This window comes from Arvicola amphibius, chromosome 5 (assembly GCF_903992535.2).
Source record: "Arvicola amphibius chromosome 5, mArvAmp1.2, whole genome shotgun sequence".
NCBI lineage: Eukaryota > Metazoa > Chordata > Mammalia > Rodentia > Cricetidae > Arvicola > Arvicola amphibius.
In genome coordinates, this window is record NC_052051.1 from 18,341,154 (window position 1) to 18,413,242 (window position 72,089).

Below are 72,089 nucleotides of genomic sequence, written 5' to 3' on the forward strand. Positions count from 1 at the left end.
CAATCTGCATGTTGCTACATGGTTTGTGGCTTTTACTTGTCCTCTAGCATGTCTTTCTTCCTCTGTGTCTGCTGGTGACTCTGCTCTTCTTCCTAGCATCCTCTCTGCCTGAAAATCCTGCCTATCTTTTGGCTATTTAGCTCTTTATTTAACCAACCAGAGTGATACCTCCTTACAATGTACAAGAAGATTATCCCACAACATTTCCCCCTTTTTGTCTAAATAAAAGGGAAGATTTTAAACTGTAATACAGTAAAACTATATACAATAAGAACAATTATCAGCTAAGAATTACATTCACAATGTTTTGCCCATTTATATTTGGTAATTTTGGAGGAAATATTTTATTATTATCTTAGTGAGTTCAAAGTTCTGTACCTAATTTTTCTTCTATTGTAACTAAGGAAAACTATAGCTATGAATATCTAGTCTTCAAATCCATCAAAGACCCCTGAAGGATATAATATGTTAGTAAATAGGAAGTGTAAAACAGCAACTTCCAAAGCTTAAAGAAACAACAAAAATGGCTAGCTGCCTGGGCAGTCATCCAAATTTCCTCCGCAATGTTGGGGAATCCATATTCAGTTGATAGACCTAGAATATCTGACAGACATTTCTGTGAAGCAGTATTTTTAAAGGACTGTCTTACCCTGTCTCGGCAAAGTTTAGCAGTTACTTTTCTTTGTGTCCTGATGATCCAGTTTGGACAGCATACTGTCAGCAGTCAAGGCAAGGGCAGTTTCTTAACCAAATGGCTAGCTTTTTCCATAAAGAAAGCAAATTCCCTATGGAGGTTCTTTGATGCCAATTATCATTTTTTTGAAGTAAATTTTGTGCTGCTGGGAGCAGATGTATCTCACTGCCATGAAAAACCTTACATTTTAAATGCCCTATATAAAAAAATTTTAAATGCCATATTCTGTAGGTCTTTGAAGTGTTCAAAGACCACCTATTTATTTAAAATATATCTGTTCGACCTTGAAAATAAATCTAGTGTAGGTAAAAGTTTGATTGTTATAGGTGACTAACTAATTTGTATTTCTATTATCCTAACTAGTTTGTAATAATAATTTTCAAGGACTAGAACTTTATATTACATTTTTAAATGAGCGGTAGAGGTACAATATCTTAAGCAAGAATAGAAACATATACACAGTATAACAAAAATAACCTTAAATTTGTATCAATGTACAAAAATCTATATCAATGTAAAATATTTGAGACTAGTGGTTGTTTAAAAGTAGACTCAGAAATCCACCATTTTATCCCATCGTTTCTATATTATATCCCCCTTTTTTTTTCTTCAGAAAGAGATCCTTAACTCTAACTCTTTTGTTTGGCTATTTTTTCCTAACCATGACCAATAATAACTTGTAACCAACCTCCTAAATGATAACAAACATCTATAACCCATCAAATGACCAAAAACTATCTACACCACCTCTTGGGAATGTGGGCATTGTGCTCTCTAGACTGCTTCCTGTTGTCTGGGAGTACTGGCATCTTTAGGAGACCTTGGGAAAATTTGGATAATGGTCAAGTTCTGGGAGAGGTAGTTGTATTATTTGTTGTTCAGTCTCTGTGAAATGGGAAAGTTCAATATTTATCTGAAATCCTGGCTGGAGTAGTCTGTGAAACTGGACCATCTCAGCCAGCAGCCTTGAAGCTGTTCTGGATGCATAGCTCTGAGGAAACTGCAACAGAGGCACTCTGAGAGGCTGGATCACTTGGGCCACCCATTTTTATTGGTGCCTGATCCCCTTGCTCTGAAAAACACATAAACTTTCAAAGGTAAAATACATATCTGCAAAACACAAGTATGAAATGTGTGGTGTGCACAAGTCAGTCAGATTTTTTTTTTTGGCTTATGTTTGAGCAGGTAAAAGGCATCTGTCAACTTCAAAAGTCGGTTGAATTATATAATCAAACTATAATATAAATCTCTATCCATACCATATGAAAGGATGGCAGGTAATAATAAGTCATGAGGACTCTGTAGCCAACAAGATTTATCACGTCTCATCTCACTTCAGAGCTGTTTCCTTGTCAAGGGACCAGTTTTCATGTCACCTGTCCTGTAGTCTTTTTTGGCTTCCTCCCCACGTCTGTAATCAAGATACTCAGGAGGTCTCTCCCAGTCTAATCTGATTTCTTTTAATCCGGAAGGAATCCACAGCCTTTTGTTCCCACAGGAAACAAAATCTAACCTTTCCCCCAATGCAACACATTGTCCAACATCTATTTTGAGGTTAAGATATTTTTAAAATATATAGTTTGGTTTAATTTAGCAGTTTCCATGATCAAATATCTCTCAGCAGCTATTGTTTTTATTATATTTATTACCATTTAAAAACTTCAGAGCTAACAAGACACCATCTAGGATCCAGACTACTAGTGTAGTTTCCATTCTTACATGACTTTTTGTTATTATTTTACTCTCTTATTAAAAACTTTATTATTTTTAAACTGTTTGTTTCTTTCTATGGCTGTCTATATCCATTTTTCTTAAGCCTATGCACACTGTTAAATGCACTGCAACCTATTTAGAGGTATTTTTCCATCTGAACCTGCTTTACTGTTTATCTGTCTGCATGAGGAAAACTTTAAACCTAGCACGCAGCTTAGCTTGTGGTGCACTGGCGGCTCAGGCCTGCAGGAAGCTGCTGGGAGACATGTCTGTATACCACAGCCACATGAGAAGCATGAGACTAGGAAGCCACATTTGGCTCTACTTTTGTGTGTTTGAATCCTTTAAAAAAACTTTCTAAGGTCTTATGTAGATATACATGCCCAGACAACACTGGGCACTGTTCGCAGGCAGACTGTTTCTGTCCCATCAACCAGCTTCCAAATCATGACACAGAGACTTATTTCTATGAAATCTAGGCTGATAGCTCAAGCTTCTTCCTAACTATCTCTTATAACTTAAATTAACCCATATCTATTAATCAGTTGCCACATGTCTTGTGGCTTTTACCTGTCCTCTAGCACATCTGTTTCTCTGTGTCTGCTGGTGATTTTGCCCTTCCCAGTACCCTCTGTGCCTGGAAATCATGCCCAGCTATTGGCTACTCAGCTCTTTATTAAACCAACCAGAGTGGCACTTTTTCACAGTGTACAAAAAGATTATTCCACAACAACTCACAGCATACACACACAGCACACACACACAGCACACACAGAACACACACACAGCACACACACAGAACACACATATATACACAACACACATACATGCACACACACACACACACACACACACACACACACACACCCCACAGATCACATTCGCTTTCCAGAAACCTGGCTTTTTCCGTATGCTCAGGATGCATGGAAAGGAAAGCCACTGCTTACATATTCTGGCCCACTCAAGAGCCCTATGTTGCCCACTGAATCATGAAGCGCTTTCCTGTTGAAGTTTGTTTTCTTCTGGCCAAAGAGAGTTAGTTATTTCCAAGAAACACAGCCAGTGGATTCTGCTGAGCCCACACTGTGGTTAGGGACACACATTTTGGCGTCCAGTCCTGTCCTCCCACGGATCTTTGTTTACGCAGCTCCTGTTTCTCTGGGCTTCCAGACCTTGAGAGGAACTGCCACTGTGTCCTGCCACAGTGACATGTGCACAGTGCAGCAGCAACTGGCGAGGCCTCATGTGCAGGACATCTACTATTCGTGTGCTCCTGCTGCCTTTTTGAGGGGTCTACCACCGAAACCCAGCTCTCTCCTTAATGAACAATGGCTTTGTGCTCTGCACCCTTTCTGTGAACTAGCACCCTGAAGACAGGCCTGCTGACTTTCTACCACCCCAAACAGTGCTGTCGCACACAATAAAGTCCTGTGTATTTCCTGAATGGATTGCTTAACCTGACACACAGACTCTACGAGCTAGGTGTTACTGCTTTTCTCTGTTTACAGGTGCAGCCACTGAGGCTCACAGGAGTGACAATTCTCAACCACAACAAACACCCGAAGAAGTTGAATCCAGGTCTTGGCTGGTCCTACACCACATAGTTGTAAAACCTCTTCTGTGCTGTTGGGAGGTTTTGAACTTCTGGGCCTTAGGAGTCCTTGATCTTGGGAACCGTAGAGCTTATGATTGATGCCATGGTTCCTTTAAGGTTAATGGAAAGAGCTCTGGACTCCTGGAAAACAGACTGTATAGTCTGGGTTACTGGGTCATTCCCTCTGCAGCTGGCTGCACCAGCTTTTGGGTTTTCCCTATTGTCTGGCCAAGCCTGGCTCATCTCCACTCAAGGCAGCCTGGGATCCTAAGCTTAAGCTCTTCAGAGTGGTACAAACACCTGAATCAGATCTAGCTATGTGTCTGCCAATGGGCCCACCATCGACAACTCGTTCTTGGGAACCAGGAGCCCTCTGATGATGGAGATTCATTCATTTATGCATTCATTTAACTCATGTATTGCCTGTCTTATATCACTGGTCCTATGCTGAACTGGAAACAGCCAGTGACCTTCAGGGTCTTATAATCTAGTGGAGGGGACAAACATAAAAATCAAATAATCCCCTATATGATAAACAAGTAAAGGAAGATGCATTCACCACTGTGCCTGAAACTGTTCCAGCTGCAAAGAGCAATGGAGTCTCACCCCGACTCTTAGATTCTAGATGTTACACCTCAGCAAGTCTGAGGAGGGGTCCAAGAATGAAGACACTTAGTCACCTCCCTCAAGTGATGATGGGACCAAGTCACCTGGAGGAAATTTATAGAAAGCGGTCAGAGAAAATGGTGCAGGGACAAAGCCATTGCTGTCAGGAATTTTAAGGACTTGTCAGCCAGCAAGAGGATTAAAAGGCCTTTAAAAGTTATGATTTAAAAATGTTAGTTTTTAAATAAATAAACCAAAGAAATAAATAAACCAAGAAGCAAAAGGGACTCGCCCAGGGTAACCATGACATTTAGTTTTGTGTGCATCTTGTCAGAAAGTTTTCTGTTAACATCAAATACATATCCAAAACTTCCAGGATATGAATTGTTCTGTGTCTGTATACACAGCCTACCCGTAACTCCCTGGTATTTAAATAGTGCCTCATGGGTGATTTCATTGCCATGGCCTCCTCTGGTCCTAATGGTATTCTGTGGTCCTTCAGGATACCTAACTGATGTCCATTTGGTTCAAAGGATCCTCCCTCCTAATATTAATATTTTAAAACTGATAGACATCTTTACATTTTATTTTATAAATAATATTTTTGGGGTAATGTAGGCATGTATGTACCTATCTTAAGTATATAACTATTGGTGGATTGTCTCAAACTAAATACACTTTTGGGACCAACATCCAGAATGAAGATAAAGAATGTGACCAGCACCCACACCCTCTCACACTTTACCTTCTGTTCTCAAAAGTCAGTTATGAGAATTAGGGGTGGAGCTAAGAAGACATTTTTGGTCTCATATTTGACTTTCATTTCTCTCCCGAAACTTTTGCCCCACTCATACTTTTGGTGGCTGCTCCCCCTGAGTCACCCAAGCAGCGTTTTGTTTGGGCAGGGTCCTAGAGGTACCAGGGTCACGCTCTTGGTGACAGCTGGATGATGCACGCCAAGAGACCAGTGGTCCTTACGAATCCTGATTGAGTCCTGCAGTCTGTTCATATTTTGGTTTCAGCTCTCAGGACAGGATCCGTCACTAATTCCTTGTGCAAACATGTTCCTGGAAGGAAAGCCACATGGACTCCATTGAGTTTAAGGTCTGGTGCTGGGCTTCCTGCTCCTTCCCCCTCTCTCTTCTGACCTGAATCATCCTCTCTCAGATCTTGGGGATCCCTTCTCCACGTTCTTTGAGGCTGGATTTTTCTTGAGCTATTAGCAGCAGTAACCTCTGCTAATTCTTTGCCTCGAGGCCTTTCAAAAGATTTTGTAGGTACAAGTTTTTTTTATGTATAACTTCTTTTAATTTCAAGAACAGCATTTTTAATGGAAAATATGTGAATCATATAGCCATGTGCTATGTAAAAAGTGAAAGTCTTTCACGTCATCTGAGGTTTTCCCTCCCACTGCAGCGGGGGTGCTGGGGGAAACCACCCTAAGCAGAAAAGATGAGTGTATCAGATTTCCCTCTATATTACTCTCTGGAGTTTTGCCAAAACTGGGATCATATTATCCCATTTTACAACTTTATCTTGGCCTTAACCACATAGCACACACATCTTAACAGATCAGCCTCTGCAACTCCACTCCATGGTAGCAGCTTCAAGGAAGTGTTGTAATGTCTGTAAATGACTTAGCTGCATTTCTTTCTTAGGAGTGGTGGTGAAAACGGGTGCAGAGCATTTAAATTATCTCCTAGTTTTGTTTGACAAATAAGTCCGCCATAAACATGGTCTCCTTTTCTTTATGGAGACCAGGTCTCATGATCCTAGCTGGACTGAAATTCTCAAGGAAGCCTGAGGATGGCCTTGAACTTCTAATCTTCATTTCCCCAGGTCCCCGCAGCTAAGATTACAGCTGAGTGCCACATGTCCAATTTGGGAGCGGACAAGTTTTATGTATATATTTGTCCAGCTTCGTAGGTGAGGTTTTGTGACGGGAGGTGAATTTCGGCCTCTTAAAGGCTGGTGTGTTACTGCTTACACTTTGGCCAACAGACTAAGGTGTAGGGTCCTCTAGTTCAAGCATTGGAAACTATTAATCTTTAAAAAAAACACTTCACAAGCAGAAAAGAGCATTTTATTTCCCTGGACACTGATAAGTCTTGGCATTCCCATACATTTTTCCTTTTAAATATGAACTGGCCCTTTCAGAGAAGAGACAATGCAGTTGTGGGCCTGGTGTATGTGAGGGCAGTGGAGGTCCTGTCACAGAAGGGGCTGTCTGAGAACAATCATTTGGTGAAGGTAGCATGAAATCCTTCACCATAAACAATGTCTGCTTCTGGATATGGTCATCTGGATGTTGGAAATGTGGCTCTGATTTTGTGACCCTAACGAACTGGGAGTTTGGATTTTCTCCTCTCCTCTCAATGGTTGGTCCCAAGTTGTCCCCCACTGAACTCCAGTCTAAGCTCACATAACAGATATTTTGGAATTCCTGAAGCAAAAACTGTCCCGAGCCATCAATTTAGTTGTGTACCCTTTTGGGGAACAATGCTACTGGAGGCTTACTAATTAATCTCTTCTTTTATAGAGCTTTCAGTCACATCGGGGAGAGGACTTTGCCCATGAAATAGAGAGCTTTTGACTCCATAGCTGTCAAAAGACAATACCCATAAATCCCTGTGCATGAGTGATGTGGTTTGGGCCTATGAACAAATGCATGAAGTCAGGTATTTCCCAGCTCACTAGCTATTCTCTCCAGACTGGTCCAGTTTGATGTTTCCCACTTCTTAGACATTGATGATTTAATATGATTAAGACAAGATCATGATCTCAGCTTAAGCCTGCCTAGTCTTACCCACTTTGGTGTCTAGCACCACCTATTTGGCCTATTTGACTCAAGCAGAAAGCCAATAGTCTTTTGACCAATTTTTATTATCACCCCATCCACGTCTGTACTCAAAGCCTCAGGCTTCCATTCTTACCTCCTAAAACTCACTCTCCTACAGAGGTCGTAGGACCCAAGAGACAGAAGTATAGTGTGCTCATGTGCTCAGCCGTCCAATGGCTTCCCATTTCAATGAGAAAAATAACTCAAGCCTCTTGCCCAAGAGGCCTTGTTTGATCTGGCCCCTGATAACCTTCCCAACTCCTCTGAGGCCAGTCCCCATAGCTTGCTGTTTTCACTTCCCCAAATAAGTCAGGGTCCTTCCCTGTCCTTGGACTGTTCTTCCTTGTGTCTGAAGCCCTCCTCCACGTGTTTGGCTCCTGCGTGGGAGCTCCATTCCATCTTTAGATTTCAACAACGTTTTTCAAGATCCTCATAAGAAGGTGGTCCCAGAGTAGCTCAGTCTTAGCTTCATGTTTCCCTCGATGGTGTTGTGTTTTCAGGTTTACTGAAATACAGCGTGTGTGCGGTGAAGGGTTTTAAGTATGCTAATTTTAAATATATGGCTCAGTGTTTTCTTACACACAGACCTGCACACACACATATACATGCGCATGCACACACATACACACAAATATACATGCACCAAATATCAAACCACCAGATCTTTCATGACATTCGTATGCTTATTGTTACTTGTCTGACCTGCAAAGATAAGAGACTTGATAACATCATCCCAGCAAACAGGGCCTGACTGCTGACTGGGGATACATTCTGACAAGCTCTGTGCAGGCAATTTCATAGCTTCAAACAACTTAGAATGCAGATACTCAATGAAGCGTGAAAGCCTCCTCCAGGACTGGCTTTTATGGACACTCTTTACATGTGTGTGTGAGGGTAAGTGTACACCGCGCCAATCATAAACCAGCTTTAGGAAGGAAGTTTTAAAAACACCCCAGTGGTTATTCTGGGGAGGTCTAGCTAGAGATGCGCAATTAGTACATGTGAAAAGATACTTCAGAAGCTGTCATAAACATGAACCTCCTTAGGACAAAATTCTTAAGCTGCATCAAATGGAAAACGATACAGAAGGATGTCGATATGGGGCATCGTTCTTGTTTGCAGGAGAGAAATGTGTTTATTTGGTGCTACAGTCCTATACATGGACCCCTTAGAAGGAAACTCAAAGTTATTGTCCTCTGGGTGTTCTGGATTCAAGCAGGGGATGCTTCAATTTTTTTTCACTTTAATATATGTCATATGTAGTAGAGAATAAACAGTTACAATAGACTCTTTCAGCTCTATTGGGAGAGTGCTCAGTGGGAACAGGCTCCGACAGGCCAGGCGAGGACTACGTAGGTAACTTGGCCTGCCTTGGGCTTCAGAGGTGTGGAGGGAACTGGTTGGCTTAGAATTTTGTTTTCAGGGCTCTTCATAAAACTTCCAGGAGAGAGCAGATGCCCACTCTTGCAGCAGATGCCAACAGATATTCTGCTGTTAGCTCAGGAAAACACAGGCTCAACCCTGTACCCTACCTAGGGCTTCTTTTTGTGGAATGCTGATAGGATCCTCCCAGTTCACCTCACCTCTTGTTCCCTACGGAGAGGCTTACCAGGGAACAGTTCTTCCCCAGCTCCTGTTGTCTGTTGGCTTCCTCCTCTTCTCTTAGGCAGGGAGGTCAGAGTTGCCCCAACAAGCAATCAGCTGTTCTTTTCCTTGGGCTTCAGGCTTCCTAGTGAGGAGCACAGGCTTGGGAATGAGCCAGAGATAGACTTGAGTCATTGATTCACCATTCCTTGGCTTTGCGTTCTTGGACAAGTCAAGGGACTGCATTGTGTCTAAGTTTCTGTGTGGGTAAGGTAGCATCAGCGTGTGTGCACTGACTCCTAAGATCCTGAGGAACAAGTTGCAGTGGCTGTCCACCTTGTAAAAGCAAAGGGCCGTGGGGACAAAGTCATTTGTGTCATAGCATTTTCATGTATGTGTTTCCTGGGGCTGCCATGGCAAATGAGCACAGAGTTGGCTTACAACAGGGGCAATGTACTTTTCCATGGTTTGGGAGTGCAGAAGCCTGGAATAAAGTTTTGAACAGAGCAATATACACCGAAGGCTCCAGGAAAGCATCCATCATTGATCTTTGTAGCTTCAAGGTGCCATCTGCACTCCTTGTGAGCCATATTTATCCAGTCAGCCTATTTGCCTGTACTTTTTTCTGTGTCTCTCCTCTGGAAGTCTCTTGTAATGTTAAGACCCAAATGGATAATTCAAGATGGTTTCATCTCAGTATCCTGGACTTCATTCCAACTGCTAAAACAGAACCCTTTCCCAAGTAAGATCATGTATGTCTGGGTGAGCGAGGGAAGCATGTGAACCTATCTTTCTGTGGGTCACCATGCAGTCACAAGACATAGGCCAAGCAAAAGTAGTGGCTGTGAAAGTCCCCAGGTGTGTGTGTGCTCATGCTGTGGGAGTTCGCGACAGGTTCCAGGCTATGGTCTTCTGATTCTAAGCAACATGGAGTCCTGTTTTCTACCCAAGGGAGACTGTTGTCCTCATCTGTTTTTCTTTCTTAAGTTCACTTTGTCTCCTTCTCTGCCCTCCGATTGAGCTAACCTTATTTTATAGACCTGGAAAGCTGTACCGTCCAGAGACGAGGCCCTGTAAATGTAAATGCAAACGTATTTTTATTTTTAAAATATGAAGCTTCATGCACATTTTGCAAATCAAATAAGGGCTTCAGCTTAGTTTCCACTGTTTTACCAATGTTGTCTTCTGGTTTTGACTTGACATTATAAGAAGTCACCATGAGAGGAAGTGGACAAAGGGAAGCAAGGCTTTGTGCTATTATTGCAAATTCCAGTGAGTCTATTTATCATTTCACATCAAGAAATGGCACCACCGCCCCATGAATACTTAAAATTTATACAAGGAAACAAAAAAATCAAAACACACCCCCACACCCCAATTCCTGTAACTTTCTTTAGATGAGAGGGTAGAAGAACGCTAATCTTCCAATTCCTAATTAGATGTTTGCTGAGTCATCATTCCAGGATTTACCCCCCCCCCCCCCGCCTCCCATTCTCAGATGCTTTCGGGAAGGGACCTTACTCTGGTCTAGCCCCATCTTCATTTCAGACGTCCTGGGATGCTATCATAGGTAGCCAACTCCCTGAAGAAGGGAGTTCTTCCAGGCCCACCCCAAGCCTCCCCAGGCCAGGGTTGGTCTGCAGACACACGGCTGGGGTGGGCCAGCACACCTGGCCCTGCGGCCCAGGCTGAACCTGCTGCTGCCATGTGCCTACAGCCTTGGCTCCAGTTGGCCTGCTCTCCCGTACTTTCCTGGTAGGCAGATGGCCTCAGTAACCTTGAGTCAGAGAGATGCGCTGAGCTCCTAGGAGGTGCCACTCTGGCTGGGGGCCAGCTCTCCCTACCCTGGCTTTGATTGTCATCTATGCTGCGTCTTCCCCCTCCTCCCTGGGGCAGGGTGTCAGCTTCCCTCCCGTGCACACTCCAGCTGCCACTAGTCTGGGCAAGTTGGAAGTACCCTCCCTGGGCCACTTGTCTGGTGTTCTCTTATTTTTCCTCATCCATGTGGAGGTGGCGGCTGGGTTCTATACACTGTATCTTAGTAGTTTGGTGTCCCAAGGCTTATAAACTTGAAGGTCGTGTTTAGATTCTGGGGGTGGGGGCTGTCTGGGGGAACTAATTGAGTCTACACACAAAAGGTATGAATATGTTTCAGGCAGAGGGTGATCCTAAGAAGGACAGGGCTCAGAAGACAAGAAGAGGCTGTAGCTTACATTTTGCAATAAACATTAAATATTTTGTGTCTGGAATCAAATCGATGGCTCTATGATTTCACATCCTTACCTCAGTTTCCTCCTGTGTAAAAGTAATTAAAGGATTGCATCATCCCACATATCACAATTGCTTGGCACAGCACCGCAAAGAATAAACGAGAAAGTTCTTGGCACAAGCCACTAAGAGCCCAAGAGAGATTAGCTGTTATTGTCATTACCTGCCCTGAGCACTGATGAACTCACTTTTTTGCTCACAGCAGCCGTGGGACATGGGGAGTGTCAGAAGGGGAAACGGGACTGGGAAAAGAAAGGTGTTGGCTCTGTTAAAATCCCTTCGTGAGTATATCTGGAAAGTCTGTTCTGTTCTGTCTTCTGGGGTGTAGGAGGAAAGAGTGAGCTTATACACGGTGGTTGCACTGGAAGAAAATTCCAGAAAGACAAGATGGTGCCCATGTCAAAAGCCCCTCTGACCTTGCAGATGTGGCTCTTTGCTTGAGTCCCTTCTGGCCCTCTGTCAGGGCCTTCCTCGTGGGATACTCACCTTGGGAGTACCATCTCTGAGCAACACCCTGTGGTTGTTGCAATTCATCTTTCAGCTCTCTGCACACCTTTGTGGTCTGTGTTAATTGCCGTATCCTTGCTCATATGCTGCTGCTTTCTCTTAAAGAGATAAGGCCTTGGTCCACGGCTTCAGTTTCCTCCCTCCCCTGAGCTGCATGTCTTCTGGCAAGGATGTCCTCTCTCTGCTCCTTCTTCCTCAACCATTTCCTGTCTATCTGAGGGATATGGAGAGGAGTGACCGAAGTCCTCAAGGCCCCCAAAGCCAGAAGTGAAGTGACAGCACATCCTCCAGAAAGTTGTCCTGTTTTCTTGGGGAATCTTGTTACATTTTAGTCCTGGGAATCCCAAGGAGTCACATCATCCTGTATCAAGCTGGCATTAGGGATGAGTTGAGGGTCAGGGTGATGGGAGTTGGGTCATTGGCTGTTTCCCTGGGGACTCTGGGTGACAGAAAGGGAACAGGCTTGACTTTCCAGGACTTCTCTGATGCCCGAGAGGACCTAAGCCAGTCTGCCCATCACAAAGGTATGGCCTCCACTGAGGTCCCTGGGATCTGGTATCTTCTTTCTCTTGGAGATTTAGAGGGCTGCTGGGCTGGACCTACAGGTTCTCAGACCTTCCAGAGGTGGACAAACGTGCTTGTTGGAGAGCTGCAACCACAAAGCTCCAGATGATCCCCAAAGCAGCTGAGTGACCTCAGCCTGAGTCAGTCCTAAGCATTCCGGATTTCCGTGGACACTTGTGGTAAAATTGGTTGTTGACTAGCAAGGATTCTGGAGAAGGCTGGGAAGGGCAAGGGTAATTCTACATACACCAGTAGAGATTTTCTCATTGAAATCTGCAATTGAGTGTCCACGTCCAGATTTATGACTCAACCTTGTTACCAAATTCTGACTCAACTCAGAAAATGGCTTCTCTGGCCATTCTGAAAGCTGAAGTCAATTGGACTTTTTCTGTTCTTTACTGCCGCAAACCAAGTCTACCATCTACTTCTATCATTTTGACGTCTAAAACATCCCTTGAATCTGCCTTCTACGTTCTGTCCCCTGCGCCACCCCTTGGGGCCCCCAACCATCTTTCTCTCTAAATTGTTCAATTTCTCTGACTCCCTCGGTTTCTTTTATCAATTTCCTCTCATTCCCCAGCCATTAGTTGGCCCAGAAGATCAAAAAAAAAAAAAGCTTGCTGAGTTAATTCTATGATTAAAAATCTTTTAATATTTCTTGAACAACGCTCTTAAAATTTGTGACTTCATGTTGTCCAAACATTCCTTGAAAGAACTCTGTAAAGCTGGAACTCCCCGATGTGCAGCTTGCAAAGTGTGGAGGCAGGTGTCACAGTGACCACTGCCACTGTCAGCGCTGAGTGACTACTTAACCTGTGTGACCCATGTCACCGCCAAAAAGTTAAATGGTAAATGGAGAGACTCAAGTTGTGGAGCAAATTGGAGAATCAGTTGTAGGAGTAAATTGTCAGTCTGGGGAGTGAGCATGTGGGGATTTATTGTGCAAATTGTGCAACTTTCTCAACTTTTTTTTTTTTTTTGATTGGAAAATTTCTCTTCAGACTCCTGGGAAAAGTTTCTCTCACAGCTCCCATGACATCAGAGTTAGACCCAAAGTCACTGCCCTGGACTGCCAGCCCTGTCTGAGTGCCCTGGCCTCTGCTGCGGATGTATCGCTAGCCAATTCTATCCTGGCTGTGCTCGAGCCATCAGGCTGGGTTTTCAGTTTTCCATATATCACCCTTCTAGTTGGGGATAAGTATTGGATCTAATCACAGGTTGACACAGCCCATGGTGTAATAACATGGATGATATGAACTGTCTTTTCTGTAGGTGGGGTAGTTAAACAGTGGCATTTTATATGGCCCTAATAAATAATTGTTTATGATCATTCATGCCGAAGCTTTGAACCCAGGCTTTCTGGGGGACATGCTTTCACACAGTCTCTGGATTTGGGTACGTTGAGGACATGTGTTATTCCTGTTCATATACCACAGACAGGCATGAAATGTTTAAGGCTGAAGGAACAGAGAGAGGACATCCTTTTCAGTGCCACATATTGTATTCCACTATGGTGCTATGGTTTTTATTTTGAAAAATGAAACAAATTAATTTACCAAATGGACTGTCATTCTACCCATATTTTTATCATCTGATTCCTTGTTTGCACATATGCCAGTATGGAATGTTGTATAAGCATGTAGAACTCCATGGTTTACTTTGATTTAAGATAGCTTTTTGTTACAAAGTGAAATAAAGCATTCTGATGAAAACCTGGATATTACCAAAAAGCATATTTTCCTCCCAGATGCTCTAAGCAGTTCAACTTTAGTTTCCATGAACCTGGCAAGAGAGGAAAATGGATGATCATTAGCGTCCAGGGACCCCCTCGCATTCCTGCTACCAAGAGATAGAGAGGTCTTTGGCTCTATGATGGGCTGCTTTTCATGGGCAAGGTACCATCTCTCTGATCCCTGTTTTTCCTATGGGCAAATCTTGGAAAGTACATGGAGTTATGCAGATCAAGAGCCAAATAATCTGGCTGTTTATGCCCTTTCTTGCCTTTAATCCTTCCTCATCCACTGTGGTCACAGACAAGAAAGAAAGCAGCTTCAGCCTTTAGCGTGTTGGGAGGCACAGGGCGGAGGCATAGCATCATGTTTTGACCTTGACCTCTTCCTCTGTCTCCTGATATTTCAATTGTTGTCTGAGACAGTTAAGGAGGGGTGGGCTCACAATGGCATTTTATTTCTAGAAGTGGGCAATCTCATGTGATACATTGTGTGTTCGAAATGGCTTGATACTGCCAGAAAGGAGAGCAGTGGGACTCTTTGTAGATCTGACTCAAAGATAGAACAGTTCAATGGGGTCTGATTGGTAGAGTCTGAGTTCTTTATTGTCACGCTCAAATCACAACAGCAAATAGAAGCTTTATTCCACACAAAGGTCTTGAGAGATGTGGGTTCAAAGTATGAAGAAATAAGCAGCAATGCTTTGACGACACAGATGCTTCGATTTGTTGGTCTATGTCTAGTATCAGCTTCTCCAGGGAGCACTCTTTAGCTACTTGATGCATGATTGTGCACTCAATCTAAAATCGGCATCTTTTGTTCTAAACACAAGCATCCTCATCAATTGATTAGAGAAACAAATTCAAACAAAGACCCCCAAAATATTTCACAAATTTCTCAATTTGCCTGTGGAAAACAATCGCTTTGTTGGAGACGTGTGAAGCAGACATTTTCCCAACAAAGTACTGGTAGAGATTATCATTGTTTACCATACCCAGAAACTACCCTGAAAAAGTTAGATTCTGACGGTATTAAGTGTGACCTTTGAATCTTGTCACTAGTCAGTCTATTCTGGTGATTCAGATGAAAACAACCCAGGGATGGCAGGTGAGGAGTTGTTGGCTTAGTGACTATAATAGCAAGAAGAATGACTCCTGAAGATGTCCACAGTCTAATCTCAGAACTATAAAAATGTTGGAAAAAGAGAATAAAGGTTGTAGATGCGAAGTTTTGCTAATTGGTTGACTGAGATGAGAAATTATCCGAGTCATCCCCATTAACCCAGTGTGACAGAGCGAAGAGAAGTAGGGACGCTTACTTGGCTGTGGCTGGAAAGAGAAATGAAGGTAGACAGGCTGCAGGAGATGCAGTGGGGCTGGCTGTGGAGCTTGAGGAAGTGGAAAGCTACAAACCAAGACACTTGGATGGCAAGAAGCTGGAAAAGAGAAGAGAACGGATTCTCTTTATTTTATTATTATGGAGGTTCCAGAAAGGAATCCAGCCCTGTCTGTACCTCCATCTCAGCCCAGTAGAGACCACACTGGGCTTGAACTAAAGGACTACATTCTTAATTTTTTTTTAACTTACTCTGACTGCAAAAGACCTGGGATTCTCTGGCCTGATTGTCATTCATCTCTGTCCCCAGCCCCACCGCTACTCTGGTTTGTTTTTGTTTTTGTTTGGTGGCTATGCTCTGCTGAGCTCCAGAGAGTGTGTCTGCCCAGGTGATGATCCATAGCTCCTCACAGGGGTTGGGCCAATAGTGTTTATTTGGGGTAGCTTTGTGGTTTTATAGGTATGCAGCATGTTCTCTCATTGTGGCTGCCTTCTCTCACTGAATGTTTAGCACAAACATGTGAGCTCACTGTTTTTGCCTCCAATCACCAAGTCAGTAAGGCATGGGTGGGGATGCTAGCTACTGGCCACACTTGAGAATGCAGGAGAAAAGTCTACAGTCATTCCTCCTTGACCAGAGTCATAATTAAATGGGCGATTAAAGAGTGGGGATTCAAAGATGAGTAAGACATAGGAAGTGAATGCAGACCTTACCATAGATGTCTTTTGAGGCACCTCCCTACTCTCGCCTTGGAAAAAAGTGCACCGGTTCCCTTAGCTACAAAAGCTCAGGCTTGGTAAGACAAAAAGAGGTGTGCACAAGACAGTTGGGTTCCTGGGGACACATGACGAGCCCTAAGTCTTCAGTGGTCAGTGCTCTCTTGTCTCAAAGTGGATCTTGGAAGCAACATTTAATAGGAACCATCATTTTTTCTCTTAGAGATGAGACTTAGTAAACTTTAGGCAACTTGTTTCATTGTGTTTGATTAGAACTAGAGATGGGATTAGAACTTGTCTTTCTCGTTAGACAAACACATGATACTTCTTGGTCCCCTTTACCAATGCTCTTTATGAGATGCATTGAGATGAATAACTAATGGACCACAGCTATACAGCTTGATTCCAGACGACACCCAGATAAACGTGGCGTCATCCTCAGTAGCAATTAGCTTCAGTGAAAGGTCCAGATTAATAACAATATCACTAACTGCTGTTTATAGATGTCCGTCCTCCAAAGAGGCCAAAGAGCTCTGAGGATAAACTCTGTCTAATGTGGTCTTGTGCTGCCGTCCATTGGGTCTGGGCCCGTGGTTTCTTTGTGTTTCACAAAGGGGACTGGATCTTGACATCATTCAGTCAAAGAGTTGGTTCCCCCAGGGGTGGTGCCAACTTAGTGAGAATTTGCTCTTCGTGGTAATCTGTCCTCACACGTTCTGTTTGCCAGGGGTCTCTGGCATTGCTCAGATCACAGGGGTTAGATAGTTTGCATTGTGGGTAATTTTCAAGGTTTATATGGACGTTCTATTGATTTCTCCTGGTAATCAACTGTATTTTTCATCCTTACTGCTGCCCCCTTTGTTGACCCTTCTCTTCTACTTATCCTCATCCATCACTACCTACTGCCACCACCGCTGCTACAACCAGCACCACCTCGACAACCGCCATCACTGCCACCACAGCTGCCATCACTACCACCATGGCCATTGTCACAACAACCGCTCTAACCCTCACCGCCACCACCACCATCACCACCACCATCACAGGCCCCAGTAGCAACAGCAGCTGCAGTTGCAGAAATATTTCCTTTATATCACCTGAATTCCCTGTCTTATATGAAACACTTTATAGTTGCTGCCTGACACAGTATCTACCAATGTTGAGTTAGCATTGCAAATCCTACTTGACCCAGTAGGAAATTAAGACCCATAGTAGATAAGTGATTTATTCCCCCCCCCCTGGTTATTGACAATCTAAGACAACCATCTGGAATCATCTTGGAAGACTGAGACTTCAACAATGATGGTTGTGCATGAGATATCAGCGAGATGTTGGCTAAAATAACAGATTCACAACCATCTATTAAATGCTGAGATTTTATATATCAAACTTTAAATCTGTGTAATAAGCCTATAAAATAGGTATTTGTATTTCTAGTCACAGGAATGAACCAGGATACAGACATAGTTTGCACACTAACACAGCACAGTAAAAAGCAATGTTACACTTTGGATGTTCATTTGGTAGGACACTTGGTCCCTTGCTGATGGTGTTTTGGGGATGGGTTGGAGCCTTTGGGATTGGAAGCATGCTTTATGGAAGTAGATCACTGGGGGGGCGGCGGGGGAGGGCAGACTTTTTATGGCATCCTGGTCCTGCTTCTGTCCTTAGCTCCCTGCTTTCTGTCTGCCTCTACAATGTGACCTGCTATCTTACCTTCTTGTCACCATGGACAAAGGCCTGTCCTCCTGCTACGCATTTCCCATCACGATGGACTGATTGGTAGTTTCTGAAACTACAATCCAGAATAAACACTTTTCCTTTAAGTTTTCTGTCAGATATTTGAATTTAGTGACAAGGAAATCAGGTACAGCAAGTGGGAATGTGTATTATAATTCCCTCTGCTATGTTTTTGATAAAAACCAAACATCGGCCAGCATTTAATCTATTAGCTCATTAGTACAACAAGGGATCAGCTGGAGAAGACAAATAGGTAGGACTTCCTGTCTATGCCCAGCGATGGAAAAGTCAAATACATATGTAGTACTGGCCCCAAGCCCCCAGGGACCTATCTATGTAAATGAATCTGGAGTTGCTTAGGCACAGAAGAACCTTATACTCTAAAGCAGTACGTTTGAGGAAGCTAAATAAGTATTGACCTAAGCAACTCAGAGCCAAGCTCCGTTGACTTCATGGCTGGAACTAAGAATGAGAACAATCTGTTCTCCTTCAGCTTGCTGCAGCTGCGGAAGCACAGATTGAGAAAGCTCTTTACAGCACAAGATATCACAACCGCTTTAAAGTGTATGCCGGTGAAAGGATCAGCCAGGGAAAGAAAACGCCGGCAACTACACGAATCTTGGTACCAGAACACCAGGAACACGACACCTTTCCTTTAGTGTGACATGCAAGAGGGATGAGGCAGAGAGCTAAGAGATCCTGGGAGCCTGGGCACGAGGTGCACTGTGGGAGCCGTGGAAGTGTGGCCGTCAATGGCTGAGAAGGAAGAGGGATGGGGACAGAGTCTCTGGAGTTTTCCTTTCTCTTCGTTCCCTGTTAGAAGTCGGTTCTGGGGGATTTGGGAGACATAAGGAGCAGCGCGCAGCCTTATGCAGATCGAGCGCAGCAGAGGAGCCCTGGAGGACGCCTAAGAACAGACAGAGAAGTGAGGGGCAAGGCTGCAGCTCCGCAGCATCGCGTTTGTTTCCCAGCTGAGAGTCAGGCGCCAGGTGGATTCGCAGCTTCCATTTGCCACGTTGGAAGTTAGAGACCCTGAAGAGGGTCTGTTTTATTAGGTTTTAATCATGGCTCAAGGACAGGAAGCAAGCCATCTTTCAGATAAGCATCTTTCACAGGAATGCCATCTCAGGACCAGAGTCCGGAACCCTTTGGTTGAATGATTTTGGCAGCAGGTCACCAGGGAACTAGCTTACCTGGAGGCCAAGGCCATGGGATTTATGCTTCTCAAAGCAGCTGGGTGGACCCTATATCATCTTCACCTTTCAGTGACGCAGTGATTGAAATTCCAAAATGGATGACAAATTCCTTAGGGTTAAAGTGACAAGTTTGAAAATGTCTTTGACAGAATAAATAAATACACAAGGAAATGCATAGACAAAAGGCCCCCTCTTCTGCTCTAGACCTTGCTCTTGCAGATGTCTTGGCCAGTGATGGTTTCCAGTGGGGGTTGTGGCCTCTTTTTTTTTTTTTTTCTTTTTCTTTCTAACTATTCTCATCTTGCTGATAACAAGGAGAGCAGCTCTGGGAGAGCTGGGCAGAGCCCCTCCTGTGACCTTTGCCCAGGAGGTCCCTGAGGTCTCTGGATCAGGGGACACTGGCTCATTGAGAATTACACTTGTTTCTGCTGTTACCTCCATGGGAGGAAAGGACATGCATGCCCTTCTTCATTCTTTTTCCCTCTCTCTATCCAAGTCTCTTTCCTGTCTCTTTCTTCATCAGTTTAAGAAGAAAGAGATCCACAGCCAGGCTTGGTGACTGGGACCTATAACCCCAGCTACTCAGGAGGCCGCCACAGGGAGATTGAAAATTCAAAGCCTGCTCTGAATACTCTTGAAAGAGCTCAAAGTTCACCTGAGGAACTTAGTGAGACCCTGCCTCAAAGTACAAGCAAAAAAATTGAAAATGAAGATGTACCTCAGTGGTCGAATATGTGTCTAGCATGCACAGACCCCAGATTCAAATTTTAGTAGCAAGATAACAGAGAGAGAATTAATACCCCTGGTTCCAGTTATCTGTTTCTGTTGGCAGAGGCTGTTTGTTCGTTCTCAGATGCCCAGACTCCCGAAACAATCACACAGAAACTATATTATTTGCAATACTGTTTGGCCAATAGCTTAAGCGTATTTCTAGCTAGCTCTTATATTCTTAACTAACCCATCTCCATTGATCTGTGTATCTCCACGAGGTCGTGGCCTACAGACAAAGTTTCAATGGGCTCTGGAGGAGGTGTCTGCCTCCTGTGGCAGCTACATGGCTTCTCCCTGACTCTGTCATCCAGGGGTGGTGAATTCCTGACAGACAGACTTGGCACTGACCATTAGCTCTGACACTAATCAGCTAAGGACTCTTTGGAGTGCTGACTTAAATAGATCCGAACTTTCTCCATTACAAAGTGGACACAATCATACCTTGCTTGATTGCTCTGCGAATCGTAAAGATGCCAGCAGCCTCTTCATCGGACAGTGATAGTTATTAAAATGGACATTCAATAATGTGAAACTAGATGTTCCTTGGAGTGTTCATGCTAATTTTCTGTGACACTTCCAAGATCCGAGGTTGTTAGGATCCACTTTTGTCATTTTCTGTTTCTCTTGATTTTTGATGTTTTTTTTAAAAAAAAAAAAAAAAAACACCAAGAGCACAACTTAAATGAAATACACAACTTAAATTTTTAAAAAATTAGAAAAAAAGAGGAATTGTCTTCTAATGCAATGTAGAAGTTGAAACTCTGGGATATTAATTAAGAAATTCTTTAAGTGGCTAATGCCCAAAACCCAATGCCACACGAGGCTTTTTCCCCCAGGCCTTATGCTGCATTAGGGGCAGCTGGCACTAAACTGGCATCAGTGGACTTTGTGGGGCAGCTCTGCCGTGTCCCATGTGGAGACTATTCTTCTTCTGGGAACAAAAAGCAATTCTTCTGTTCTTCACACAGAGATGCTTGACAAGAGGTGAAAAGGTGTGAGGGCCTTTATGGACTAGGTTCAGGGTAGGCAGATTTTTCCTCATTTTGTTGGTCTGATCTAATCTCTTCAAAGGCAAGCCAAAAGCTAGAGACACAGAGAGGAGTCAAGAGCTAGGGCCAATATGGTATAACACCACCTACCATACTGGGAACTTTTGGTAGGGAAGAGGCAATAATTGGCTGAAATTGAACACCTCTTTATGTTGTTGCTAACACTTTCTCACTTAATAAGTAGTGGAAATTTTCTGACATAGTCGCTTAGATTTCTGCACTAACATTTTTAAAAGCTCTTCTTTTAGTCCATGAAACGGAAGTTCCACAATTGTTGAACTGGCTTCCTCTTACCATTCATTTGGTAAGAACCACCCCTTCCAGATTGCCTGTATCATTAAGATCATAGGTCTGGATTCATATGCAGCCATATTCATATTTCTGTGCTGCTGGTCAATGTTAGATGACTCTGTATATATTGCTACCTTGTCCACATTAGAAAAGGCATTCTCATTGGTGGAGTAGAGACTGGTGGTGGGAAGCCTAGATCTGTACAGTGGAGAGCAATTTCCCCTAGAACCTCTAAACTTACACCCCACTCTCTCGTTCTTGTATCTTATAAACTCCTTGCATCATGGTGAGGAACATAGCTCTGGATATTCTGATATATGTGAAAAAGTCATGCCTACTAAGATATTGATTCCAACTAAGATATACCATTCCATCAATGCCATTAATATTTTATTTTAATCCCGATCACATGTTGGACATGTTTTGTCAAGTTGGCAGTGTTCTGTAAGGAATCCCTTTCTCTTCTCTCCCATCCATCCATCCATCCATCCATCCATCCATCCATCCATCCATCCATCCATTAATCCATCCATCCATTCATTAATCCATCCATCCATCCATCCACATCCATCTATCCAGTTATTAATCATAGTATCACTGACATATAGCTTCTTCTTTACTGGGATATAATAGAGTTTTAAAACTCAAATCATTCCCATTATCATAAGTAGAAGTCGCTTTAAATGGGACCCTGCGTCTACATGACATGTCCCCATCATTCTCTGAATATTTTCTGATGCAACAGCACCCTGGGTTTGTCTTCTATTTTCCCTGCCCTGTTACTGGTACGCTCATTCATTTATCTGAGAAAGGTATTAGGAAGCCAAGATCTTTGTGCTATGGGGTGTCACTCTTCCTAGGACCACTAAGTGTATATGTACTACTCTCACCCTTCCAACTAGAGTACTTCCTACCTACCCCCGTATGTTCTGAAATTCCATATTATGTGTTTGAAGAGCTAAACTACTTTTCTGTCACACAAATAGTATGATGTTTCCTCCAAGTGTGTCATTTGACTTTGGACTATCATTCTGTTTCATTTCAACTAAAGAAACATATCTTCTTTCTACTTCCTTTTCCCTTTGGATCTCACTGGCCAGCAAGCCTCGCCAAAATGGTGAGCTTCAGGTTCAGTGAGAGCCAGTGGCTCAAAATCTGAAGTGAACAACACTAGAAGTGGAAACCCAACCCATTCTGCTGGCCTCCACCTGCATGCACATTGACGCATACATCTGTACATGCATAGGCACACACAGTGCAAACCTCCATACACAAAATTTCAAAACATTAAAAGATAAACCATCACACAGGATGTATGTGTCTGTATGTGTGTGTATTTGCATAAACATACCACTTTACTGATCTGTTCTTTGTCTAAGGGGTTTTTGAGCAGTTTTCAAGTTTTTGCGACTGTTAGTAGCATAACTTTGAATATGCTGAGCCATGTGTGCTGGTATGTGTTCAAGATTACACCTGTGAGTGCAATCACTGGATTTAGCATTATTAATTATTTTCCAGGGTGGTGATGCTATGTTGTACCCACTGAGAAATATTATGGCACAACAACAACAACAAAAAGCTCTCCACAATCTAGGACTATACGATTTTTATCTCACTTGGATGAATATAAAACTGCCCATCATACTTGTCACACTTTGTATTTTCCACACCATAAATACTATTTATCTTCCCAAAGATTTACTGGCACCCATCCTTCTGGGAAACGGCTGCTTGTGTCCTTGTCCCTTTTTAATTAGGTTATTTATGGTTTTCTTACCACTAACGAAAAATATTATTATTTTGAGTTTTATTTTTGAAGCAGGGTCTTGCTATGTAGCCCAAGCTCCAGGTTTAGGATTATGGACAAGTTCCATAATTCTGAGCCACGATTTTATTTCGATTTGCGGGATTATCATGCATATTTGATGAAACAAATTCTATCTTTGCCTTTATGCTTTCTGACTTGTTTTCTAATCCAGCAATGTTTCCCACACTACGCATATTTAAGTATTAATCTGTTTTTTTATCTCACTTTGCTGCTTCCATCATTAATTAGCAGGCCCCACCCAAGTCACATTCCTGAGCTGCCAGTTTGCTATCAGGGACGTGGAGCTTTGCGCTACCTAGGCTTCTCTAGGTCTCCACTTTGATCCCTTTGAGGCTCCACCCAAGCTTGGCTGCGCCTGGCCCAGCCTGGGGAGCTGTCTAGAGCACCTGGTCTATTTCCAGGCGATCTGAGTCAGTTTCCTTTCCAAGAAACCCAGGAGTTTAACATTTACTGGATTCTCGGGAAGATTCAACTGAGTTACTTTACAAGTGAATGCACAGATGTTCTGAGAGGTGACATCGTTTTGCCCAAGACTTCACAACCAGAATATGAGAAAGGCATGCAGGTCCACGTGTTCCCTTTAAACGAGAGGGTAAACACGAGAACTTTGCAGTAGATTCAGCTAGTGTGAGTTTCATCCTCTTTCCTCTGCTTTTCCGTGAGAGGACGCAAGGAAGCCCATATAGCTTTTCAACTCGTCTCCTTTCTCATAGCCCGGAGTCCCCCATCCTCTGTCTCCGCTGAAGTCAGACCATACCTCCTGTGACTTCCAAGGCTTTGGTTGTTCTCCTTGGCATTTGCAGTGAGGTCTAGGCTCTTCGTCATGCTCTATGTGTTTGCTGCCCGTCTGTTTCTCTACTCCTTCTCCCACACTCATTCTTGCTCAACTCCTCTGGCCACACAGCCCTCCTTTGTGCTCCTCGAATGGGATGAGTTCTGAAGGTCTTTGCCTCTGCTGCTTTTTTTTCCTATTTTTCTTTCTGGAAATAATTTTGTAAAAGAAAGGTGAACAGAGGTCCGTAGAAAGGAAACTGAGGCCAAATTCCCCTTCAGAAGCATTTTACGAGGAGAGTTATCTACTCATGGCCATAGACAGCTGTGACCGGTCCCTGAGGGACACAGCCCCTTCACTCAATGGTAGTTTCTGGCTATTATAGGTTTCAGGGGAGTGGAGGATGAGCACGCTCCATACCACATGACCCAGCCTGCATGCCAGAAGTCAGGGCTTGGATAAAAGCAAAGTTAGAACTCAAGGTTGCCTTGGGGCTGCAGGTGGAGGGAGAACCTTTGAGAGATGCAAGGTTACAGTAAGCCTGCTTATCAGCAGCCCAGGTGGAGATATTACCAGGGGGTGTGGCCCCAGGAGAGAGAGAGAGAGAGAGAGAGAGAGAGAGAGAGAGAGAGAGAGAGAGAGAGAGAGAGAGAGAGAGAGAGGGAGGGAGGGAGGGAGAGAGAGGGAGAGAGAGAGAGGGCCCTTATCTAGAGGAACTGTGATCTAACAACTTTATTAACTCCTTGTGTGGGTCTGTGTTAGCTCCTTGCTGACTGTATTAGCTTAAGATCTCACCTTGAAGAAGCCTTTTCCATTCTTCCTGTGAAGACCCGAAACCCTCTTCCTCTGTAGTGTACCCCAGTACTCCTTGTTTTAGTCCTGGGCAGAGTTAAGGAGCTTATTCCAGTTGGGTGATTATATTCTCTGTTTGTTACTTCTCTCTGTCCCATCCCTGCAAGGAGTTGCACACTCTAAAAGTTTGTCCCATTCATTTGTATCCCAGGGGCTGGGTCAGGGCCTGACACTCATTTAGTTAATATTTGTTGAAGCAATGAGTGAATCCAGTGGCCACTCAGTAACGAGTGGTTCCATGGTTTCCATTTCCTTCTGTCCTCTAGACAGTATTTGCACACACACACACACACACACACACACACACACACACACACACACACACGATGAAATGCGTGACCTGAAGGAACTTGAAGAGGACAATGGAAATAACAGCTCAGTGGCTAGGTCTGGTGTGTCTCGGAATAACTGGCTGAACCAGTTGAGAGAGCTATTGTTTTCTGTTTTATTTTAATTTCATCAGGTTCCTTGACCTCTGACACTCTGAGATGGGTCTATATATTCATGGAGAAAAGAAGTATTCTATTATAAAATATGAACTTAATGAGCATGATATGTGGATAAATCACTACTCAATTGTAATTAATTGATTATAGCTTCAAAACTCTTGAAGAATGTCTTAATTCCTTTTCAGTTGCTGTGAGATAAGACACCATGGCAAAAGTAACACACACACACACACACACACACACACACACACACCACACACACACACACACCACACACACACACACACACACCACACACACTCACACACACACACCACACACACCACACACACACACACACACACACACACACACCACACACACCACACACACACACACACACACACACACACACCACACACCACACACACACACACCACACACACACACACCACACACACACACACCACACACACACACACAGCTTTTAATTGGGAGATTTTAATTACCCGAGGATTAGAGTCTGTGGCTATCATGGTGTGGAGCATGGGAGCGAGCAGGCAGGCAGGCAGGCATGGAGCTGAAGCAATAACTGAGAGCTTACATCTCCCACAGTAGGAGGCAAAGAGAGAGACCTAACTGGGAATGGTGTGGACTTTTGAAGTCCTAAAGCCCTCCCCTGCTGACACATTTCCTCAAACAGGACCACACCCTTCCAAAACAGCTCCACCAACTGGGAACCAAGGATTCAAATAGCTGAGCCTATGGGGGCCGTTCTCATTCAAGTCACCGCAGAGAGGGGGTCCAGTCCATTTGAGAGGGGGTGGGAACTGAATGAGTGAATCTTTCAAGTCCAGCGCTCATAAAGTGCTTAGCTGGGTGATAGACAGTGTAGAGAGGGAGCCTTCTCACGCCTCCTATGTGCTCAGTGAGGAAACAGACTCGAAACCATTAAAATCCTCAGGAAGTATTCCAGGCAGAGGTTGGCATGGCAGTCTTAATTTGGACTCGGGTGTGTGGTTTCAGTGGTGGCCTTGTTCTGCCCTCTCGGTTTCATCCAGCTGGGGGTTTGACAGGTCAGGGGCTGCTGTTGTAAAGCCCTCTCTGGAATCAGGTGCAAGGAAGCCCAATTTTCTAGAGATATTTAGAAGTCTTCCTGCTCTGAATAGGAAGCGCAGGTGATCCCTGGTGATGATAAAGCCAGTTCTATTACATTTGAAGTGGGGAAGCAGATGTCCTGCGTCTTGCCTTTCTTCCCTCTCTGTTTCTCTTCCCTTTTGCTTCAGTGCCTTCGTCCCACGTCTTTGCTCTCTCTTTCCTTCCATGCATGGGCTAGGTGAGTGATGACTGATGAAATGTCTGACCTTCTAAACAGTCATGACTAAGTGGAGGAAAAACAAGTTCAGCGTTGCAGTCTGAGAGGATAGGAATTGCAGAAGGGCACGCACAGGCGTCTAGAACCGTGAACATGGTATTGCTGGATACTGTGCAGCTGGCCTGCCTTGGGAAGTTTGCTGTTTCCCTTGGATTAATACTGCCATCCGGCACAGGCACATTTCAGGTTCCCAACCTGCTGCTGCTGCTCAGACATGGAGGAGATGCACACACTCTTCCCTCCCTAGTTTTAAGAAGGTATCCTGGTGTATCTCGACAAAGGGTACATAATTGGTTATATTTAGAGGTGGACGTGTAATGTCGAGGGACTCTTCTAAAAATATAAGGGGATTTGAACTATTTTTTTTTTCTTATTTGGGAACATGGAGGGTTAGGTAGGGAAGAAATGATGTCTTTTTTTTTAATCTTTAGGAACCCCAAAGTAAATATACATAAACAAAAGAATAAATAAACAAACAAACAAACAAATAAATAATAAAATAAATAAATAAATAACCAAATAAATAAATAAATAATAAATAAATAATTAATAAACAAATAAAATAAATAAACAACCAAATAAATAAATAAATAAATAAATAAATGTAACTTTTATGGTTATTCTTCATTTATGTTCACTTTTCTGTGTGTTGAACTTTTGTCACTTTAAAGTGGGCCTCTTGTGTTTACTGTGACAGCGTTCATCTACCCCGGTGGATGAGTGGCCGCACCCAAATGTGGCATGTCTGTGCAGTGGGGTACTATTTAGCCGTTAGCCAATCTGAGCCTACTGAGCTGCGCTGCTGGAGAAGAGTGAAGGGAACTGGAGACCGCTGCGTTAGGCAGAATAAGTCAGGAGCTGAAAGACAAGGCTCACATGCTTCCTTCCATGTGTAGCTCATAAAACAAGGACATGAAAGTGGACGGGGGTTTCATAAGATAGGAAGGCGGGTGAGTGTGTGGATGTGGGCACTGAGGGGTGTGTGTGAAATCAAACTGCTCTGTATACATGCATGGGAGTGCAGCAATAAAGCTGACTGTTTTTAATTTGCATACATTATTTAGCAAAAAGGTTTTGCATTAAGAAAGCCCGACTTCTCTATCCCTGTCCCGCTCTATCTAACACTGTAAACATTATTTACCTTTAAGTTGGGTTCTGCTGATGGCCCACTTGTAAGGGACGTGGGTGACCTTAACTTTTGATTCTGAGGAAATGTCAGAAACTTCATTTTTGATGCTTTTTAAAGTTTTATGTCTTATTATGTATTCATATTCTATTTTAAAACTTGTTTTAATCCATTGTTGCCCCTTTTCTTCTGTTTTGGTGATGTTGGTGATCGTTCACATCTCTGTGTTCTCTCTCTGGTGTACATGTGCTTCATGTTAAACTTGGAGTCTCTCTGTCTGACTAATGAGCCTCACCTTACCTGCTTTCTTCTAACCATCTTTCCATTCTTTTTTTTCTTTGACTTTCAAATTCTAACAGGTTCTGGAATATTATAGACAATGCACTGCTAGAGAATTTTTGCTATATTTTGTTTTACCATTTTAATGTAACTTTCTATAAATATCCACAAATATAGTTTTGACTTTGCTATGTGATGTTATAACTGAGAGTTCATACTGATTTGGCCTTGCCTGCTTCTTGATTGACCTTAGTCAGCAATGAAAAACCAGAGAGTCCTCAAGGGATCTGCTACTAGTTTGGTCTTTTGGTAACTCATGCAAATGCAGTTTCCCACAAGGGGCATATTGTATTGGTGACAGGTTATAGAGCCCAATGAACATTTGAAATGAATTGTGGTCTGATGGAGGATTCTCATTGGCTAATAAACTGCCTTGGCTTTTTGATAGGGCAAGATTTAGATAGGTGGAGTAGACAGAACAGGAAAAAGGAAGTGAGGTAGATGGCTCAGACAGATGCCACGCCTCTCCTAAGTGAGAGAGACTGCCGTGCCTTTCCTCAGAGAGAGAGAGAGAGAGAGAGAGAGAGAGAGAGAGGAGAGAGAGAGAGAGATGCGATGAAGCCAGCCGCCAGGTAAGACACCACTTTGTGGTGTTACACAGATTATTAGATATGGGTTAAAGCAAGAGATGTGAGTAAGAGGCTGAAACTAATGAGCCAGGCAGTGTTTAAAAGAATACAGTTTGTGTGTTGTTATTTTGGGTGTAAAGCTAACCATGTGGGAGCTGGGCGGGACGATAAGCAGGGCTGCCCACAGCTCCCCACTACAGTGGTCTGTTAACAGATCCACGTATTATAATTTAACAACTTGGGGTTTTTTGTTTGTTTTTTGTTTTCATTTTGTTTTGTTTTGATTTTTGAGACAGAGTTTCTTTGTAGCTTTTAGAACCTGTCCTGAAACTAGCTCTTGTGGACCAAGCTGGCCTCAAACTCAGAGATCTGCCTGTCTCTGCCTCCCAAACGCTAGGATTAACGGCTCAACTTGGGGCTTGGGGCTTAAAAAACAATCTCATTTAGTTAAGAATCATAGAAGAAATCCTTTCTTCTGTTTTATATTTTTTGCTTCTTTATCAAAAATTAGGTGTTCATAGGTGTGTGGATTGATATCCAGGTCTTCAATTTGATTCCATTGGTCCTCCTGTCTGTTTTTATACCAATACCAGGCTGTTTTCAGTACTGTAGCTCTGTAGTAGAGTTTGAAGTCAGGGATTATGCTACCTCCAGAAGATTCAAAGAAGTAAAAGTTATAAAATGAAAAAAGAAATCATATTCAACAAATGAAACGGTGCTGGCATAACTGGATGTCTACATGTAGAATGAAAATAAATCAATATCTATCACCAGGCACAAAACTCCAGTCCAAATGGATCAAAGACCTTAACATAAAACCAACCACACTGAACCTCATAGAAGAAAAAGTGAGAAGTACACTTGAAAACATTGGCACAGGAGACTAATTCTTAAATATAACCCCAGTAGCACAGACACTAGGGCAATTAATAAATGGGACCTCTTAAAACTGAAAAGCTTCTGTAAAGCAAAGGACACAGTTAACAAGACAAAATGGCAGCTTGCAGAACGGGAAAAGATCTTCAACACCACATCAGACAAAGGACTAGTCTCCAAAATACACAAACAACTCAGAAAACTGGTCATCAAAAGAACAATTAATCCAATAAAAAATGGGTACAGACTTTAATAGAGAACTCTCAACAGAGGAATCTAAAATGGCTGAAAGATACTTAAGGAAATGTTCAATATCCTTAGTAATCAGAGAAATGCAAATCAAAACAACTCTGAGATTCCATTTTATACCTGTCTGAATGGCCAACATGAAAAACACTGATGGCAGTTTGTGCTGAAGAGGATGTGGGCTAAGGGAACCCTCCTGCATTGCTGGTGGGAGTGCACTTTGGAAGTCAGTATGACGATTTCTCAGAAAATTAGGAAACAACTTCTCTCAAGATGCAGCAATAGCACTTTTGGGTATATATCCAAAGGATGCTCAATTGTGCCACAAGGACATGTGCTCAACTATGTTCATAGCAGCATTGTTTGTCATAGCCAGAACCTGGAAACAACCTAAATGCCCCTAGACCAAAGAATGGATAAGGAAAATGTGGTATATTTACACAATGGAGTACTATACAGCAGGAAAAAATGACATCTTGAATTTTGCCGGCAAATGGGTGGTTCTAGAAAACATCATTTTGAGTGAGGTAACCCAGACACAGAAAGACAATTATCATATGTACTCACTCCTAAGTGTTTTTTAAACATGAAGCAAAGAAAACCAGCCTACAAATCACAATCCCAGAGAACCTAGACAACAATGAGGACACTAAGAGAGATTAATATAGATCTAAACTACACAGGAAGTAGAAAGAGGCAAGATCTCCTGAGTAAATTGTGACCATGGGGACCTTGGGAGGTAACTGAAGGGGAGAGGAGAGGCAGGGAGGGGAGCAGAGAAAAATGTAGAGCTCAATAAAAATCAATAAAAAAAGAAAAGCAGAAAAAAGATTGCAAGTGCATAGTCTCTTAATAAACCTCACGCTCTTTATTTACCCATTCACACACACTTTTTTTTTTTTATTTGTTAAAGCCAACAAACTTGAATAACACCGAGTAGAAAAAAGGTTATTGAAGTTGAGTGGGACTCAGAGATTCTGAGATGATCTCAGATCATAAGTTTGTTGACGGTCTAGAAAGCACGCTGTAGAAAGACATTCCTGTGTGTCCCATCTTAAGCCCAGGGTTCTACAGAGGGTCCTCCAGGGCTTCACTAAGCCACTAGGCTGCTGTGGTTTTCCAGCTCCCAGGCTTGCTTGGCCAATCTCTAAGGAAAAGAAAACCATAGCAATCCTTCCATCTCAGCCTCTTAAGTGTTGACATTATAACCATCAGCCACGCCCAGATTTCAGTTGTGAAAATGAATATATCATATAGAATAATGTATATTATAATATTATACGGGTATATGATATATGTGTATATTATATGTGTATATAATGTATATTATTTGTTTATGTGTATATATAATATGAAAAGAGGGGGAAGGAGACAGAGACACAGAGTGAAGGAGAAAGAGACAAAGAGAAGAGAGAGAGCAAGAGAGCGAGTGAGCAGCCTATTCTAGGTCAAGCAGCGAGTGAGAAGCAGAGCAGGTGTGACAGTGAGAACAGACACGGTGATCTTGAGGACTGTAGCACAGCCCCCCTGGTCAGGAGGCACCCAGGATCTTGAGGCACTGAATTTAGCTCTGTGTACCAGACAGCAGTGAATTCACGTAAAGCAGGTGACAGAGGGAAAGGAATTAATATCCTTGAGCTCCTCTGTGCTCTGTGTCAGGACTGAGCCTTTCCAGCACTTAGTATTCATTTGTCTGTGGTACTGGGAAGGACTCTAGGCAAGTACTCCACCACTGAGCTGTAAGCCAGGCTCACAGCATTCTTTGAAGTGAAGGTTATAATCCCCTTTATTCAGATGGAGAAGAAAGTTAGGAGAGATTCAAGTCATTTAGCTAGTAAATGACAAAAACTAGAATCTGTGGAGATGCGTTATCTAAAAAGCTGCAGCATCTTGCTGTGTCCAGGGGAGATGCACTTTCCATCATTATTAGATGAGAAAACTGCCCAGCAAGCATCCCACACATCATTGATTCCAAAGCTAAGATATCCAAAACCCTGGTGCTACAGAGATGCATTCAACTGGGTATTTTCTCATTAGCATTCACTAATTGTACAGACCATTGAGTCTCACTATGATATCTTCATATACACATGTATGATGTCCACTCCCACATTGCTGTCACCCTCTCTTCTTGCTCCTTTCCTTTCCCTTGGTTATGTCTCACCTCCATGTCATCTGAAATTGGGCCAGTCTTGACCCAGGTAAATTCTGATCTCTGACCCTGGAGAGTCTTGTACAAGCACTTAGATTACTCCCATCAGACTCTCTGACCCTGGAAAGTCCTTGTGCAAGCCCTTAGAGTACTCCCACAAGGCTTGACTCTGGTCTCTGAGAGACATAGCACCTGATCCTTGTTCCTACTTTGGACCCCACCAGACTTGGAAACTTGAGCTCAGTCTTCACCATGAGATCATTCATATGCTTGTGTGGAAATGTGTGTGGGAGACGCATCTTTGTGAGGAAGAATAAATCATGTTAGAAGAATCAATCTGCCGAATGACTGGGAGAATATGAATGGTGACTTAAATTTATTTGCATGGTTAGTATTGGGGGAACTTTGTGAAGATCATGAACCCAGAGATAGCAGGAATAGGGGAGTTTAGGAATGCATTTGGAGCAGGGAGGCCTGTGGGAATAAAATGACAGTTTTGCCTTTCTTTGACCCTTTGGACTTGGCAGCCTTCCGTGTGGTAAGCTGTTTGCTCTTGTTATGGCTTCCACCTGTGCTAACTCCTGAGGGTGATGTCAATAGGAGCTCCCAGAGGTGACAAAATTTCAGTAGGATGCAGTCCAGGCTCTGCATCTTTGGGAATCAAAAGACAAAGATCACAACTGTCTTAGGAGGGTGCAGGAGACATGGAGGTGGAAATTAAGGTCGAAGGTATTGGTGCCTTTGGAGCATTCAGCTCTTGAGGAGACCCTTGAGCCTGAACTAAGGACAAAATAAGATCCTTTCCATACCAGCAAAGAAGCTAAAGTAAAACATAACACTAGTCACAAAGAGCACTTGGGTTTGAAACAACTACATTCTGTAACCCAATCAAAGCTATTAAGAAAGGCAGTGGTTGCTAGTTCCTGTTATTTTTGTTGTTGGGGATGTTATTGTGCATGTTTTTCCATTCTTTGGGACTTGCTGCTGTGAGGTCATCTATTGTCTGTGTTTTTGTGGATGTAAGTAACTTCTTTGTGTTGGAGCTTTCTTTCTAGTACTTTTTGTAGGGCTGGGTTTGTGGCTAGGCATTGATTAAGTCTGTCTCTGTCATGGAATATCTTGTTTTGTCTGTCAATGGTGATTGAAAGTTTTGCTGGGCATAGTAGTCTAGGCTGGCATCTGTGGTTTCTCAATGTCTGTATAACATGGCCTTCTGGCTTTAATTGTTTCCATTGAGAAGTCAAGTATAATCCTGTTAGGTCTGCCTTTACATGTTACCTTGCCTTTTTCCTTTGCAGCTCTTAATATTCTTTCTTTATTCTGTATGTTTAGTGTTTTGATTAGTATGTGGCAAGGGCTCTTTTTTGGTACAGTTTACTTGGTATTCTGTAAGCTTCTGATATCTTCATATGCATTTCCTCCTGTAGGTTGGGAACATTTTCTTCTATAATTTTGTTGAATATATTTTCTGTGCCTATGAGATGTACTTCTCCTTCTAGCTCTATTCTTCTTCTTAGGTGTACTCTTTTCATAGTGTCCTATATTTCCTGGATTTTTAAAAGCTTTCGTTAGATTTAACATTTTCTTTGACCAATGAATATATTTCCTGCATCGTATCTTCAATGCTTGAGATTCTCTCTTCCGTCTCTTGTATTCTGCTCTTCATGCTTGCATTTGTGGTTCCTGATTGTTTTTCCACATTCTCTCTTTCCAGAATTCCCTTCGTTTGTATTTTTTATTGTCTCTATTTCAGTTCAGGAAGTCAACTGACTCATGGGGCAGTATCCTGAGCACAGGAAACCTCAAAGTCCACCCCACAGTGACACACTTCCTCCAGCAAGGCCCTCCCCACTCTAAAAGAGCCACACTTCCTAATAGTGCCACTCTCTATGAGATTATGGGGAGAGGGGCAATTACATTCAAACTACCACAATGACCAAGATGACCTTCAAGAGAAAGCATTTAACTGGGGGTTTTATTACCATTTAAGAAGGTTAGTTCCTGACCATTATGACAGGGAACATGGCAGCAGGCAGGCATGGTGCTGGATCAGTAGCTGAGAGATCACATCTGATCCAAAAGCTGCAGGGAGAAATAGAGAGAGAGAGAGGGAAGATGAGAGAGAGAGAGAGAGAGAGAGAGAGAGAGAGAGAGAGAGAGAGAGAGAGAGAGAGAGAGAGAGAGAGAGAGAGAGAGAGGAAGGGAGGGAGGGAGGGAGAATACTTGTCCTAGTATTCAACAGTGGCCATTAGCTCTTCAGGTAGTGGTAGGATTTCATGCCAGCTTCCTTCCATTCTGGGAATTTTGTCTGATGGAGCTTGTACAGATCTTGCACAAGCTGTCACAATTGGTGATTGCCAGCATGGTGTCTGGGTCCATAGAGATTCAACCGAGGTGGAAAGGGAGGGAATTAGATGTTAGGTAGAAAGGTTTTGGAAAGGTCTTTTAAAGGCTACAGAAATGCTCATAGTTTCCAAAAGGGAAGACATAGAGCAGGGGACTTTGTACTGACAAAATAATACAGAATATAAGGAGGTAGCATTCAGCGGGAGAGGGTCCTTGAGCTTGCTTGCTGCATTCCAGAAGTCCAAGGAACTAACTGTCATAGTCAACCATGTTTAAAGCAGAGGAATCGTCATTAGCCACTGCCCTTCCTGTAATCTCTGGACTCCTAGCTAACTGATTTTTTTCTTTATAGAAACCCCACAGTAATAACAAGCTTGTATAGAAGTGGGGTGGTGACACTGGTTTGATAAGGGCATGCTTCTGTCATGCTGTTATAAAGGATTTTGTCATCACTAAACCTGCACATTTGTCTTCAATAGAGAAAACCCAGAATGGAGCTTTTGCATGTGTCTGGGGCCATCTTGTGTACCTTACCAAACTTGCTGATTCTAAAGGGTTTTTCCCCCTTCTTCTTTCTTGGTGTTGCAATTTGAGTTTCTTTTGATGTTTGCCTCTTCGAATATTACTTAAATAATTAACGTAGTTACTTTTGACCTACTTTCTATAAGGAGTGCTTCATTTCTGTTATTGAATTAGGAAATTTTTATCGTGCTGTCTTATTAAACAGGGTGTAAGTAGAGATAAAGGTGATTCTGGATTCTTAAATTAAAAATGTAGATGCCACGAAATTGGATGGACTCACAAGCATGTTGTGGCTCTCTGTAGCCTCCAGTTGCTGCCTTCCCTAACTTCAAAGGGAATTGAGGAGGAAGGAATCTTCCTAGGGGATGTACCCCAGGCCTTTGCTACCTGGTGGGAAGCAGACTGCAAAGCCCATGTAGGTTTTTTTTTTAAAAAAACCTAAAGACATGGAAAAAATTTGTTTGTGTTCCTGTACTCAACCCAGAAGCAGTCCATTAAGAGGGAGCATGGCCTTGACCACAGACCGGTGAATCTTCGCTCTCTCATTTAGCCACCGTGGTTCCTTGGGTGAGCCACAGAGCCCTCTGAGCTCCTATTTTCATGTTTATAAGGCAGATATAAGAAAACTAAACTTTTAGAGCAGTTTGAGAGATTAAAAGAAGTTTTTTTTTTAAAGTATATAATCTTTGCTCAGTAAGTAATATTTGGTATCACTATGATTAGTATACAGGATCTGGAATGTTCTTTAATCTATTCACATAACCCTTTATACTCACCCTGAAATCCTCTTCAGTTTTCCTCCATAAGTGGGATCCTAGGACACTTGCTTTGTTGGGTTATGCTATTCCAAATGTGGGCCTCAGACTTTCTCTTCTTAGCTATGGTTCATCCACCAACAGTATTAAAGAGCTACTCAATGCCTTTTACAACCCTAGGCTCTAAAGGAATCAATGAAGAGAAAATGATGAAAGAGAATAAGAAAGACACCATGCACGCCCTCATGGGAGAGGCAGAAGTTAATCAAAGGAATTACATTCTAGCTGTGTTAAAGTACTATGGAAAAGTATTAAAAAACCTAGGTATAATTAAAGTAAATAATAAATAATTATATATCCTGTCCCAGGATATAAAGGAACATATGTCCAAGGTAATGGTATTTGTGCTTTGATCTGAAAATTGAATGCTTTTATAAAGATATGAAGGCAGGGGTGGAAGGCTAATCCATGAAAGAAAAATGTATGTTGGAAGTCACAAGAGAAAAGGATTCATGGAGTATACAGTTGTCTCCCAGAAGACAGGAAGAGTCCTGGGACAGGAATACAGCATCTATCTTACGTAGTTAGGTTTTGCAGAACTCTTGAGTGTTTCTGCCTTCTGCTAAGGGTAACAGGAAGCCACTGCCATGATGTAATGGGTTGGAAGGGAACACTATCAAATTTGCACTTGGAGAAAGATGTTGTTGGGTCTTTTGCTAACTGAGGGCAAGCCATCTTTACATCTTTACCTCCAAGGCCTACAGCTGTCTCTGAGGCAAGGGAGCAGGAAGCAGGCATTAGTCTGAGGCTCCTTAGGAGCCAGGTCTCGAGTCTCCATCATCCAGTGGAGGCAATCTCAGCACACCATGATTTCATCACCTTCCTTATCTTAGCTTCTGGTGCCAAGGAACTTTCAGCAGCCTCCAGTTCCCTTTGCCTGGAGGGCAGGAGAATGCCCATACCCAGTGCCAGCGCTCCCACCCTGGCAAAAGGATTGCAAGGCTGAGATTTAGTCTCATTAAAGGTCAAGCTTGTCGATGAGTTAATCCCTATTAAAAACTTGGATCATTTTAGATTTTATTCTCTCTTGCATTTATTGCCAATAAACAACTTTCTAGTAATTAAACCATAAGGACTTTGAAAAAAGGGGCCTCGTTATACACGATTCTACTTTCAGCTTGCTGAGCAGTAGTGACTCAATAAATATTTGTTGCACTAAATGAACCTTAAAAATTAATAAGAAAAGATAAAATTAAAAAATCAGTCATCCTTTTGCCACTCTAGAACAACCCTTTCCTTCCATCTCTCCCTGCCCCCATCTCCGTCTGTTTTCTGTCTCTCCCCTTTCTCTCTTTTCTATCTATAGTCTTATATATTATATACTTAAATACTCTTTATTATATATACACTAGCACATTTTTTATTAATTAACTTTTTAGTGTATAATCCTAGTTTATTATGTGATTTATTCTTGTCGACAATTTCTTATATAATATGCAAGTCAAATTCTGAATTTCTGCCTTGTTCTTCCTGGAGTGGGCACTGATGGACTTCGTTTTATGCACAGTATACACAAATAGGAACTATGGGCTTAAAGCTAACATCCTACAATAGAACCAGGACTGTTTGTACCTAGAGTGATGAAAACTGAACACACCTTACAGAAAAGAAATGAAAAAAGAAACCGAGTTTTATGAATTACAAACAGAAATAGACTTTAAAATTAGTAAAAGTTTGGAAGTCATTATGGAACAAAAAGAAAATACAAAGTGATGCTTGGAACTTTTTTAATAGAAGAAAATGTCTTTAGTATTCATGACAACAGCTTGGGGGGAGGCTCAATCTTACAAGAAGACAGCAAATCCCCTACAAAGAGGCCGTGTCTTTTCAACGTGAAGAGTATTGATAACATGTCAACTTATAAATTATTTTGTTGACTGAAGATGTTACTAAGAAATACATTTTCCATCATGAATCGTGATACATATACACAGGGATGGGTAGATAAATGGCAGATAGATAAGAAGATAGGCAGATGAGAGACATACAAATACCTTGGTGAACCTTTTGATACTTTTATCCTGTATTTCATAAAACAGTAGCAACAACAATGAAACCCACCAGCGATCCAGATCAGTGTCACAGTCACAGGCACTCATAGTGTGTAAAATACGAAGGTTAGTTGCCAGTGTGGCTACACGTTGTAGGGAATCTTCAAAATCAGAGATGGAGACAAGATGGAGCACTGTCCCTGTCTAAGCCCAGGTCTAGTGTAGCTCTATATACTGAGAGGAGGAGGACCTTTTGGTGGATGACTGAATTCTGTCACTCCAGTGGGCTCATGGGACTCTAGTTGTAAGCCTGTATGCTGCTCAGAAATGAGATCATTAGCAGCAGGCTGCTTGTTGGTTCCCAGCTGCCCAGCTACCTTAGACCTGAAATAATCACACAGAAATTGTATTAATTAAATCACTGCTTATTGACTAACTCTTATATTAATTTATTTTTATTAATCTGTGTATCACCACATGGCTGTGGCTCAGTTGATTCTGAAGCCAACACGCTGAGAGGTGGCTTGTTAGTTAAGATGGATTAGGGCAGCCTGTTTGACTGAAGGTGGCACTGAGGGCTCTTTCCTTCAAAGACAGGTCCCACCTGCAAAACCTCTTTTGTCTGAAGTGAGTTATCCAGACAGATTCAGCAAAGGACAAGGCTCTCATTTGGTCTGAACAAGGTCACCAGCACCATTTGGCAAGTCTGAGATAGGTGCTGGTTAGCGTTCTTTTCTCAACTGATGGCCTTCTTCCAGAGTCTCAGCCTTTGGGCTTCTGGACAGAGAGACAATGCCTAGTGTGAGCACGACACAGGTGGTGACATTCATGCATCTCACTCCCTGCCCAGTGTACCAGTGTAGTGTACCTGCCCTCTCTCTCTCTCTCTCTCTCTCTCTCTCTCTCTCTCTCTCTCTCTCTCTCTCTCTCTCTCTCTCTCCTGAGAATGGTGGGTGGTGATTATCTGGCATGAAGACTGAGCTGTGGACTAGTTTTACAGAGTAAAGCTGTGCATTGGCCCATGTTTATTAATAAATTACATAACAAGGAAACAAACTTATTCCACGACAAATAAATTTGAAAAGCCCCATTCCACAGAACAGTGATTCAATGAAAGTCCCCCTCCCCTAAAAAATTGAAAGAAAAATAATCCAGTTTGTTACTTCTTTGATGAAAAACTGAATTCTTAAACCCATTTTGTATCTTATAGATTCCTATCAGTCAGAGCACTGGCATTCTAAAACATTCTCCATGAAAGTAACTCCTTTATCTTCCATTCAAGGTTCTGGGATCTATGCAGAAGAGGTGGTGGAAAGACTGTAGGAGGCAGAGGTGGTGGACAGCTTCAAAGTAGTAGCATTTTCCAGATACAACAGGGCTGATTCACACGTGGACTCAGACTATGGCAGCATGCACAAGAGCTGCGCAAGCTCAATCCAGCCAAAATCCCAGCACAGAGCTGAGGAAGTGGACACAAATTATCACCCCTAGCCAAGAAACTATTTCCACATAGCAGCTGGGAGAGGGAAAGTCAGTGTTCTGCAATGGAGAGTGATTCTTGCTATATCAACACACTCCCAGGCAGGAGTAGTTGGCCAGCCCTAAACCAACTCCATGTTTGTTTGTTTGCTTGCTTGCTTGTTTTAGTTTTAGTTTTCTTTAAAAGAGAGTAAGATTATGAAGTTTGGGATGTGAGAATCTGGGAGGAGCTGGGACGGGAAGAAATATGATCAAAATGTATTGCATGAAATTCTCAAAAAACAAAAAAAACCCATTTTTACAAAAAGCATAAACATCGTTACTTTTGCTTAAGCCAGTGTTTCTGTCATTGAGTTTGATTAGTCTCCTTTCTCCCTAAACGCCTCATGCCCACTGGAGAGGTGGAACTCACTGACAGTGGAGTGGCAGGCAGTCTGCCATCTGCAGGCTGTACTCCTTTGAGCCCCCAGACTCTCGAACTAATGGAAGGAAGTGGACAAAGTACGTCATCACCATCAAGGTTTTCAGAAGGGGAAACAAATTCAGGGCAAGAAGACTCTAGAATGAGGCTGGTGGCATTGTGAGAAGAGGAGGAGGCCCATAGCATTCTTTCTTGGGTGTCTAACTGTTCATCTTCTTTCTTGTCTTCCCATGATTATTATTGCACCCCTAGGAGTTCAAGGGTACAGTTGAAAATAAAACAGAGTCAGTTTCCACTCTTATTGGTCTGTGATCTTCTGCAGACATAGACAAGCAATCGGGCTCTTTTTTTTTTTTTTTTTTTTGATTTTTCGAGACAGGGTTTCCCTGTAGTTTCTAGAGCCTGTCCTGGACCTAGCTCTTGTAGACCAGGCTGGTCTCGAACTCACAGAGATCCGCCTGCCTCTGCCTCCCGAGTGCTGGGATTAAAGGCGTGCGCCACCACCGCCCGGCTTCGGGCTCTTTTAAATCATAAATTAATTGCATCAGAGAAAGAAAACAGGACAAAAGAGTGGTAACAGCCAAGACGGGTACCCACACAGTCTTTAAGGGTCAGAAGATCCAAAGAGACTTCCTAAAGACAGCTAGAAGAAGGAGAAAAGGGAGTTTAGTCAAGTGTAAGAGTCAGGGATGACAAACAGGTGTGCTCAGGGCAGGCCGGTTACTTGTGATTTCCAGGAAAGCTTCAATGATACAATGACAGCCGGGATATGAGGAGGCCACTCTGGCTCAGGTGGGGTTGGTTTCTTGTTGCTTCTCCAGTTGTTACAGAAATCTCAGTTTTTCTGCTTTAGGTGCCAGGCTTCCAGAGTCCCTTGTAGCCCGTTTCTAGTTAGGACCCTGCTGCGAACAGCAATAACCTTGTAAAAGCAACTATCTCCAAGGGCAGGGTCAAAGACACCCAGCTCTTTTCTTCTGTAAAATGAATTGAGCTCTAAGGTCAGGAGGTGATGAGCAGGGCTCATTAGAACAAATGCTTTCCTATTTGAGTAAAAAAGACCTTTGGGGTCTTTTCAAGAGCTTGCCTAAATTCGGTAATTATATCTATCCCACACTTTAAGCCTGCAGAGCAGAGAAGTAAGGGTGCCCAGAGTTGGAGAGAGGGATGCAAGCAGTTTCAACCGAACCTGGCTAGGTTTCTATTTTAGATGGGGTCGTGTAGGAGAGCTAGGCTCTTGTTCTGGCTGTGCTTCAGCAGAGGTACATCCATCATTAGCTACCAACGCTCTTAGTAAGGTCTTCTGCACAGATGGGTTCACTGAGTATTTGGTCTCATCATCATCATTGTTGTGATCATTCATAGTAGCAGTTGGGGTTCACTTTCTAACCACAACTTTCACAAAACTCTAATTTTTGTTAGGATGGACACCTCTCCAATTCAAATGCATGCTCTTTGTAGGAAGAAGACCTAGCCTTTTTGTACTAATTACTCTTTGTGTTGCTGCGATGAAATACCCAGCAGAAGCAATCTGAGGAAGGGAAAGGTCATTTGAGCTTGGGGTTTGAAGGTGTAGTTCATGGTGGGGATTTCGTGACAGCAGAGGTATGAGGTGGCTGGGTCACATTGTGTCCAGAGCCAGGAAGCAGGGGGAAGGACGAACGGTGGTGACTATGGTGACTAGCTCACATTCTCATTATTTGATCAGGACCCCAGCCTATGGCATGGCATTGCCCACTGTTAGAGTGGGATCCTCCCTCTTCCATTAACCCCATGCAGAAATTTCCTTACAGATATTCCCAGAGTTTTGACTCTTGGATGCTTCTAGAAGAGTAAATATGGCCATTGATATTGACCATTACATGTTATACGTGGTCCAGAACTATTTTAACTATTAAAATTCATACTTGGTTCCATTTGAGCCAATAAAAGAGAAAGTGATATTTTCTTAGAGTTTCTGGGACTGTACTTCTTTTTCTCTCAGAGAGTTTTTCACCGTGACTCTTTTACCCTGTCTCTTGGTGGAGGCCAGAGGAGCCCCTGGTAGATGTTGACAAGTGTCTCAGAGCTGCAAGCACACCCTCTCGGGAGAGTGGAAGAAGTTGGGAGTGACAAGATCGGGGATTGGCTGAGTCAACCTAAAACCTCTTCATATCATTATTTGGCCGTAAATCATCTTGAAGTAAGAAGCAATTGAGTTAATTTACACCTATTATTTATATCTCAAGTCATCTCAATGATGGAGGACGTGATATCGGAAAGTGGGGCACTGTTAGTCACAACCCTTAGTTAGAACTTGATTGTGGTGACATGAAAGTTTCTGTGGAAGACTCTAGTTGGTTAAATCAGATGCACAGACACTGTGGGAAAGAGATCACCAAGATGGTAGCACTAGACATCGTGGAAAAAGTGGAGCATTATTGAATTGATTTAAAGATCTTGTTATCAAGAATAATTTGAGGCTTTGATGACATCCTTGAACATAAAACCAGAAGAAAATTCCACTTTATTTCAAGATATCTTGTATGGGGCACCCTGTTTAACCCCAGTTGAGTTGAATTTTATGCACCATATCACATGCTGACCACAGTAGGCATCTCTGATGTGCTTATGTGCTTCCTGTAGTTTCAGTACTTAGCAAATGTTTCAATTTACCGGGATGCTTCACCATTAAATGAAGCACGATTAATAAAAACTCAGGGTCGGAAATTGGGGTTCAAGCTGAAGATCCAAAAAACAAAACAGCCAGCCTCTGGCTCTTACCTCAACCCCAGTCTGAAATGGTGATCCTGCCTCCAGGAATCTCAGAATGAGATTGTGTGTTGAGAGCTGTTTCCTCCCATTTTATAATCCTCCCTGGGCTGGGTGTTATGAGTCTAGCCAACCAGCATGGCTGGCACTTCCGGGTTCTAGAGCCACGCATGTGTGGACAAGCCCTCAAGCAAAAATACCTTGTCGCCTGGGACCTTAAAAGGTCCTTCGTGACCTACATGCGGAATGGTTACATCACCTAAGTATGACGCAGCTATGTAAGCCCTTGAGCACATGCGTGAGCTCTGTCATCTGCGTATGATGTAGCTACATCATCCCCTGTACGGATGTGCTAGGCAGCTTTTAAAAGCTGGATGCGCCATCTTCAGCCCTCTCTTTCTGCACACCGACTTCACCAGGCCTGTACATGTCTCCTCTAATAAACTCCTAAGCGGGTTTGTTGTATGTTTTGTGCTTCCTTCTCACTCGCGCCAGGTAATTTCACTGGGATTAAAGGCATGCTCCTAAACCGGGCGGTGGTGGTGCACCCTTTAATCCCAGCACTCGGGAGGCAGGGGCAGGCGGATCTCTGAGTTCGAGGCCAGCCTGGTTTACAAGAGCTAGTTCCAGGACAGGCTCTAGAAACTACAGGGAAACCCTGTCTCAAAAAAACCAAAAAAAAAAAAAAAAAAAGGCATGCTCCACCGTCATTTAAGGCATGCCCCGTCCAGTTACTATGGCAACTAGTGTGGCTACTGGCATTAAAGGTGTGTATCATCATGGCTACTGAGATTAAAGGTATGCATTACCATAACCTGGTCTGCAAGGTTGACCAGTGGGACTGACTTACTCTCAGATCTTCAGGCAGTCCTAAGTTATTAAAATACAATTGAAATGCCACTACAATTAAAGACTTCATTCTTTGAAGGCCGGAGGTGTGAATATCTGAGCATTCCTATCAGCCCAAACCATACCTGGTATGTAGCAGATTTACATGTGTCATTTACAAATGACTAGCCTTCAATGGGACATTACAACAGAAGTTAACAGGTAGGACATGATAACATTCACTGTTTAAACCTACACTGAACAATTTTTTTTGAGTGAAAACATTTAGGCTATTATCCTCCATCTTTTGTGGTTCTGCTTTTCCCTTGTTTTATTTTGTTTTGTTTAATTCACTGTTTCATAGAATAGCATTACCTCCTCTGTATCGTTCTCTAGATACTATTTGGTACTAAAAAGAGAGACAGACTATATCAGAAAGGTAGCCATCCTTTTTGTTTGTTTGTTTTTGTTTTTTCCAGCCATGGTTTCTCTGTGTAGCTTTGGTGCTTGTCACGGAACTAGCTCTTGTAGACCAGACTGGCTTCAAACTCACAGAGATCTGCCTGCCTCTGCCTCCCAAGTGCTGGGATTAAAGGTATAATTACCAAAGCCTGGAAAGGTAGCCATTCTTAATGGGTGATAGAATGGTATTCAGTGTCTCATGAGACAGATGCTGCAGAGCGTAGCCTTTCCTTCCAGAAAGCTATCCCTCTACCCCTAATTCAGGACTGACTTTGACTGCAAAAGCTTTGAGATGGCCACACATGTGGTAGCTAGGGGAGCATGCGTTTCTTATATTTCCTCTTCAGAAAACCTTTGTAAAGTGTGGGTGATTTTTGTAAAGATGCTGCACACTGGAGACCTATTCTTTTCTTCTTCTCCTCTCTTCCAGGAGTCACTCCTGTCTCATAGTATGAAGTTGCTCTCTGAGTCTTGTGCTGTCTCTTTCTTTGATCTTGCACTAGAATGGGCCATGCAAGCATGTTAGTTATGCACGGCTCTACTTTTCTTCTGAGGACCTAAACTGAGGCACAGGGCATGGGCTCTTGAATGGCTGGCTTAGCAAACTGGGGATGTAAGGGCAGCATTTGGTATCTTTCCGTTTAGGCTTAGAGGAATCAACAGCTGCCCATCTAGAAGCTTATACTAAGTGACAGCATTTACTTGAGCAAACTTGAAGACAGAAGAACAAACAGTGTGGAAGGCACAGTGAGAGAGCACACCTGGGAGCACACCTGGAGAGGACACAAGCTCCCTTCCCTGTGAGTAAATTAAGCATTCAAGGACTTTGAACCATGCTTTCCGACAGGGAATGGCTTGCTGCAAAATCACTGAGTTGATAAAATTGCCAGGTTCTCTGGGCTTTGTCTCGGGGTACATCCTTAGTACTGACTCATAGCTCATTCTGCCACCCATACTCTGCTCCCTGTGGTCACAGCCAGCTTCATGCCACAGTGGAAGGAAGACGATATAGAAATACTGCCCATCTGGATTTTCAACTGGGTTTTCTTGTGTGGCTGTAAGAAAATGACTTCATTGCTCTAAGTTGTTCTTGACTTAGAAAGAGGTTGATGAGTGAATGTGTATGTGTGTGTGTGGATGTGTGGTGTGTGTGTGTGTGTGTGTGTGTGTGTGTATGTGTGTGTTAATGCATACAGAGGCCATAGTGTATCTTCAGGTGTCTTCTTTAGTTGCTTTTCCCTTGTTTTTGAGACAATATCTTCCATTTACCCTGGAGTTCACTGACTCAACAAGCTCTAGGAATCTGCTTATCTCTGCTTCTGTCTCCCCAACATTGCAGTCAGGCACCCATGATGTTGAGTGCAGTTTTTTCACAGATGCTGGGCATCTGAACTCAAGTTCCCATGTTTACATGGCAGTCGCTTTACCTCCTGGGCCATCTCCCCAGCTCTGATGATCCTGCTTTGACAGTGTTCTTAAGGGGATGAAACAAAATGACTCAGGTGTGCTGGTCTCAAACAAAGGACGCACAGGGAGGTGTTCAGTGGCATTTGTCATTTCTTAGGAGGTGGTAATTTTGATAGAACAATGGTGAGCATTTAGAGAATCGGGGAGCACTCAGAGTGCCCCTGCTCTACCATTCCAAGGGAGGCTGATGAATCTAATGTAAAAGGCTGTATTTGTGGGTTCTGTGACCATTGACGTCTTCCCTCAAGTTTCTGAGTTCTTTAGATAAAAGTTGAAATAACCACTTTTACCTCAAAGTCTATCTTCTCCCTATTTTAGGGTAGCCATTATAAATATTTTAGGATAGACTTAGAATCTACATAGGATGGGCTGCAGCTTTGGAGCTAAAGATAATCCAGTCTGGCATGCTCCACTCTGGCTGTGCAGAGGTGTGTCTTAGAGTGTGCCAAAGCTGGGATGACACCTTGTGTCCTGCTCTCAAAGCAGACAGGGCTGTCTGGTGTGCAGAGACATCAGTGAGGGTGTGACTTTGTTTGGGGATCAGTTGCATTTGTCAGATTGGAATGGAACCCCTATTTTCTAAGGTCCCAGGTTGCATTTATCTGATTGGAATGGAACCCCTATTTTTTTAAGGCTCCAGGGTTCTGCCCTGTGGAAATCTGTGGGACTTCCCTTACAGCATGTGTTCTCTGTCTATTCCATGCTTCTCGGCATCTAGGGAACTACATAACCTTGTAGTCATTGATGTCCCTGCCTTTCCTCTTCCGCCACGGGGATGACATGCTCTTTCCAGACCATCATTCCAGAGCCTACTCAAGTTAGGAGGCCACACATCCATTTGTGGGATTTGTTGAATTCAAAGATTTTTATGATCATGGGTTGTCTGAGCATCACTGAGCATCAGGGATGAGGACAAGAGCAAGGCCGAGAGCTATTACTTCACTTCTTTAGAGAAAGATTTCAGGTTCTGTGCATTCCCAAGACTTAACCAGGAGGAATGGGAGATGGACTGAGTAAGAAAATGGATTCAAGCTAATTTGCTATGGTCTGCAATATACTTCTGCTACGCACTAACTGTGTGGCCTTGGGCAGGTATTTAAGTTCTGTGCTCTTCCCAAGGAGAGACCCTAGAGTCTCTTTCCAGGCAGCTACGATGCAGGCAGATGCTTATGTTAACATGCATATAAATGCATGCGCGTTTGTGGACTTGCATAGGCACACGTGGCTTTGCATCTATTTGTAGCCTGGCACCTACGGTTTTCCTATACTGTCACTTCAAAGTTGTTCGTCAAGTTTGGTGGCATGGATCGTTCGTTCAATGCATAAACAAGCAACAAGCACCTAGGAGGTGGCAGACCCCATTAGGAGTCAAGGAAAGGGCTATGAATTAAACATGCTCCCTCACTTTAAGGCACGCAGTCTATCACCGGAGACTAACCGTGATGCTATGTGTTAAGGACATGAGCAGAGTCCTTTGGGAGTGTAGAGGAAGACATGAGCATATTTCTGCGGAGAGTAAGGGAGGGCATGACAGGCCTGGAAGGTGAGAGGTGTCATGTGTGCGGGAGACAGCTGTGCGGAGGAGAGACCTGGGAGGGTGCTTCAGCTGGAGAGGCACAGAAGAGCAAGGACAGAGCTAATCAGGAAGGCAGCTGATACAGGGGGTCGGGGATCACTTTAAAATTGTGTGTTTTAGTTCTTTTCAAATGGCTGTTAAGTTTTCAGGACTTAAATACTAAGTTGTTTGGGCCTAACTACTTAACAAAGGCAACAGATTTCTCTTTTGAGCGAGTATCACCTGGAATTATTAGAGAGACTGCAATAAACTGAGGAAATATGGGGGATTCTACCCTGTTTGAACAGGAAGATATTTCTCAGATATGTTTTATTTTTCCATACCAGCATGCTTTCAGTTGTAATTGTGTGTAGGATCAAGGCTGTGATGATGTTACTTTTTATCAAAAGGGACAAATACAGTGTTCACAGCTGTGTATGTATATGCCTCCTTTGTGCACGTATATGCTCTCTCTCTCTCTCACACACACACACAGAGATAGATAGATAGATAGATAGAGAGAGAGAGAGAGAGAGGGGGAGAGAGGGAGAGAGAGAGAGAGAGAGAGAGAGAGAGAGAGAGAGAGAGAGAGAGAGAGAGAGAGAGACTAGGCCACAGTGTCACCTTTAGAAAGTAATTAGTTTTGAGACTTGAAAATGATTAAAAATCAATCAGGCTATCATTTCTAGTGCGCTGAAGGGGATCGGATTGGCATTTTCTAGAGAGAAATGGCTCCATAGCAATGACCAAGTGGCAGCAGGAAGTGGCACTGGCTGGGTGGTCAGGAGCACAGAGCAGAGTCCTTTGGAGCCAGGCATTTCCCAGGCTCTTCACCTGGGCATCCTTACCAAATGCTTTATTTTCTAATTTTCATTGTGCACATTCATTTTACAGAGTACTATGTTACATAAGGATGTTTACATATAAGTACATATTGCATGTTAACATATTCCTCGTCCCCCAACGTGTCCTCTCCCATCCCCATGCTCCCCCTGGCTGCTCTTCACCTTTAAATGATTTTACGTCTACGTTCATGTTAGTTATACACACATGGTTTCATGTAGTTATATAAAAATCTAAGAACCACAAGTGAGAAAACACATGCATGTGTCTTTCTGGGGCTAGCTTAATTCCCTTAACATAATGACCTCTAGTTGCATCTGATTTCCTGCAAATAACATGACTTCATTCTTCTTTATGGCTGAAAGGAATGCCGATGTGTATATGTTACATTTCCCTTCTCCTCTGCTCTGTGGATGGACACCTAGGTAGGTTCCATGACCCAGCTGTTCTGAACAGCCGAGCATTGTTGGTGTGCAGGCAGGTATCTCTGTGAGAGGTCGACTACAAGTCTTTGGGGGTAATCATCCAAGAATTATATAGCGTGGTCACAGAATAGATCTCTTTTAATTTTTTTTTTTTTTTGAGAAACCTCAGACTGGTTTCTATAGTGGCTGTGTTAGTTTGCATTCCCAGCAGAAGTGCCTGATGACTTTCCTTTGCTCACATCCTCATCAGCATCTCTTCCTTTCCCATCACGACCATCAATTCAGACCTCTCTAATGACTAGAGAAGTTGAACATTTTTTATTTCATGTTTATTGGTCATTTGTATTGCTTCTTTGACCCATCTCCTTCTTTATTGTCTCCACATGATTTCTGCAGAATGAGATTACGTCATCCTAACTTTGTCTTGATTTTCATCCATTCTGATTGCTACCAACTTGCCCAGCCTCCCTCCAGTCCGTGAAACCCCTCAGCCGTTCCTTAAGCTGCTCCTGTGACTGTTCCCAGTTGCTACTTACGTGTGCCGTCAAACACCTTTAAAATTGCTACTGTTTTTTTTTTGCTCTTTAGTACTGGCTCTTGACCCTTCATAATGAGGCCTTCAGAAACCTTTCACGGGGCAAGTGGGGCTTCTGAGTATCATCACACCACTTCCAGACATGTTTCTCTTTGCTTGTGGAGTGACACATGCCCTTGCTTGCTTCTTCTCTACCCACTCTGTGTTTAAGGACTGGGAAGATCTGCTCTTAGTGGAAGACTTGACCAAGAATCTCACTTGCCATTCTAGAGGTTTCTTGGTTCTCACACCACCTTTGGCTTGACCATATCTTATACCTGATCCTTCCCACAATTTTGGAACTGTCCACCTCTGCTTACATCACTGCTGTGTAATTTCTGCAATGTCTGACTCTTCTGTTTTGCGCCATTTCCCTCAGGGCTCTGAGCTGACCTCCAATGGCCCCTCTCCCACTCTCTCTCTGCATAATTTCCCGTTTGGTGACCAGGCCCATTGTCCCAGGACCCTGTTGAAGGCTGATTCAAAGACAAGATGGGCTGCCCATCACCTGCAGGCTCCAGCTGCACCTGTGGTTCGCCTGCCCGACCCTGTCCTTTCCCACAGTGGTTCCGGTTTGTGCTCCACGAGAGCTGCTGATGCTGGGCATCTTTGCTCTGCTCACCGATCACTAACGTTTTCTCTACACAGATCATTCTTGCATTTCAAATTGTTTTCCTCCCTTTTACTTCTTGGATGTAAGATTTCTGCTCTCACTCATCTCTTCCCGAATGCCTGCCATGATCTTTGGGGGAACCTAACAGAAGGGATGGCAGCAGCCTTGTACAGAGACCAATTAGCCAGTTTCAACAACCTTGTAAGCCATGCCCATGAAACACCCTCCCCTCCCCTACTGCTTCCAGTTCTCTGGCTGCCTCGGCCCCACATTTGAACTTTGTCTTCCACTGTCACCCGCTGGGCTCTGTTCTAGTTGCAGTAGGCGGTCTCCCCACCACCCACTTAAACACTTCCCTTTGGGACATCATCAGATTGCTCTCCATCCTTAGCAACTTTTATGATCTCACCATCTTTCACTTGGGAGTCTCACACTATGGTTTTTTCTTACCAGCTTTTTTTCCTACCAGCTCCCAGGATGGTTGCAAAGGGTTTTTGTTTTGTTTTGTTTTGGTTTGGTTTTCAAGACAGGGTTTCTCTGTAGATTTGGAGCCTGTCCTGGAACTCTCTCTTGTAGACCAGACTGGCCTCAAACTCACAGAGATCTGCCTGCCTCTGCCTTCCAAGTGCTGGGATTAAAGGCGTGAGCCACCACCACTGGGAGCAAAGGGTTTTTAAGAAACACAGAGGATATCTTCTTGTGGAGTCTCTGGTATATTCAGGTGATGAACGATGTCTGGTTCCAGTCAGTTTCCACACCAGAGCACACGAGGGACTGTTAACAGGACACCACTTGTACTGATTGGCAGATCTGGAATTGCTTTATGCTTTTATTTTTATGTATTTTTTCTTTTCTGTGGCTCTTTCTGGAGTAGTTCAGATTCTGACCTGGGTTCTAATGCTAGCCACACCCTTTCTGTGAAGGCCTTCCTTTGCAAGATGAAGGTGCCCTGTTGTGGAATATTTGTTTAACTATACAAAGATGTGGTGCATTTGTTTAGCTATGTAAAGATGTGTTGCATTTGTTTATGTTGTGGAATATTTAACAATGTAAAGATGTGCTGCATTCGTTTAATTATGTAAATTAATTTACATTAATTAAATGTTGCTGTTTTACCTTGCCTCCTAAGGCACCCTATTGGTCTAATTAAAAAGCTGCATGGTCAATAGTGAGGGAGGAGGTATAGGCAGGACTGCCAGGCAGGAGAATAAGTAGGAGGAAGAATTTAGGGCCAGGAAAAGAAAGAAAGAAAAGAGACGCTAGGGAGATGCCAGGGGCCAGCCAACCAGACATGGAGGAAGCAGGGAAATAGGACATAAAGAATGATAGAAATGTAAAAAGCCCCAAGGCAAAACATAGATGATTAGAAACAGATTAGATTAAGTTAAAAGAGCGAGTGGGATAAGCCTACACTAAGGCCAAGTATTCATAATTAATAATAAGTCTCCATGTCTTTATTTTGGAACTTGTAGGCAGCCCAAAGAAAATTCTAACTACAGTGTCCCTGATTTAAAACTGTAAAAATATTTTCTTTTATCCCATCAAATAATCTGAGGGGGCCATGGGTTCAATAAATGAAAATGGATCTAATTAGTAGCACTTGATCTCATTTATAGCCATGGCTCATGTTTTCATCACACAGCTGAGTTCTCAACGTGTTTTCTCCTCTGCTCTCTTGCTGTGAGATAGGCAGGGCGTGTGAGGACATTCTGCTGGTGGTGGCACTGGGCACAAGTGGCTTAGACGATGCCACTCAAGGTTACAGAGAGTAGTTAGAACACATGGATCCTGATTCTCAGGGTACAGCTCCTTCTCTACACTCTCCAGAAAGCAAAATGGTAACAAAGTTAGTATTGAACCTGTGTGGCTTTATCTTGGGAAGAGGGGTGCAGCTTTGCTTTCTTATTCTCTCCAACAAATCTCTGATATTGTTACTCTCTATAATTCAGGATCCCTACTGCATGGGTCAGAGCAGAGACACAGGGCACATTTGATAGTTGTTTCGTTGCTGTCGATTGACAAACCACCTTAAAACTAGTGACTTAAAATAATAGTTTATTTCCTTCAGATTTTATGGCTTGTTTGGTCAGATCCTCTGCTGGACTGGAAGATTCAAGATGGCTGCATCTTTAATTCTAGCACTTGGAGTGGATTATACAGAGTATCTGATCTTCCATTGTTTACTTCCACGAGGATGCCCACTTCTAGGATGCTAGATGGATGTTTTGCATGTTGCTCCAATTGAGGAAGTTCAGAAAAGCAAAGATCCATTGAGACTTGGGCTTACCTCAGATACCATCTATACAATCTCTCTACTACTCACAGTCATCCCAAGGTCAGCCAGATCCAAGACTAGGAGAGGCGGACTCCACTGCTAGATGGAAGGAACTTGACACTCACATAGGAGGGCAAATTGTTAGGGCATAGCTTTCAGACAATGGAGCATGATGTCATTGGGTATTGAATGAGTTGGAAACCCTGAGGTGTGGTCTCCCCACAGTGTATCAGTAGTCATACTTAGGATCCATCTTCATGTGAGAATTGACCCTTTGATCTGACCCTCCTGATCTTGACCTTCATCTTCCCTCCCTCTTAGAAGAAGTTCAATGTTCATTCTTCTTCATGGCATGGGGAGAAGGGAATTGTCCCTGTCCCTGGGTGTTCCCCCAAAGCACTGGTCTTTAATACCTTGCTCCTTCTTTGTCTCTATATTCCTCTTTTTCCATCTTTCCTCTTCCCCCTCCTCTCTTTTCTTCCCTTTCCCCTCTCTTTACCTTCTCCCTTTCCTCTTTCCTTTCTACTTTCCCCTTTCTTACCTCTGCTGCTCCCTCCACCTCTCCTTTCTGTTTCCTTCTTCCCCTCTCCTGTGTCTTTCCCTTTCCTCCCCTCTCCCCTCCCCTCTCCTCTCCTCCCTTTTCCTTCTCTTCTTCCCTTCATCTCCCTTTCTTTCCAGGATGGTGGCTTTAAGCTCAACATGTAGCCCAGCCTAGCCTAACCTTGAAATCTTGCCTTAGCCTCCCATGGATGAAATTACAGACTCCATGGTTTGCTCCTGTTTGCCTGAGATAGTTCTATCTTTCCTGTATGGATGCATTTTCCTTCCATCATATCCATGGCTCCTGTTATTCCCCAAGTTACTGCTTGTCATTCCTTCCAAACTTTATTTTTTCAATAATTTAAAAAAAATAATATAATTACACCATTGTCTTCATTTCCTCCTTTCAGCTTCTCCCATGGATTCCCCTTTGTTATCTTTCAAGTTCATGGCATTTTTTTTCTTTAATTGTTGTTACATACACACACACTCACACACACACACACACACACACTTCTAAATATGTAAATACAAAGCAGCTCTGTCCATATAATGTTAGCTGTGTATGTCCGATCTTAGGACCAGCAGCCACTTGGTACTGAATAACCAACTGATAGGTTCTTCCCTGGGAAGATCATTTCTTCTACTCTCAGTGTTTCCCAGTTCCCCATAGTTCTTCATATAGGTTTGCAATCTCATAATCTTTCTGCTTTCCATATTAGCATGTCCATTGTCCAGGTCTCATTTAGGCAGCCATGTTGATGATACTTCATGGGTGTAGCCTCTCTGACATGTCTAGTAGAAATGATCTCAACTTCCTGTTCCTCTGGATCTTATAATTTTTTTCAGTCCCTCTTCCACAATGATAACCAAACCTTAGCTTCAAGAATTGCATTTATTTCTCATTTACAAATATTTTATGGAGGCTTAAGAAAAATCTTTTCTATTCCCCGAAAGCCTAGCCTCTCAAGTCTGTTAGATACAACTTAAAATTCTCAATAAAAGCTCAGAGCTGAGCTCTGAAAACCATCTTCATTTTGTTTTTGGTATATTAAACCATCCATATAGATGGACATATTATTAGTTAATTATACCTAATTAACTTTTCACCACATTTTGTTGCTTTTGGGAATAATTTCATTCAAATGACATCTTTTTCTGTAACCTCTCACAGTTTAACCCCGTAAGGCCAATGTTTCTCTCCAGTCTCTTGCTAACGACATACTTTTAGTTCTATTTTATAGGTGTCTAATTTTTTACAAAAATCTGAAAGTTGTTGGGAAAAAACATGCCTAGAACTGGATCAAGCAGATTGAAGTCAATGACTTCATGTTCAAGGAAACCACTGTGGGCTGCTCAAAATAACAGTGAGCAGTTTGCTGTGGTTTGTGTTCTCCTGGGCATAACAGAATGCTCCATGCTTAATTGGAGTCCTGTTGATGTTTGTTGATTGACAAACATTTGCACAAATACATGAGCTCTGCTTACAATGAGAGCAGTGCATCAGGGCGAGTTTATGTAGTAGAAATGTAGACTTTCCGGGGAGTTGATGAGGTGGCCTGACCGTGGGGTGATCAGCTCTATGTTTCCCTTCTATTTTGGGCTTCCCATATTCAGGGTTCTATTTGCTTGCCTGCAGCCCTGCCTGATAGACTTAGCCTGTCTCCCAGCCTTACTCTGGGGCTTGGGGGATTGCTTCCCACAGCAGTATGCTCTCTTTGGGAGATTTCAATTGCTTTTGAATTAGTTATAGGCTCAAAAGTGAGTGACTCCCATTATTACAACGCAGCTTTTACAACTGCTGCATTTCAAGTTGCCAGCGAGACAGCATTAAGCTGTCATCAGAGAGTCCTGTGTGGTCACGAAGAAGATAGATTTCTGAAAAGGAAGGAAAAAAATCAGAAAAGAACTGGTAAGGTCAAAAAATAAAGGAAATAGCCTTTGAAACAACTTCTCCACAGGGCGGCCATGCCTCATCTGTTTCCCCCATCTCAGATGGAGGCAAAAGTGTTAAGTCTCCTTTAGAGAACTAAGTTTGGGAAAGTCAGGGAGGCTGTCACATAAAACAACTCATTGAGCATGGTGCTCCCATGACCTCTCCAGACTCAGGAAGCTATGCTACAGCACTCTGATTACAAATATCAAGACAGAAGTTGGCAAAGATAGCACTTGAGGAACCCTCTCTGGTGCACTCTCTCTCCACCCATGTCTGGCAGAGGTAGAGAAAGCAGGAGCACCAGACATCAGCCTATCATGGATCCTAAAACAGTTCCTGGAAATTGCAAGATGGCTTTTTATTTTTCTTTCTTGTTTTAAAAGTATTTCAGACTATTCTAGGATGACTCTTTATTATCAAACTAACTGCTATGAATGGAAATACTGATGAAATCAAAGAAAGGGGGCTTGGAGAGATAGCCCAGGCAGTAAAGTTCTTGTCAGCAAATATGAGGACATGAGTTAGCCCCCCCCCAGAACTCACACAAAAGAGGCAGGCACTTAGAGTCCAAGTGCTAGGGAGGCAGGGGTGGATGCATCCATGGTGCTCAGAAGCCTGGCCAAAGCAATAAGAGAGATTTGGCTTCGAAACGAGAGATGTCAGTAACTGAGGAACAACATCCAGGACTGACCTCTGACCTCCGCACACATGAGCATCCACATAGAGATGATGAACACATGTGCAGCACACACAAATAGATCAGAGTAAGACACAAACCACACAAATAGAAACAGTGATAGTGACAAGTGCTGTATTGTTGGGATTGCTGTGTAACCTGACTCTGAGTTGGGAATCTGGGGACAAGCAGTTCATTTCTTAATGACTTCCTAGGCAGCATTACTGAAAGGTTTCAGATACACTCCCCCCCGCACCGCTTCCCAGCTAAATTGGGGTTCTGTACCATAGTGGCTAGCAATTCCATCCTAACAGGAAATAAGGGGATGCCGAATGTGTGTGTTTACAGTATTCCTTTCCTGAGCTACTGCTGGTACCTGGTGGTTGACCTAATGACTTGTATAACCTGTGATGTCACTCATACAGAAAGCTTGTTTATACTGGCAGACATATTCTTGACTCTTGTTTGGTCCATGTTCAGTTCGTGTCTGAATGCTTGCCTGATCCTTGGGCTGGCGCTGGGAATACCTTTAGTGTTCTCTTTGGCATCTTGGGGGAAAAACCTAGAATTAGTAATGACCTATGCTTTGCACAAAAGGAGAAAATTCAGTACAACACCGAGCGAGAGAGTATAACATGTCACCACTTACAGACCCTGAGCAGAGAGGAAGAACACAAAGTTAGGAGTTTTCTGTTCTTGGATCACAGAAACGAGAGCAAGACTATGACAATATCCATAAAATCTTGCCAGAGATTATTAAAATTTTAGTAATTAAGGATTTCTGCAAGTTGTCTTCCGACCTCCGCACGCACACGCCCCTCTCCAAAAGGAACAAAAGGAAACACTCAATGACTTTCAACAATTAGAAACCCATAAAGAAAAATGAAAGTGATTGTTTACTTAATTACACAACTTTAAATTCTAAGTGCTCAATGATCGGAGTCAGAAATGAAACTTGAGAAGTTTAGAAGGACATTAGTATCGCGGAGAAGAGCATCCGCACTAGAATGCGTACACAGTAACAGAAGGGGACTCATGACATCATCTTCCATGATCAGAGGCTCGGTAGTCATACAATAGCCATCTACACATGAGAGAGCCAGAGAGACCAGTATCTGCTTAGCCTGACATGGAATCCTCAGAGGGAAAGGAAGCAGAGATGTAAGATGTCGCTCTGGTTGACACTCAAGGGCTGGAGTTCATTTCCTGGGTGGTTGCTGGTGTGAATCCCCTTTCAAGGGGTAACAAAATGACCTCAGGCCCGTGGGTAGCAGCAGAACGTGCCCTCGCACACTGAGCCTCCTTCCCCTTCCGTGCTTTGTTTCCTCTAGGCCTTAAGCCTATGAGAGGGTCTGGCCTATACTCAAGGTACTTCCCCCCCCTTTTAGTTTACTGACCCTAATGTCAGCCATTACCAGAAACGCCGTCGCAGACCCAGAAGCGTGCTGTTCTTGTGACCTCCCTTAATCCAGTCTGGTTAGCAGTCAAAATTCATCATCCCAAAAGGCAATGTGGAAGAACATCTTTATGACTTTGACAGGAGAAATTTTCTGAAAAGAACATAAAATATGTTATAAACTAAAAAAAATGGACACATGTGACTTCATAATTATAAATATAGGTGAATAAAATATCTCAAACCAAATTGAAATGAAAGCTCATTTATAGATGATGAGAATTTTCTGTTAACTCATAACCAACAAGGAAAAGGTTCCTAAATTAGAAAGTAGGAAAAAGCTGGGCAGTGGTGGCACATGCCTTTGGTCCCAGTACTCAGGAGGCAGAGGCAGGAGGATCTCTGTGAGTTCGAGGCCAGCGTGTTCTATAGAGTAGTTCCAGTAATGCCAGAGTTACACAGAGAAACCCTGTCTCGAAAAAACAAAAAATGAAACAACAACAAAAAACAACAAAAAAGGAGGGAAAAGGCACATAACCAAATTTACACCTAGGTGGGAATTCAGTGACTAATTATCTGTGAGGCGTTTTAACCGATGTGGATGATGAGAGCTATCCTTTCACATGGGGTGTATCAGTAAGGATCACTTAGTTTGACTCATCAAGTGTTGAAGACGGGCAATTGGAACTTCCCTCAACAAAATTCCTACACCTATCCTTGAGAACAGTTGACAACTCATAGCAAAGCTGAAGATGCGGGAACGTTAATCCCTCAATTTCACTGCAGGGCCTATTTTTATAAGAAAGTGTTGTCTGTCCTGGAGGAAGTATAAGCCCTCTCCTGTGTTAGTCTGCTTCTCTTTTGCTGTAATTAAACACTGTCCGAAAGCAAAGTGGGCAAGAAAGGGTCTATTACACCTTACAGGTTAGAGTCCATCATTGAAGGAAGTCGGGAAAGGAGCTCGAGCCCAAACTAGAAGGCAGGAAGTGAAGCAGAGATCATGGAGGAATGCACTTACTGGCACGCTCTCCCTGACTTGTTCAGCTTGCTTTTCTACACAACCCTGGACCACCTGTCCAGGGAGGCACCATCACAGTGGGCCGGGCCCTCCAACATCAACTATTAATCTAGAAAATGCCTCAGAGACATGCCCACAGGCAAATCTGATAAAAGTTATCCCTCAGTTGAGGTTCCTTCTTCCCAGGTGACTCATGTTTGTGTCAAATTGATAAAAACCAATCAGCACTATCGATCCTTTCTCCACTTGACACACAAACACATCACTATTAAACTGCAACTTTACTTGTTTCGACCCAAGATTTCACAGCCGTTTCACGTTATAAAATACAGTATAACTTTAAAAGTTTCACGGTCTTTAAAATACTCAAACATTTTCAAAGATCAAAGCCTCTTTAAAGATACAAAGTTCTTTGACTGTCAATTCCAGTAAAGTAAAACAAGACAAAAAAAAAACCCAAACAAACAAAACAAAAAACAATTGAACAAACAAAAACAATCAATCAAACAAACAAAAATCCAGTTAAATACTTTCTTACTGAAAAGGGAAGAATCAGGGCCTAGAAACAATTATGCTTAAAGCAAATCCAAAGACCCACAGCATAGCCCCAAATCCCTTAGCTCAATATCTGACATCTGGACCTCATTCATGATCTTCTGGACTTCCAACGGCTTAGGTAGTTTTGCTTCTTTGACTTTGTTGCCTGCAACACACACAGCTTTATCTCCTAAGCTCAGGCTGGCTACACCCCACACCTGCGGCTATCCCATGGCCCTGGCGTCTCTCATCTGACGAGGTCTCCACTGCAGCTGAGGCTACCAATGGTCTATACCTGAATTACATTTAAGGACTCTCTATAGCACTTGCTTAACAATGTCTGAGAACATTAACTCTTAATGATGGAATGAAGAAATCATGATTTGTGTATGCACTAGAATTGAATACAGCACTAATATGCATCTACATCTCCTTTAATCATTGGCCTCGGAGCTCACCCTCTCTATCGATCACTGTAGCCTCGTCATGTCTTCATCCTGTGGTACTAGAGGCAAGCCATTAGCATATGGATTTGGGTAGGTGGACATAATACGGCCCAGTACATCTCTCTGTCCTTTGTCTTTAGAGACCTTCTCTTCCAGTCTTTTTGAATAATTCAGGTGACACAGAACAAACTGCCTTCCCATGTGAGCAGAGAGAGTCTAAATCTAATCTGAATTGTTCTCAAATAGAAGGTCAGGGGCCCCAAGCACTCTGGCTCCCTTTTTTTCTTTCTTTTCTGGAAAGCCTGCGAGTCTTCTCTCTTTTTAAAAAGAACTCCTCTTCATTATCGTGCAGAAAACATTTGACTGACAATGGAAAACATTCACAAGCATAACTACAAAGACAGTTTTCTTAAATCAGAACAACCCCAAAGAGTCAGCTTGGTCCTTCCTGTGGCAGGCAGCTCTTTAATCCTGGGTCACGTGTCACTTCTAATCATGGGCATGGTGCTTGAGTTCCCTTTGGACCTAAATTTCACCCAAGTAAATCCCCTCCTTTAGCAGCTGAGGAATGGTGTCAGGGAGAGTGATCTTCATGCCACACTTCTTCAGGGGAGAGCACCTGAGCCCTGCGTGAATGCAGCGAGCCAGTCAGCTCTAATCGACCTGTTATCCATGCTGGCAGGCCTTTTCTCCTCTAGACACTAACCTGCAGAGACCAATAGGTAAAAGTCAAGGAGTGTAGGGGGCAGGGCTGTGTGTTAAGAGAGAGAATGTTGGCATGGCCATACAGAATTCACTCCAGCCGTTGCCAGTTTGGATTTGGGTATCTGAAGGTCTGGTTAGAGGTGAACAATTCTCCTAGACAGCCTCAGAGGTGATTTGCTCATCTTGAGAGAGCTTCTTAAATGTCCTCAGGAAACCTCAGAGATTTTTCTAGTGTGAAGCTCTCTACACGAACCAAAGCTCTTTATTAGGTAACATTTGATTACATAATTTCCAACAGCAGCATTGTTTATCAAGTTAAAGTTAGTTACACACAAACCTCCCATGCGCATTTATTGGACTTTGACAAAAGCATCAGTCTGTTTAACTCAAACCAATTTCAAAATAGAACATTATAATCTAGAATGTTCCCTCTGCCCCTTCCAAGGCAGTTGCCCATACCCTTCCTCCCACTCCATATACAAACTTATTTCTTTAGTTTACAAAAATGGGGTCATGCACTGTGCAGTGTTTTATGCTTTCTATTGCTCAGCAAGGCTTTCTAAAGTTTACCCTTGTTGTATCAATAGCTTTTTTATTACTAAACAGAATTTTATTGAATTAATGCATCATAGTTTGTTTATTTTCCTATTGTGGATAAATTGGCTTTGCCTCGGATTTGATAAATATGAATAAATTAACAATTAATATTCTTTTGTCTCTCTATAAGTGCAATGTAATATTTTCAACATGCTCAAGCCACCACCCACCCATTATTTATCATTTCTTCCATCCCTTCAGGCATAGAACAAATTTGTTGCATACTAGGCAATGGTCAGTCTTTGGAAATGCAAAGGCCTATACTGAAAGAAAATTACAGAATTATGGAGTAAGGGTTAAGGTGGGTACTTATGAGCAACTATCAACTATCCAAGCCTGAGAAAGGAAGACAAACCTCTAGGAAGGTCAGGACCAAGACTGGGGGAGAGAGAAGCAGACATACACACACACACACACACACACACACACACACACACAGAGAGAGAGAGAGAGAGAGAGAGAGAGAGAGAGAGAGAGAGAGAGAGAGAGAGAGAGAGAGAGAGAAACAGGTTCTCAACACATATTGGCAGTTTAGTAATCAATGCTATGAGCCTCTACCCTGTGGTTTCCCTTAACATGTCAACAATCCTACTACAGAATTCAATTCTTTGGGGACAATTTTTGCAAAGCTCCTTAGTGAATTAATCTACTACTTCAAGTCTTCTTCCTAGTGTTTCATCTTTGCATAACGCCTTTAGATTCATATCCAGCTTTTATCTCATTGGCTTAAGACCATTAGAGGGAAGGCAGAGGGTCACGGTAGGTGGTTGTTTTATCTTCAGTCAGGTTCATAAACCTCTTCTGAGAGCTGCATGAAGCTGACTCGGACAGTTAACCAGGCCTTCTTAAGTACAGTGATTCCAGAATGTACCAGCTCTGAGTTGCAATATTAGGGTTTTTTGGGGGGTCATTGATTAGGTTGCCAGATTAAAATTCAGGCTGCCCATTACATTTAAATGTTAAATATATAATAAGTTTCTTTAAGTGTGTGTCCCAAATATTTCCTGGAGTGTAAGTATACTCTAAATTCTACATGTGATATATTTAAACAACAAAAACATTTTGGTTAATTATCTGAAATCATCATTCAGTTGGGCACTTATATTTCCTGAACCAGGAAACTCTCTCTAGTCATGGGGGAAAGAAATGTTCTAGTCACATGGCTTTCACCTATAATGGAAGCCAATCTCATAAAATATTAATTTTTTTTAAAAATGTAGAAAATAATTATATTATCTACCTCTTATCTTTAAAAATGAGAATGTATGGGTCCGATGTAGAACTGTCTTGATAATTGGAAGTAATAATCATCAGTTATTGTTGTGTCTTGAATCCAAAACTACTTTGTGTATTCCTGGCTATCCAGCTCTATTCTTAGCTATCCATGGTTTTAGAATTTTAAATCTCATTTCTTTTATTTCATTTGTGTGTGAGAGAAAAAGGGGGGAGGGAGAAAAGGAGAGAGGGAGACAGAGACACACAGAGAGAAACAGAGAGAGACACAGACGCACACACAGACCAGAGAGACAGAGAGACAGAGATGAGGGCAACATGGTGTCTTCTACTATTTCTCATCTTACTGAGACAGAGCTCCTCGGTCCATCTGGAAATCACCAGTGTGGTCAGAGTGGCTGGTGAGCCCCTGACATCCACCTGCCTCTGCTGTCCTAGTGCTGTTGTTACAGGTGCTTCCCACCATGCCTGGGTCTCATGTGGATGTGGGGATCCAAAGTCAGTGTCTCGTGCTTACATAGCAAGTCTTTTACCCACGGAGCCGTTGTCCCATCCTTTAAATCCTGCTTCTCTTTCCCATCTCACCTTTAGACTAACAATGAACACATTTAAAGAAGTCAACATTTTCTACCCTGAGTCTAAGGACAAGAAAATCTCTTTTTGCCTGTGGTGTTGTCCATAAAATAGAGATGCTAAACTTCACTAGCAAAATGCACAAGTGAAGATTATAGTTCTTAGAGATTTTTTAAAAATATTAATTCCCAGATTTTAAAATTTATTTTCTCAAACATTCATTCGTTCATTAATGAAACACGTCACTAACGCAGGTTTTTGTAGCCTTCTATAGTTCTGTCACTTTATGAAGTAACATTGATAAAAATAAGGAATATATACTTAAATTTTCTTTACATTTATATATTTACATTTTCTATGCATGTGAGTGTGTGTGGGCACATAGGTGCCATGACATATACATGCTGTGAAGCTTTGAGAGAGTCAGTCCTCTCCTTCTAAACAGATGAGTTCTAGGGATTGAACTCAGGTCCTCAGACTTGGGGGCAAACACTTGAACTGCTGAGCCACCGTAGCACGTGCACATACCTTGAAAAAAGCTAGGAAATGACTTCAAAAACAAACCAAAATTTTGCAAGTCTCCACCCGAACACTAGATATCCTCCAAATACTATGTTCCCTCGGTTCGGTTTGTGCAATTTCGTGAACCCCAAGAGTGGATACTCACTGTTACTCTGCTACCCCTCATCTTACTCCGCTAAGCAATGTCATTTAAATGTAGAGAGCACGGTTCACTCTTATCTAGACCTCCCTCCAGAATACCTGATTTTATTTGGCTTTTTGACTTGAGTGACTACACCTGCTTTTTGATCTACACCTGTTCCTTTTTCTAGAATTTTGAGAGCAAAGCTCTATTCCATGGTGCTTCTCAAACTTTACTGCCAGTGAGAATCACCTGAAGAGTGGGTGGAACTGTAGCTTCTTGGATCCTAACCCTAACCAAGAAAGCAGCCTCCCTGAGATAGTGTACTCCACCCCCAGACAATTCTTATGGTGAAGTCCCATGAAGATAGGGACCATGTCAGGGCTTTCTCATTCTTATTCTCTTCTTCTAGCAGAGTGATAGGTTCTCAGGAGACATTTGGCCAATGAAGAAATTTTAATAGACTGAGAAGTGGCAAATGGCCCAGTGACTCCAAGTTTAGGGGGAAGGAATTCTCATTAGCAGGTGGAAACTTCCTTGAAGCTTTCAAAATTGTTGATAAATATTGTCAATAAAATGTATCAAAGTATATAAAAATGCAATGCCAGATGTAAATTATGGCTATAAGATAATATATTACCCTCTTTACCTCCTTCTCTTTCTCCCTTCCTCCCTTCCTCCCTTCTTCCTTTCATTTTGTGTGCATGAAGAGACAGAAAAATTTGTTCAATGCTCATTTTTCATTAAAAGCTTTGTATCTTTATTTATTTTTACTGTATGACTATTTTGCCCTATATGTATGTATGTTTACCATGTGTGTGCCTGGTCCCTGTGGAAGTCAGAAGAGGGCACCAGAGTCCCTGGAACGGGACATATCGGTGGCCATGAGCCACTGTGTGTGTGCTGGGAATTGAACTTGGGTCCTCTGCAAAATCAACCAGTGCTCTTAACCACTGAGCCACCTCTTCAGTCTCCAATGCACATTTTTTGACTTGTGAGCTTTTGTGTAAGTTTTTGGTACTTTTCTATATTATATAAAATTTTGTTATTTATTATAAACTTGTTCTCAAAAGATATTACTCAGCAATTATTTAAGTTAAAAATTTGCATGCTTTTTGACAGACTTTAAGTTAGAGTCATTGAATATATCTGACCTCAATCTACAAAATTAGTGAAAAGCTGGAGTTTTGCTATTATTTGTGTTTTCTTCCAAAGTGTGAGCTCGGAAGCGTCCCTGACCTGTCTCTAAAAGACTTATGGGTCACAAAATATTCAACATCTAGGATCTACCTGGAGCCCACTTACATTTTTGGCTCATGACCTGGGCCTGGGTTCTCTAGATCCTTTAAGGGCAGATAGCAGATAGCATGACATTCATACCAGTGGTTATCAACTGCGTTGAGGAATAAACCCTGGGAGCTCTTGGAGGCCTTTAAGTCTTTAGCCCTAGGGTCCATGGACATAGCCAAGCAAAGGGAAAAGAGGATCATGCGTTCATAATAGATTACCTAGTCATTTTGGGTGGCTAGAGGCCACATGTGTTTTCTCTTCAGGGAAGAGCTGGTCCTAGCGGGCGGGGCATCTCAGCATGAGCTTCAGGTGAACTCAGCTATCTCTCACAAAACCTAAGTTCTGCTTTTATTTTTCCCCAGTTATTTCCAGACAGATTCTTCTTGAAACTCTCTTTCCTGCCTGAGATTTCCATCACGAAGCCACTCACTTTGTATTTACAAAGCAAGGTCCTACACCCTTCTGGTGAAGTGCCTTTTCCTGGCTCCTTGATAGACTCCATTATAGCCCAAAATAGGAGGTCATGAAGCCCACCTTTTCATTTCCATGAGAATACAGAGAGGCAACTCCTTGGTAATTCAGAGAAGCCACGTGCCTGCCATTGGCCGGTGCAGTGTGGATGGTAGCGATGTCTTGGGGGATCTCTACACTTTGCTATCAGTCATTGTGATAGAGATGCACTGAAGATAACAGAGGAATTCTGAATTCCTAGGGAACAGTGAAACTACTAAATTGATATGGCCCAAGCTATAGAGAAGCCACCCAACAGAGCTTACTGGCTAGGAACATCAAAACTGAACTTTGCTTAAATAGGAAATAAGTTTTTGTTTGTCTATTTAGAATTAGATAATTTTTATCCCTGTAAAATGATATAACCTCAAATATCTATACCTACTCAGACATTTGAGTCCATGTAAAGAATTTCTAGCTCTGTCTATTCTGTGTGCTGTTGAAGGGTTCACAGAGTAGTATATTTTAAAGACCTTTTCCCACATCCCTCCTCTGCCACGAGATTGGAAGCAGTAAAGGGCAATGCGGTCTCTATTCATCTTTTGGAATGTATTCCTGGTTATTATAACCCATTTTCCTGGGAAGCGATTGGATGCATATTGTTTGTGTATGTTGCCTCTCTGACAGGAAATGCAATTCCAGACGATCTGAGGTCTCAGCAGCATTACGAATGTTCCAAAGTCCAGAACGAGTTCTTTCACTTCTGTTTTCCACAAGCAATGCTTAGACAAGTGGCCCAGTATTGCCAAATGTGGATTGAAAGACAAGGCTGTACTTCCCAGAGATCTCGAGAGTCAGGTGAGCTGGGCGCTGTCCTTCCTGGATGCTAAGGTGAAGAAGTGGAAGTGATTCTTAGCTCAGCCTCAAGACCAAGCACCGAACAGGGAAGGCAAACATTCTCTATCCAAATATTTTATTCAAGTATGAAATGAGCAGAGACAAAGAATGTCCAGTTGCAGAGGTGGATGGTGGCAAATAGAAGAGGCACGAAGGACCCATTTTATGGTGCTCTCTTTTCTGGGAAGGACATTGCGCATCTTTCCTGGAGTGAGGTCTTTGACATATAAACGTGCACAGATGGCAGTTTCCAAACATTTCCCCTGCCCAACCCCCAACCCTACCCATAACTTGAGTAAAACCGGTTTCAAAGCATTTAGAAACCAGAGTGGTTTTCTTCAGATGTTCAAATGACACAGTTAGTTCCTCACTCCAAAACTGTATCTTTTCTCCGAATTGCCCATGAACTTGTGAGAAAAGAAAAGAAGAAAGAAAGAAAGAATTATCTTGAATCATTTACCACGGAAAGTGACTTGGTGTAAAGAAGATTACGGTCAGCAAAACTTCTAAGAAATCAGAGCGGTGGAAGTACTGGAATCCTTTGCACAAGGAACTATGAAGTTCACAGAACACAGAGGCTGGCTTGCGGGCACTGAAAGTCCAGAAACATCAGCAGATATTTGCCGTAAATTCTATATAATGAGTCCCCAAACTACACCGTACATATTTCGGTAATGCCATATTTTGTACTTTAAAAGAATGAAATAAATCACAGTTTATGAAGTTCCGACTGTGTGTTGGTCACTACCTATGCTTTTTTCTTTTTTTTTTCTTCTTTTTTTTTTCCCCTTCTTTTACATATGCTTTAACAGCCACTGACTAATAGCTTAGGCTGGTCAGTGTCAAGTTCAAAGTTGTATAGGTTTTGATTCACAAGAATCGAGACTCAAATCTATTCAGTTCAATTTTATTTTCCCACAGAGATATTCATGGGCTCTTCACATTATAAATGGGCTTTTAGTACCCAGGCGTTGTCAATCCAAACAGCTGTCACTTGGACTGAATTCTTTTGCATTGGAGGTAGCCAGGGAAGATGACTTGAAGGTCAGAGAGTATAGCTAGCTGTCTCTGCCGAGAAAGAAGACCAGCTAACAGGTGTAGGTAGGGGTTGGACCATCCCAGGACTCTGAGAAGCGAAGCCAGTGCACGCCGTTCTTCAGGCGCTCTGCTTTCTGAGTAGTGTTCCGCAGGACATTAGCCAGGGTTCACTCTGGATCAAGGTGTTAACGGTGTTTGGGAAACTTTATATATCACATCATGGAAATTTCTAAGAAGCTCTTTATGACATAATAAAGATTCTAAGAAGATTTGCAGCAAATAAAATGAATTATATCCCCTCTCCTGTGTCCACAGCCCAGGGCATCTCAGACTTATTCTATAATATATTATTTCGTCACTTATGACTTATCCACGCTCCACAAATATGATATTGTTCATATCCTAGTTTATGAAACACTAAGGGCATTTAAATAAGACCCTCTCATCAAAATGATCTTTTAATCAAATATTTACTTCATGATTATTTTCTTTCTTTTTCCTTTTCCACACATGTGGTGTGTATGCTATTTATTTAGAAGAAGACGAAGTGTTGGTTCTTAGAAGAAAATTATCTGAGCACAGTACTCTGTGCACTCTGGGCCTGAACACTGACTCTGCACATCTCGCTGCCAAACGTCAACAGTGACTTCTCTGAATCCCTGCTTCCTCATTAGTGGGGTGCGATTTTGCAATTCTCCCTGGACAAGAGCATTCACAGCGAAGTGCTGGCTTTTTAAGAGTTTGTCCGGAAATTGTTTATCAGAACTGGTGAGCATGCTCTCTAGAAGATGAATGCCAGCTAGAACCTGGACACTGGTGAATAGACTTCCACAGGTTGGCAAAATGACAGTGCCAGGGAAGTGTGTGTGTGTGTGTGTGTGTGTGTGTGTGTGTGGAGTCAGTCTTATCACTGTTAACATTTCATGCTGGAAAGCTCCTTGTTCTGACTAATTGGTGGTCCTCCTGGCCTCTGCATACCACATGCCAGGAGCAACTCCATGGAAAGTTGTAACAACATGAAGTACTCCCAAACTTTGTCAGTGTCTCTTGGGTTACCCCTAGTTGAGAAAATAAATCTAGCCTGTGGACTTACAAGTAAGAAGCTCTGGAGAGTGTGCATGTGCACATATGTTTATGTGTATGTGCGCACGCGCATGTATACACAGGCATGCATGTATACATGCCTGTTGATACATGCAGAACAAGGAAGAGTGGCGACTAAGTATTAAGTGTGCCAATACTACAATAAGTGAACCTGGAGATTACCCCCAGATAATTTGTTATTCAAAATGAAACTGTAGGAGGATGTCATAAATTTCATAAGTGCCCAACATATCTTCCTATTGAGATATATCTTTGTAAGGTTTTTTTTTTTTAACTATTCATTTCCAGAGTTGTTCCTTCATTGGCCTAGGAGCCATCTCCTTTTCCTTACACTGAGGCACCCAAGAGGACCTGGCCTAGAGTGACTCAGCAAAGTTGAGAGAGAATTTGGTCAGATGACAAGATCCTAGTACAGTCGAGAGAGCAACATGATAGAATGTATTATTCAAAGGATGTGCTTTGTTAATAGACTTACTTACCTGAATGGAAGTTCAGAGATTTTCCCCCATCAGCCCTGGATAAGTGAGAGCAAATTCCTTCTGACCAGCTGTATTTTGTAAAATATGGATGGAGGGCATGTAGGTAGGTAAAGATGCAGAGAAGAGATTCTTAATTATAGAGAGAGGTAAAGGTGGAAACAGGAGGAACAAGCATTTACTGGAGGCTTTTACAGGGCCAAACACAATACTCGTGTTCTACACATGTTATCCTATTTAATCCTCATCATGATGAAAGCATCAACATCCCCATTTCAAAGCCCGGGCTTAAGGAAGTTAAGCAACACATTCCAGATGCAGCAGCAGCCCTGCAGACACCCCAGGTGTCTCAAACGCCGGGGCAGTCTTTGGCTGTACGGTTGCACAAATGTCTCTCCTGTCCGACGTGTAGGGCACAGAGACCCATGAGGTTCCCATGCTCTAGTGCCTTTTCTCCACCCTGGCACGGCAAACACAACACAGCCTCTGCGGAGGGCCTCCAGTGCCCATGGCAGATCCTTCTGTTGCCTGAACCTGTTCATACTGTTGTCGGGTTACAACATATGTGGCCTTGGCTGGGTGCCCACCCCATGCAGGGCCCCCACACGGTCGGGAGCCCATTGTGGGTGAGTGATGTGTAGATTATTTCTCACCATGACTGCAGGCTGCCCGTGGTTGTGTTCATCCTCAGGTGGAGAAATACGTTTCTCATCAGGAGTCAGTCACTCATCAGTCAAATGAGGAACAAAACACAGATGGTTAAATTACCTTAATTCCCTCCTACCCGATTCACCAGGCATTGTACACTCTAACATACACTTTTACAAAACTACCCGCAACGACTCTCCATTTTCAGAGAGTCACAAATTACAGGAAAGGTTGTGAGCTCCATCTGCCATTTTCCAGGGATGATTATGTTTATCCATTAGTTTCATAAGTTAAATGCATTTATTAATTAGGCTTCCATTATATGCCAGACACTACGTTACGACTGAGGAAAAGATGGAAAAGAATAGAAGCGTACATTCCTGCGGGATGGGGCAGAAAACTTGTAACCAATATACACATCATTTAAGACCTAGGGAATAATATGGCTGATGGGTGAAGATGGGCAGAGTTGAATCAGTTCAGATAGTGGGAGAAGACTGGTTTTGAGAAGTAAAATTTGAGTTGATGTATATTCTCACTGAAGCTCTTAGGAAGGCAGTCTGTGGCACACGCTGGTTCAGGCCTATTGGAAAACCCATACTTAGTCCTAAGGGTTGGGTCTAACCTTCAAACAGTGATAAAGGATTGCCCTTGGTTTGTGATTCCATGGTAACCTACAGAATTGGTTATTGCATTATTCTTGAGAATCTGGTAAAAGTTTTGATTCTCTCACTAGTAAGTTTATAATACCCATGTGCCTATGGTGTTAAGGATTTCAAAGGGTTAATGGCATATGCATAAAATTGATTCTGGATTGTTGAGCTTGAACAAACTAAAAAGGTAGATCCAAGAGAGATGGAAAGTACTTGTCAAGCAAGTGTGAGAATCAGAACTTGGATCCTCGTAACCCACAAAAGTGCTGGGTGCATGTGGCAAGCCTCCTGCAATTCCAGTACTCAAAAGAAAGAGACCACCCACTCCAGAGCAAGATGGCTAGCTAGCCTAGCCTGTATTAGTAAGCTCTGGGCCAACTGAGGGACTCTGCCTCAATGAATAAGGTGAAGAACAACCAAAGAAGATGCCGATGCCATTCTTTGGCCTCTACAAACATGTGGACATGTATGTGTGCGCGCACACACACGCGCACACACACACACACACACACACACACACACACACACACACTTACCAGGCAGATATGCAAAAAGAGTAAAAATTTAAAAAAAGTAAGAAAACAACCTACCTAGATCACGGTCTTCACTTCACTTCTTATGAGTGTGTATTTGGGGAAAGAGGAGCCAAGAAAGAAAAGATAATTATTTCTTTTCCATTGCAGGAAAATTGGTATTATATTCTACTTGGTTAAATTTTTGTTTCCAATGTATATTTTCAAAGAAGCAATGGCCCATGATGCGGTTCATCGTGACAGAATATACTTCTTCACCTCTTGACATTGAGATCATCTGTGTGGCTTCCTTGACCAATGGGATATTAACAGGCAGTGGACAAGCATGGCTGGACTTTTTCTCCCTGGTTTCATCACCTGAAAAGACCACGTCCCTGTGTCACTGCTGCTATTAGCCTGTGCCTCAGAAAGTCTGGATGCCAACTCCATTGCTCATAGCTTCAAGAACCATGACAAGGAGACAGTTCTAGTCCATCAGATGAACACACACAGCCTGAACATCCTTGAATGAAAATAAAGGTTGACCCAGGAGGCCCTGTATTTGGAGGTGGTTGTTTTGCAAAATTTTTGGGACAGAAATTGACTAGCATAGGTGATCCAGCATCTGAAACTCAGCATCTCTGGAGTTTTGCATATATATGGTACTAAAACATGTTACAAAGAATCTCAAATAAGCACAACTGTCAGATTAAATCATCTTCATTGCACAATCATGGGATGATGTCTGTGTGCCTATTACACACACACACACACACACACACACACATATCACATGTAGTAGATTACAGGAAAATAAAAGTAAAGAAGGAGATGAAATTGGGAAGGATAAGGAAGAGAGATCAAAATTGTTACACACTGGGGAAGAGGTCATAACCTGGCAGGTACCTCTGGCTACCTTGAGAAAGGAGAAATGGAAGCTACAGAGGAAACTGACCAAGTATGTATTGGTCATCAGAGACCACACTAAATGCATCACACATAGCATTTAGTGTAGCTCTTTAAGAGAAAACACACGTTTACCTTTTCGCTCAAGCTGACATCCACTTACTGTTGTTCTCTTCCCTGTCAGCTTTAAGAACAGCTTCCATTTGTAGCACTTGCCCATTTTTTCTTAACTGCATAAATATTTTAGAAGAATTTCTCTTGGGGAGAAGGCCCCATTGCCTTTTCTAGTTTATGGAAGATTCCTCTCCTTGAATCCTGGTCCCTTCTTCATCTCTAAGTCATCAGTTAAGTCTGTCCTCTTGCCTCATTCCCTCTGTGCCTTCGAAGGACACCTGTGATTATGTCAGTTCAACCTGGGTAATCCAGGATGATTCTCATCTCAGTATCTCACTTACCCAGACCTCCAGTATCCCTGCTATGAGAGATTGCATTTATGTCTCAGTATCTCACTTAACCAGACCTCCAGTATCCCTGCTATATGAGGGAATGCATTTACAAGTTCTAGGAATTAGGACGCAGACTTCTTTGAGGAGAATCACTCATTCCATTACATCACCTTGGAAATAACCATGTGCAAAGTTTATAAGACTGGATCTGCTAATACGTAGCAGTTCTCTTGTTCTCTCCATTCAGCACCACCAAAGTTATTCCCTCCTTTATGTCTGATGCAGACTACTGCACAGCCTTCTCTGAAGACTCCGTGGTACTAACTCATTTCTTTAAGCCTTGACCCTTCTCACTGCAGCCAAGAGAGCCTTTATAAACGTATTACCCTCCCCCCTGTAGCATTCCCCTTCAAACAATGTCTTGCTGACTACCCACTCTATTCAATCTGATGCAGAAACTCACACTGCAGAGTTAAGTACTTTTCATAAAGTAGCAGCTGCCACCCTGAAGTCACCTTGAAATTCCTCACATCCAGCCCTTGGGCCTTTGCATATACGTTCCTTTTCATCTTTTGGCTCTCCGCTCAGATGCCATTCACCTCTGAGGAAAGCATCCTGATTCTCCACAGCTAGGCTGGATTAAATGCCTATATCCCCATCCTTACGTTGACTGTATGTTGATATTAATCACTACGGATGTTTAATAAACTTTTTTTTTTCTTTTTTCTGTTTTTTGGTTTTTCGAGACAGGGTTTCTCTGCAGCTTTTTTAGAACCTGTCCTGGAACTAGCTCTTGTAGACCAGGCTGGCCTCGAACTCACAGAGATCCACCTACCTCTGCCTCCCGAGTACTGGGATTAAAGGCGTGCGCCACCACCGCCCGGCTAAACTTTTGTCTTAATGACTGGCATGGATAAGTGAATGAATGAGCCACATCTTCACCATGGAAACACACTGCCTTTCTGGGATCCACCATACCCAATATTTGTTCTCAACTTTGATTCACAGAATGTAAATCTTATTTGAAGGGCTAGTAACTAGTAAGGGTGACTGTGGGTGGCAATAGGTATCTGTTCTAGTCTTAAAAGTAGGTATATAAATGTCTGGTATGCATTGGTGTGTGTATGTGTGTGTGTGGGGGGGGTGTGCGCGTGCGTGCGTACGTGCGTATGTGCTTGTGTAACAAAGCCTTTTAACCAAGATTCAGAGTTAAAATTAGCATCCTCAGGTGGTGGTGGTACATGCCTTTAATCCCAGCACTCGGGAGGCAGAGGCAGGTGGATCTTTGTGAGTTCGAGGCCAGCCTGGTTTACAAGAGCTAGTTCCAGGACAGGCTTCAAAGCTACAGAGAAACCCTGTCTCAAAAAAAAAAGCAAAAAAAAAAAAAAAAAAAGACTAAGAAAAATTAGCATCCTCTCTGATTAATTGTGCAGAACTGGAAATAATAATAGCCGGAGTTAATAGTTCAATAAAGAATGATTCTCTATGATTCTCTAGTATAGGCTTACTGGTCAGTTATTCAGAGACACTACTTGGTACCAACACATTCTGTTTTCCTCCACCTCTCTTTCTGTGGAATATTCCTAATCACACTGAGATCAAGGGGTCAGTCCAGTGAGATGAAGTTCCCCTTAAGAAAGGAAGAGAGTAAAGCTGGGGAGTCTGGTAGGAGGGTTCTTCCTGCTCCCGGACATGCCAGGGAAGGCAGGAACCACATACAAGCCAGTTTTACTGGAACAGACAAGCCCAGTGAAAAGCGGGACAGGGTGGCCTCTCTTTGGGACAGGTTAAAGTTTACAAGATTCCACTCTTCTGATGCCAACCTGGCAGGGAGATGGTGAGATTGGATCTGCTACCAGAAGGAATCTCTGCTTTGCACAGGAGCTGGATTACAGGAAGGATGTGAATGCCCAACCGTTCATATCAGGAATTCTTCCTCAGGAGAGAGCAGACAAGATTGTTTATCAGAAGAACTTGCCAGATAAAGAAGGGACATTTGATACAGGCCAGCAGCTCACCATGGACTTAGAGGCAGCTATTTCCTTCCTCTTTCTCTGCTAGCGTCTCTAGGTTGGCAGCCTGTGGACCTATCTCACTGGCCCTCACAGCTGAAAAGGAAAAAGTCACCTGCCACTTTCTCCAGTGGGCACAGGCTCGGGTATCCCATTCTCGAGACATGATCTTCTAGAACACCTATTCCGTAGCAGACACTTAGAGTCATCTCTAGAGCATGTGATCTGGGTA